Source organism: Nicotiana tabacum, chromosome 22, assembly GCF_000715075.1.
Source record: "Nicotiana tabacum cultivar K326 chromosome 22, ASM71507v2, whole genome shotgun sequence".
NCBI lineage: Eukaryota > Viridiplantae > Streptophyta > Magnoliopsida > Solanales > Solanaceae > Nicotiana > Nicotiana tabacum.
In genome coordinates, this window is record NC_134101.1 from 157,005,046 (window position 1) to 157,077,134 (window position 72,089).

The following is a 72,089-nucleotide window of genomic DNA, read 5'->3' on the forward strand; positions in this document are numbered from 1 at the left end:
ATACAGACATATACTTTTTGTTGTATGTATGAAATTGGATAAGGACAGATGTTTTTTATGTTTATCACAATACCATATATAGCTGTATCTCTGGACAAATTAGGAGTTTGACATCAACAAAATTGACAATATTTACGTACAAAACCCTTGATCACTTGGAGCATTTAAGTTGCTTGTCTACTAAGAATGCTGTTGAGAGTTGGCACAATATGGGAGTTAATATTATGTGTCGGGTTTACGCTTCCAAACAGATCCTGTGTGAATATGATTGAGGAAATTAAACTAGTTAGCATTCAAAATTCTACACCATGTGCTTGTGTCTATTACGAATAAGAGCAAGACGCAAAATGGTAAGGATCACATTATCAAACAACATCTCAAGCATTAGAATGCAAGCCTTTCCCAAATTCTGCGTGGAAGCGAAATACGTCGTGCATCAAACTATCATATGGTATATTTCACTAAGTTTTAATTTGATTATCATTGTATGGATGTGCAATTGATGATGCACAAGTTACGTAAAGAGGTAGCCCCATGTTTCGACAACCTCGTACAACTGAAACAGACAATATAAACGTAGTTGTCCTAATACCAAGCCATATTCAAATCAAAGTGAAATAAGGTAGGCGAGGATATGAACGATTATGTGAAGGATGCCATCATTATGAGAAAGGGTACGCGTCACCTTGAGCAGCAATATCAATTACTATAAATAGCCCCCAAGACACAGAACATAAGCCACTAACACGAGCATTCTGTAAAGCTAAGCTACCTCTATCATCTCCTTCATTCACTCTAAATAATAGTATACTAGTAACTATCATTTTTTTTCAAATTAGTTTACTAATAACGTACTATATCTCAGGTGAAACTGACCACAGGTATTTATAATAACAAGTGATATAGTAACATGAAAATCGATTAAATAACTTGCTATAATCGATTAAATTACACTAGTAACTTAAAAATAATTGGACGCTACTAGAATATATATAAATAAACCCTTTCAAATTGACCAATTTAGGCATAGGAGTATTACCTCCATCAAGTTGCCAGTTATCAATAAACAACCTCCTGACACTTGTATATGTTGGTACGTTCACCAAAACAAATGGCACAAGCTTGAAGTAAACTTCAGATTATTTGTAAAGCATGAGCATGCATGCGTAGATCTCCTAGCTACGTTGAAGAGAGCCAACATTTGCTCAGAATATGCGTCATCTAGCCACCTTTAAAACTTCAACCAAGAAAATTAAATGCCCTTGCTTTCAATCTTAGCTTTACGCTTTCTCTTCATTTTTCTGTAATTAGACATCTGAAAGATGTTAATAATACCACTAGAAACGCACTGAAACAGGCCATCAAGTATTAAGTTGACTGCAAAATTGGAATAAAAAGAATTTGAAATGAGCTGCCGGCAAACCTAAGCCACTTGTCAGTCAACAGAAAGTCCATCATGTCCCATTATTACAACACAAACATTGAGTAGTCTACAATGTTTTGGTTTACAAACTATTGTTCCGTCCATCTTGACCCAACCCATGTCAGTTCAAGTAATCTCTTATGACAGCTCAATTTTAGCCCAACCCACTCATTTGACACCCCTATTGTTATCACTACGATCCCGGCATCTGAATAAGCTTAGGCTAATCATATGGCGTGAACAGAAAACATGTATATTTCATTTCAAGATCACGGTTTCTACATACGACAATCATCGTACAGTATATCCTTTTTCTGCATATTACAGTAGGTACATGAAATCACAAAAGCCTCCACTTTGAGTGATAAGTTTAAAAGGAAAAGGAAAAAAAAGTTGATACTATTTTGCACCAACTTTCCAAGAAAATTTTCCAAACATCACCTAGACCTCTAGTTTTATATTGTCTTTACATTCCCCAGAGTTCTGATGCTCTGATTGACTGAGCAAATGAAATTTTTTATGCCCAGCACTTGCCTCCATCATAACCAAGATACGCCCTAAATTATCTCTTTGAACTTGGAAAATCAGTAAATGAGAAGAATCCCCCTGAATGATGATTGCAAAAAACCTGCAGTCATTTTGAATTAGACTAAAACCTCCTCCGCCTCTCACCTCAATCCCTCAATGGTGAAAAAGAAAAGAACAGCAGAAAATCCCTCAATGCCTTCTCCAGACATTTCTAAAAGAAGATCCACTGTGTCGTTTTACCCAGTCAGTGTATATAGGTAAACCTGCTACTTTATCAATCTCATCTAACAAGATATCCTCTGTAAGATTGCCCTCTATGATGTGCTTTGCCTGTCCATTAGATGTTTCATCGGTCAAAAATAGTTGTAAATGCTGTTAAAACGAGGGATGATATTGCTATAAGACAAACCTCCTCGTAGACACTAATACGATCTGGGTTTGATTTCTCTGTTTGGATCCGCACAAAGATCCAAGCATTTTCATGAGCGTTCCAGGAACACTCTATTATCCTACCCGAGTACAAAGACAAGTCAGACCCATCTGCAGGAGAAAGTACCAATCAGACCAAACTTGGTTAAGAAAACTTGAGGAGGCAGTCATATTATCACCACCTTATTTTTTGCAGACCAAAAGCAAAGGAATTTGCTAACATTTCCTAATAGAATTCAAGGGATTGATCTTCAAATTCTCAGTGCCAGCTGGCACAGACGAGCGTTGCAAACAAAGGGAAGGAAATGAGAGATCTTTTTGCCACTGGAAACTCCTAAAAGGGAATATGAGCTCAAAGAAAGGAGAAAAAGAAGTGATCATCAAACCTTTAAACATGACTCTGCAACCTTCAATTAGTTTCTTGTTTCCATGTTCTTGCAGATAAAGCAAATTGCTACCGTCAACTCCCACCTATCAATGCCAACTTGTTAATCAGATTATCCTAGTAGTAAAGTGATCAGAGCCACTACTATGTGATGTTATCTACTACTGTTAATGTATACACAGGAAAAAGCTCAGCATATAAACACTACAAATTAAACTGCAGTTTGAGAGCTAACGATGAAAGAAATTATAACCACCTCAAAGAGAAAATCAACAGTACTCATTCCAGGATATTTCCATTTCAGGCGCCCATCGTGTTCACAAGGCACATAAGTTGCATTCCAGGCCTGTATTATAAATTATCAGGAGCCAGATAAGCAAAGTTGCAAGCAATTTGCTATCTAAAGCAGAAATTAGCTTCAGAATGTACCAACCATAACAAAGTGACTTGCTGGTCCCAGCAGCTTTACGTTAAAAGACAAAACACGCATGCAGACACATCAAGAGTGCACAACAAGCATGTAAGTGAAGGTAATTACACTTAATTGGGGTGGACAAGTTCTCTCAAGTCAGATCTACGAGAGTGCATCACTTGGGTGCATTTGCAGATGAAATCATTTCATCCAATTTCTCTTCAAAATTTCATTCTCTCTCAATTTTTCAGTAAGATGAACTGAAAATTGTAAACATGCAATGATAGAGTATCGAAAGGTACAGTAGAGTAACGTCTCGTACTTTTAGATGTCTTTTTGGTATTAGGAAGCAGATATCAATTCAGTACTTTGTTACCAGAAATGTTCTTTTTAGTCTAAATGGCAAAGCTAGGTCTGAATAAATTGTTTTAAAAAATTCAGAGTATATTACTTTAGGATTAAGATACTGAATCTAAGTTCCAAGCTTATTTTGCTTTCCATCTACAGGTTTATTCTTCTTTCTTTTCTTTTATCATATATTCTGTTTATTTTCTCTATCATAGTCTGAATGTTCGTGTTGCTTTTACTTCTGTTCCTTTTTCTTTAGCTCCAGATCCTATCGTGTCCCTATTCTTTATTTAGATCTTGATTCTCTTTCAATTTCTCCATTCATTATTTCATTAAAGACCACAACCGGGTTTCTCTTTTTTTCCTCTTCTTTTCTTTGCTACCTTAGTATTTTCGTGTAATCCAAATTCAACTTCTTTGCATAAAGTATTCCAGCCTCTGTACTTGAAAATTTGTTTCAAATAACATCCCTATCTGATTGACTACACACAAACACACACACACACACACACACACACACACACACACACACTATATATATATATAGAGAGAGAGAGAGAGCAGTTCTAATGAGCTATATCTCTGTTAATGAAACTGCTTGATCTCCAATGTTACTAACTCTACTCAGTTCATTAAATTTGATAAAATTAGCTTAAGGAACAAAATGCGCAGGTAAACAGATCATCCCAGGCCAAATGACGAGCTTGATCTATCCAATTCCAGCCTAATGTCCCTATGTCTCTCACTGTCCCCATTCCAGGATGAATGAAATTGCAGACTTCACTAGCACAAGTTTAAATGTATTGGTATCTAAATGAGATACAAAGAAGCTTGGTAAACTAAGGACACTACTAATAAAGGTTGGGCCAGAATTTCCTTAAGCTCTTGTAGGTGTACTGAACATCATAATTTAAATTGTATCTCAATGATCTTGATATGAAAAATTGCTTGTTAATGTTAAAGCAGATACGAGTAGCTCCCATAGCACCTGAAAGATAAGACCATCAGTTGAATGTGGAAGACTTGGCGTTATATCTTTGATCAGCTTAGAAGCTGCAGACAGCAAATAGAAATCCTTCCTCCTCACCTGGCATGTGCAAAACAATCATCAGGACAGAAGGGATCATACAATAACATGTAGAGAGCCTTTATTGAGATCATACATACTTCAAATGGTTCCAGGTCATATTGGTAGTATGGATTTACACATGTGAATAAGAATTCACGTTCGAAGTTTCGGGGCCGGATCACCTCGTCTTCAATTAGCATTAACCTATGGTGGAAAGGTAGCTGCAAAAGTATTTGGATGCACAAATCATAAAATAAGCAACTTTTCATGAAAACCCAACCAAATTAAAAATTTACTATATGCCAAAATGATGACTGTTGAAAGAAAACTATAAAGTGCTTGCCACAGAAAGCAAATCTGTCACATAATGAAAGAGAAAGATGAAAATGCCCGTGAAAGAATAGTCCACATATCTAATACCAAAAAACTACTCCAGTGAACCAGTATTCTCGAACACATGATTGACTGCAGAAGTCTGAGGATTAATCATCCTTATGACATTCTTAATACAGATAAAACACAACTTAAGAAGCAACTACTCCCTCGTTCCAATTTATATGGCAGACTTTTCTTATTAGTATGTTCCAAAAAGGATGACACCTTTCTATATTTGGAAACAATTTAACTTTAAACTTTCCATTTAACCCACTTACCCTTACCCTTACCCTTACCCTTAATGAGAAGCTTTTATAGTCACACAATGTTATGCAATGTTTAAGACCACAAGTTTCAAATGTCTATCAGCCACACAAATATTATGGCATGTTTAAGGCCACAAATTTCAAAAGTTTCCTTTTTTTTCTTAAACTCCGTGATGAGTCAAACTACGTCACATATATTGAAGCAAAGGTAGTAGTATTCTACACTCTTTTGGAAAAGTTGATTGTCGCCACAGTACTATTGATATTCGCATCTCTCATCCTTGTTACGATAAGAGGTATGCAGAACATAGATCGCAAAAGATTCGTTCGAGTCATTTTGGCAGATAAATATGTACACGAAGACATACCTCTGTAACAGAGGATTCATCAATTGCTATCATGTCATAGATGAGGTAAATAGTCCTCTTCACTTGTGTCTCTGGCTCAGTCTCAGTAACCAATTCACCATCAAGTAACATGTAGCGATGAGTAACGTCAGCTCTACCCTAACAGACAGGAAATTTGTGAATCTTCTACAGCAGAAAAAGACCAAAATCGTAAAGCTGCAGAACCAGTATTCCTCACGATGAAGCACAAGAGGTCCTTAATGGATGAAGTACCTGATAGATATATTTGCAAGGAAACCGCAACTGAACCTTCCTGAAATAGAACTGTGTATCAATCAAATAACAACCCTCCCTATCTATTAGCATCATGTATCGTGGCCCCTCGGCACTCCAGGTGACATGGTAGAGTTTCTGGCTCAGAAGATGCAATTTGTCCCTACAATTTGACGCAAAGCATCAAAGTTCCAGAAAATGAAATCAAGATACGTTGACACATATTTAAAATTATGCTTTCAGTAACCTGGAAATCTAATAATATACTTCAGACATAAAAGAAAATTAATTTGTTAACAAGTAATAAATGTTAATCATGTCCAAAGGCCAAAACTACAATACTACAACACCCACCCTTTGCCACTTAAAATCTTAAATAAATTATGAGAACAAAGAAGCAAACATGAAAAATAATTCTTAATTAGCATCATAACCATGCTCAAAATATCCCTTTCCAAGTGCAATTAGTAAAATCCCTGATCTATGCTTCAATATTATATAAAGCATGCACATTTTTTGTGAAACGCGCATGCAACTGAAATTACTTGCCCATCCTAAAGCGTACACAGAACAGCTAAAGATCACTCATCGGCTCATCCAGCCAATGGAAGACCCAGATCTTTGGCACCACATGCATCTTTTTGGAATACAATGTTTGGCCATTCAAGCTGGTGTAAAATATTGCCTAAATATTGTAGAAGTCGGGTATAAGAGACAATTTTTTTGCCAAATTAGTGCCTGTGTAGAGATATATCCAAAAAGAAGAATTTATAGTTCAACCTGTTGAGAGAGACCGAGTGTGATCCTGGACTTCGGGTATTACTCTTTGCCTAAGGACCAAAAGATTTAGTTATGTACCAAAAGAAATCAAAAGAAATAATAATAAACATTATATCAAGCACATAGCAAGCACCTAAAGCAAACAGGAAAATACTTGTACGTGCAAAACAAGAACATGACTATCATTCAGGAACTATATGTAATTTGTTTCATCTGAGACTTGGGTAAGTATCTGGAAGAATATTCAAAACTAAAAACAATGCTACTTGCAAGCAAATCTTCCATGAGTATGAGTAAACAAGAGATCTCAAATTCATATAAGATACAGTAAAAGAAAGTAAAATACACATGTTGTGATGTGAAAAATGATAAAACTTTTGCATAACTGAAACCTGTACATGCAAATTAAGCACTTGATAGCAGAAGTTCTTCATCCTTTGAACCTCTGCAAATGGGATAGGTTCGCCCCCAAAATCTGCATCTGACATAGCTCCTGCTTTTGTAAGATTCCCCTGCAATAACGAGGTTCTGGCATGTTGAATAAAGATGAGGAACAAAAAGGGAAGAAGACAATAGGTACATAGATGAATCCTGATTGATGAACAAATAGCGTGCTGTTCAATAGGCAGCTTATATTTAGCTAACCAGATCAAACTAGAAGAGTACTATCAGCAGAACAATGAGAAAACCAATCCAAGTCATACAATCATCATTACAAGGTCAATGATATTATCCTTACTAGAGCAATTTTTCTTCAAGGAAGCAACAAAAGTTGCCATAAAACCAAAGACATAATTGTTTTGAAGCATCAGCTTTACAACAATTTATCGGCAAGTTTTAGGTTTCCGTCAAATCCAAAATTAAACTTTTACTCCATAATCTGCCTAAGCAAATTATTTTTTTGAATTGATAACTTTTGTATATATTAATAACATCAGTACATAGGTTGTACTGAAAACCAAATTTACAAGTAGGTGGTAAGTAGATGTGCTGGTGTGCAACCTAGCAAGATCCTAATATGTCTACAATTGTCAATGTATCTTCTGTGTAAATCTGTTTACACCAAAAACAAAAAAGAAGAATACAATTGAGTTTGATCTTCTGTACTGGGTTGTTTCTATCTTCAAAACATCTAGCATTCCTTCCTGCATGGCATTGTCCATGAAATACCCCTAAGACTAATAAAGATTTTCCATAGTTGGTATGTTATCTTGCAATGTAGAAATAAATGGCTAACAGTCTCAGCGTTTTCCCCACATAGGAAACATCTTGAACACAGAGAAATTCCTCTTTTATGAGATTATTCTGGGTTAAAACAGCCTCCTTTGCTAGTAGCCAAGAGAAACATGCTACCTTATATGGAATCTTTGTTCTCCATATATGCTTCCATGGTCAAGCATCTATCTGAAGATCATTTTGATTCAAAATCTTATATGCATTCTTCACCTGATAGACCCCTCTGTTGTGCCTCTGTCGCCAAAGTGAATCCACCCTTCCCTGTAATCCTTTAAATGTTTTCAGCTCTTTGTAGAGGTCAGCTAATCTTGTTATCTCTCAGTCATTCAATTATCTTCTAAGAGTGAGTTCCCATCATTGATAACTCCACATATCAGCTACTGTCCTATGCTGGTTTTGTGTCAAACCAAACATATCGGGGTATCTTTCCTTTAGGCTTCCATGTCCCAACCAATTATCATTCCAGAATAATGTGTTCCTTCCGTTGTTCACTCTTATGGAAGAGTGAATCGTCATTATAGGTCAATGTTCTCTGATGGATTTCCACACATTAAGTCCATATGATGTGCTGACTTTGTTTGACACCCAGTTATTTTCCTCACCGTACTTAGCTTTGATCACTTTGCTCCATAAAGTTTGAGGTTCTTGAGAATATTTCCATAGCCATTTCATTCTAAGAGCCTTGCTTTGATTCTTCAAATTTCTTATTCCTAAACCACCTTGTTTTTTGGCCATTGTGAGGGTCTTCCATTTAACTAAATGAAAGACCTTTTTCTCCTTATTCCCTTGCCAAAGGAAGGATCTTCGGAGTTTGTCCAGTCTCTGTATGATTCCGACAGGAATTGGGAACAAAGACATCATGTAGGTAGGAAGTGAGTCTAATACTGAGTTGATTAAAACTAGCATGCCCCCCATTGATAGGTATTGCGATTTCCATCTTGACAGCTTCTTCTCACACTTTTCAATGACTGAATTACAGATCTCTTTGGATTTGGATCTTGCACCAAGAGGCATCCCAAGGTATACAGTAGGTAGGGACCCTACTTCTCCTCCCATTTTTCTCCGGTTGATGTGTAGTCCCGAAATTCCCTCAAATAAGACCAAGATGATCCTTAGAAACCTAAGTTGCTCCTCTTCAGCGTCACAGAAGACTAGAGTATCATCAGCATATTGAAGATGTGTGATCTCTAGATTGTTTGCCCCATTCCTGTGAACCTCGAAACCTTTAACCCATCCATTGACTTTGGTCGTTTTAATCATGTTGTTCAGTCCTTCCATGGCTATAATGAATAAGAAAGGGAGATAAAGGATCACCTTGTCTTAGACCTCTGTGTGCATGGAAGAAACCTTCAGGAGATCCATTTATGAGAATGGAGAATGTAACAGTAGATATGCAAAATTTCACCCAACTGATCCATTTCTGCCCAAAACCCATTTGTTCAAACAATTTCAGTAGAAAGCTCCGGTTGACATGATCATAAACCTTCTCAATATCTAGTTTGCATAGGATTCCGGGTTCTTTCTTTTTGATTCTTGAATCCACAGCTTCATTAGCAATCAACACTGCATCTATTATTTGTCTTCCTTTGATGAAAGCCATTTGTTGAGCATCTACTAGTTTTCCTACCACCCTCTTAGGTCTTTCAGTCAAGACTTTTGAGAGCAGTTTGTAGAAACTCCCTATCAGACTGATTGGCCTGAAATCTCTCAATTCTTTTGCACCTGTCTTCTTTGGAATCAAGGCTATATATGTTGCATTGAAGCTTTTCTCAAACATCTACTGGGAATGGAAGTTGTCGAAGGCCTCCATGATGTCGTGCTTCAAAATATCCCAGCACTTAATGAAAAAACCCATTGTGTATTCATCTGGACCTGGGCCCTTGTCAGTTGCACACATCTTCAGACAGCTCAAGGCTTCTTATTCCTCAAATTTACTCTTTAAAGACTCCTTCTCTGATTCAGAGATTTTTGGACTGTTTTCGAAATTGACTGTCGGTCTCCACTCTTCAGGTTCTGTGTATAACCTCTTGTAAAATTCAATGATCACATTCTTTATTCTGTCTGGATCCTCTACTGCTTTATCTTGAATCATTAGTTGATCAATATTGTTGTTTCTCTTGTATGCATTGGCAGTACGATGGAAAAACTTTGTATTCATATCCCCTTCTTTGAGCCACAGAGCTCTTGATTTCTGTCTCCATGCACTTTCTTCGTTCTTGAGGTGATCCTCAAACTCCATGAAGGTAGATGTCTTCCTCACTGATTCCTCCTCTGTCAGAGCTCTTAATTGTTGTGTTGCCTCAAAACCTGCCAATTGACTCAGCAATTTTGATTTTTGCAATCCCAGATTTCCTTTACAACTTCTGCTCCATTCTTTTAGCTTGCCTTTGAGAGCTTTTAATTTGCAAGCTAAAATATAGTCTAGTCTTCCTGAAAATTCAAAAGCCGTCCACCAATTTCTAATTCTGTCATCAAAACCTTCCACGTTCAGCCACCAATTTTCAAACTTAAAGTATGATTTAGCTTGTTCCCAGGCACCACAGCATAGAGCCACTGGTGAATGGTCAGAAATCAGCCTTTGTTAGAGAGTTTGCTTGATATTTCTAAAGCTTTCATCCCATTCTTCTGAAATGAGAAATCTGTCAATTCTAGAAGCGGTCGTATGATTATCCCCTTTGAACCAAGTATAGTAGCCTACTTCGAGTTGAAGATCTATCAACTCCATGTCTTCTATAAAATCCGAGAATTCCACCATCTCTCTGGACCTCCTCGAGCATTCCCGTTTTTCAGACGGGTACCTTGTGACGTTAAAATCACCACAAACTACCCAAGGGCCTTCCATCAATCCCCTCTCTGCACCAATTTCTCTCCATACTGTTCTTCTTTCTATTCTGCAATTTGGAGCATACACTCTTGTTATATGACATTGAAAATTCTGTATAAGAGCCTCGAACTTGCATGTCAAAGTGTATGCACCAGTATGTAACACCTCCCCTTTCCATACTCTGCAATCCCATAGTAACAAAATCCCCCCCTCTCGTGCCGCTAGCTTCTAAACATGCGTACCTCACCCATCTCCCACCCCAAATTTGATTGACTATTTCCTTGATATCCCCCTCCACTTTTGTCTCTTGCATACAGATAATGTCTGCCTTCCAATTCAGCACTTGACTTTTTATGATCTCCCTTTTCTTCTTGTCATTTAATCCTCTTACATTCTATGAAATTAAATTGATCTTCATATTGCAATAATAGATAGATCTCTTCCCCTACTCTTTTTCCCATCACTCTTGAATTTGACATCAAAGGAGGTTAATCCTTTTAATTCCAGTGAGCCTTTGAACCTTTGTTTCTTCACCTCCATCTCTGTTTCCACTCTTCTAACTTGTCTGCAGCTGTCAATTTGCATTAGTAACTCCAATGCTTCTTCTTCATAGCCTTGAAAATCTACTCCAAACATTTTTCCCAATTTGATCATATTTTGATGGACCCACAGTGTTGCATCCATCTCTTTTATCCATTACTGGATTGTGTTGTTGTACTGATATAGGAGTAACCTTCTCGATTTCCCAATCTTGGATAGAGTTGAAGTGCTTTAGCTGTTGTTGGTGCTCCAATGCATTTTCAACTTGATCTTCCCCCATCTTTTTGTTTATGGTATGCTCCCCTGCCCTCTGTCTCAGTATTCCTATCTCTGCTTCACCTTCTGGCTGATCGCAACTCATATGTGTTGCCTGTGGCATAATTTCAAGGTTTGCAATGGGAATTGGAACCCCTGGATTGGATTCTTTGACTTTCAAGTAAGAGGTGCACCCCAGTTCCTCAATATAAGGCGTCAGCCTAATTTCATCAGTGGCCTCACACGAGAGATCATTAAAAATGACTTGTGCAGCCAAATCAGACCCATTTGATTTCAGCTCATTATTTGCCGCATTAATGCTCAGATTTGTCGAACTTGGACCTTGCGTATGTTGCACCCGTGTCTTTCCCTTATTATTATTTTGCAATATGGTGCATCCCACTTGGTCGCCCATGTTTCTCTCTGCTCCAAAGCTATGTGTGTTTTCCGACGACTTCAGCTCAAATCTTGCCTGTTTTTCAGCCCGGATTGGGATGAAAAATTTGATCCCTTCTCTTTCGATCCCAATCTCATTAGGAATCTTTCTGTCATCACCAACAATTTGAATTCTAGCCCACTTAAGGTGATTTTTGAGATCAGTTTCTTCTTCAGTAGCTATCCATCCCCCATAGATCTCCTATTTCTTTGAAGATCTTTTGTGACCACAGATGTAAGGGAATCCCCGTGGCTCCAATCCAGCATGTTTCCACAATTTGAGAGTTTGGAATGCATCCAGCAGTGTAGTTCCACCATTCCAGATGAAGCTTGAACTTTTTCCAATCTCCAATCTCCTTGCAGAATCTGCTCAGCCATGTATCTGTTCGGAAACTCAAATAGAAACATGTTGTCAGTCATGTCATACATGTTGACTCCATATGCTTTGTTCCATGAAGCAGTAGTCCATCGCCTTATGTCTGCTAAAGTGGGTCTCTCAGTGATTTCTTTCCCAAAATACCCAATAATGCATCTTTTTAGTAAACATGTGTCCTCCGCTCCAGAAGATTCCAAAACAGAGATATCTCCATTGTTTGTACTGACGTTTGCCTCTCGAAGGGTATTGGATTGCCATTTACTCTCCTTAACTGCTTTGACATAAGGATAGTTGTCCACAGTGTTTCTGGGTGGTACTGTGGTATTCAGCTTGGGGGCATGATAGATGAATCTTTTTATCTTAGCTGCTATATCTTTCCAGCCTACATTCAAAGCTAACTCAGAGATTATAATAATTGACCTCCCTTCTCTCTTTAGTGACAGAATAATCATATATCTTCCATGAGCGTTAAATTTCCTAGTGCAGAAATGTTCTGTCATTTGGTCCTTATACTTCCATCTCTTCACTAAATTCTTTTGATCTGTCGAGGCTTCTTTAAGTACAAAGCAAATCCATTCCATTGTCTTTCTACCCATGGATAAGCATCTCACCATGTTGCGGCTTCTCTCCACCCATTCAAACCATATATCTTTGTTGGAGTTCCATCTGGTGATGTCGAAAGATTTGAATCTGGCGTTGAAGTATATCCTGATGTCTCCCATATTGTACTAACCAACTGCTCAGGTTATGAAAATTATAGAGGGTGTTTGGTAATAATCACAGTGGGTGAATACTGATTCCGAAGGAGATGTTTGGCTCCGTTGAGAAGCTCCCCGTAATGGTATTCTGCAGACTTGTGAAGAAGAAGAAGAGAGAATTTTGTTTTGCAACTGAATGAAAAATAATTGAAAAATGGCCCGAAAAAGCTTCCCGTCGCCGGAGAAAAGTAAAAGTGGTCGGAATCTAGAACTGCAAGGATGGGTTGGGTCGGAATAGGGTGCTGAAGAGGCTGTCCCGAAGAAAAAAGTTGAAAAGTTGCTCGGAGTAGGCTCACGCGCCGGCGCGTGGTGGCGTGCTCGCCGACGCTTGGCCGCACGTGGCGGCGCGTGGGAGATCCGATGTCGGAGTTGTTTGCAGGGGTAGGCTCGCGTCACCAGTGGCTCTCCGATGGTGTTTGTATGAACTCAGAATTCCAGGTTCTCAGGCTCCTCAGGGAGTGTGCCTGAGAGCAGATTTTTTGGAAAGATGAAAAACATTAAGGCACTTAACTATTAGAGATATTTTTTATATTTTTATTTTTTTGAATTATTTTTAGCCGGATCCCTGCACCCGTATCCGTACTAGGATCCATATCCCCGAATCTTAGAATTTACATCTCGAAGGATCCGACCTCTAGATCGACACCCGTGTCCGAGCAACTTAGGTTTAGAATAGGTGTATTTACTATTTAAACACCCAATAGCTTAGGAGAATAAACAAGAACTACAATCTTCAGTTCTTCCTTTTGTGTTATATTTCTCACAGCCTTCTCCTAAATGTTGGGAAGCATACAGTTCACGCTCCTTTTAAACTTGACAGAAACGGAGTGAAGATAAATAGTGAATGCTAGCTTGCTGTCAACAACTTCATGTTGTCTTTAAAGAAAATACGCAATATTCTAAGGAATCAGTTCTTTTGGTAATCAGCAAACTTATAGAACGGTAGTAAAATATGAAAAGTAAATCAAATCTCTGCAAGTGAATGCAAAATAAATGTGGCACTTCCATAGTTAACCTGCAGCACTAGAAAAGACGGCTCAAGTAAAACCTCAAACAACAAACTTCATTGGTTCATGGAGTTTGATATGTCACACAGGCCAACAACGTGACTTTGTAACTTCACACAGTGATTTACTTCATACAGTGTGATTGTGATGTGGTACGCATCTAAGTACAATATTCACATCTATAATCAGACTGCTCCTCATAGTAACTAATAATTGCTTCATGCATGATCTTTCACCAATTCAATAATAGTGCACTAATTGCTCCAGGGTTGAACCCGTGAGAATTTTCTGATATATCAAAGCAGCAATTGTTCGCCAAATAATCTCAAAGGAGCTACTTACAGAAGAAGGAGCAACAGCATCATTATCTTGATCAGCATCTCTCTTCCATTCTGGAGTTTGGGGACAAACGAGAGGTTCAGGCTTTGCTTGCAAATAAAAGTCATATAATGCTTCAACATACTTCTGTCTGTAAATTCCAGGAGGGCGTGCTCGGGAAAATATTGCTATTGCCTGAAATTCTAAATTATGTTGGAATACTAAGAAGAATAAAACAATTTAAAAAAAAAATAATAGATCACTAACCTCACTAACACTAACTGACTGATTACGTACGAGAAAATGTACAATCATATATCCTGTTCGGTTGTGACCATGAGTGCAGTGGACAACAGCATACTTGCTTGCTTGAGAGTCTTGAGACGTAAATTGCACGATCTGCAATCAAATATAAGTTCTGAAGATGAGACACTCAGCAAAGTGAGAAGTAATTATCACACAGCCATAGGCGCCCTTCCCAGACATGCAGAGCATGATGAAAAGATAGCTGACATGCATGCGACAGCAGAAGAAGAATTACCTCAGAAACAAATCTATCTACAGATTCAGCATCAGGTATAGAGTCCTGTCCCGGGCATCGAATCTGGATAAACCGAACATAGCATACCACTGGCCAGTTAACCATGAGATCAAATAGGATAAATAAAACTGCCCATATTTACCTTAACATGTCGAATATCATGACTGGTCCAATCTGATTCTGGATAGTAACGGTCAGTGTTTGTTAAATCAACCACCAGTCCTATCTGCAATTGATTGTCAGAAATGCAAGACATGGATGATGGCTATTGGGCTAAAGATAAGATGAAATATAATGCAAGACATGGATACTATGTTATTATATATATATATATATATATATAGAGAGAGAGAGAGAGAGAACAGACACTAAAAATTCAACTAGTAGGAAGATTAGCAGTAAGCAAGATTAACAGACAATGCCACAAATAAAATCTGATGTAGATGCATATCTTAGGTAAGACTTCTACAAGGTATCAACTCACACACAAACACTTAATATTCTAGCTTCGGTGCATCACTACCAGAACTACAAATAAACAAGCAGAAGTCTCAGCAGCCACCATCTTTGAGCCACATCTCTCTCTAAATGACGACACTGAACACGTCTACTTGTCCTATAAACTCAGAAATCATTAGATACCAAATCTTGTTGTATAAGAGAGCACAGGTCCTCATACGCGCAGATAACTTTCTTTCAATTTCTTTCTTTTACTCTTTTCTTATACAACAACCAACTTCTTTTATGAACATACTAGTATAAAAACTCACAGGACTTTAAACTCACCAAGACTTGGCCTTAAAAATTACTGGATCCAGCCAAAGGTTTTACTCTTTGATAAAAAGGATGTTTCATTTCTTCTAAAAATCCACATATCTTAGAACACATGGCTCTAGCATCACCTTGGGGATTTTCTTCGATTTCTCAATTGGATCAGCGGGTTTCTTCAAGTCTCTCGGACGATATGGATTTGATCACTGAGGATATTACTCCAATTTGCACACAGGATGATGCTCAATGTCTCTGCTGGTATAATGACGAGACCAAGGCAGAAGGTATGGGAAAACTTCTAAACTTTGATGAAGATAACATCTCTCGTTGGATTCGCAGAAATACTTCCAAGGTATGTAAAATGTTAGGTGTCAAATATGCTGGGGCAGAGAAGGATATAACAGAGATGCTACAACGAATTGGAAGGAGGAAGAATGCTTACAGGAAGTCTAATTTTTCCAATAAGCAATCTGGGAAGAAACAGAAATTTGTCCATGAACTTGACAGATTGGTTTTCCGGGTGAATTATGATTAAGGGTTTTCAGGGTGATGAGGGAAGGTTTCAGCCATCAACTTCTTACGGATGAAGCTCAAAATTATCTCTTGGAATGTAAGAGGTTTGAATAAGGCTGACAAACGAGAGATGGTGAAGGGCCTTCTTTTGGAATGGAAAACCGACATCGTTTGCCTTCAAGAAACTAAGCTAGAATTTTGGTCCCACAAGCTGGCTGGAGGTCTTAAATTTGGAAGATGGGTGGATTATGCTTTTGTGGAAGCGGATGGGACAAAGGGAGGTATAATTATTCTTTGGGATAAAAAGGTCTGGGAGGGGTCTGTTATTCTTCACGGTATTCATTCCATCTCCATTAAACTTTCAAATATGCACTCTGATTTTTCATGGTGCATGTCCGGAGTGTATGCACCCATCAATAGGGAGGAGAAGAACCAATTAAAGTTGGAACTTTCGGCTGTCAGGGGTCTCTGTGAGGGGCAGTGTTTTGGAAAGCGTTAAGCGCTAAAAAGCGACAAGGCCTCACTTCACCGAAGCGAGAAGCGAAGCGCGTGCTTTTTTCATGTGAAGCGAAATTTTACACATAAATAAAAAAAAAAAATAGGCATAGATAAATGGCTAAGAACTCATTAAAAATAACATATAAGCAAATGTTTCAATTCTTGAATCAAGAAGCAAATAATAGATACTACAATCAACAACCAAAAAAAAAACATAACAGTTAATTCACACGAACCAGAAAATATAGCATAAAGCAGATGATAAAGCATAAAACAGAGCACAAAGTAGAACAGAAGAAGAAGTGCATAAAATCGGTGCTTAAAAAGTGAAAAAAATTGAAAGAAGAAGAAGAAGTCGTTGAAGAAACTTACCGAGAACTGGAGACTCCATCGTCGCTGGAGTTCGCTGGAGAAGAAGTCGTTGAAGAGCGTATGTTTATTTGTTAACAGATGGCTTATTTGCCAAAAAATTTAAAAAAAAAAACCTAGCAGATGCCTTCTGCTCGCTTAAGCACGCTTTTTTATCGCTTTTCCATCGAGGCGCTTCTCGCTTAAGCGCGAGAAGCGAGCGCTTTTTAAATGTGAGTCGCTTTTGTAGAAGAAAAGCGATAGCCCTGCGCCTCGCGTCGCTTCAGCGCTTAAAGCGAGCGCTTTTAATAACACTGGTGAGGGGCCTTGGGTCATTGGTGGCAACTTCAATACCACAAGGTTTCCTTGTGAGAGAAAACATTGTTCCAGGTTTGACAGAGGCATGAAGGAATTCTCAGATTTCATCGAGGACTTGAATTTGATAGATCCCCCTTTATTTGGGGGAAAGTATACTTGGTCTAAAGATAACTCCTGCAGAGTGGCTTCTAGGATCGACAGATTCTTGTTTTCTGCCGAGTGGGATGATCTATTCGGTGTAATCAAACAATCTACTCTTCCTCGTATGGTCTCGGATCACAGTCCATTATTTCTCGAGTGCGGGCACTGGTCTAATAATATCTCTTATTTTAAGTTCGAAAATATGTTGTTGGAACATCCTGAGTTTGAGGAAATAGTCAGAAACTGGTGGAGTTCTTTCAACATTCTTGGCAGACCAGATTTTATTTTTGCAAAGAAACTTAAGTTGCTGAAACTCAAGTTGAAGGAATGGAACAAGTCCTCTTTTGGACAGTTGAAGAATAGGAAATCGTGTATTCTGAATAGGATTCTGGAAATTGACCAGTATGCTGAAGAAACACCTCTGCCAGATGATCTACTTCTTTCCAAAGCAAGCTTACAAATGGAGCTTGAGGAGATTTTTAGATTGGAAGAAATCTCATGGAGGCAGAAGTCTAGATGCCTCTGGTTGAAGCAAGGAGATAACAACACTGGTTTTTTCCACAAAATGGCTAATTCCCACAGGAGGTTCAATCAAATTGACAAGCTGGAAGTTGGGGGTAACACTACTGATAACGTGGAAATCATCTCTAATGAGATTCTTAGTTTTTATGAGTCCTTCTACAGAGAGAATGAGTCTTGGAGGTCAGAATGGGAGTTTGCAAATGCTCCCTGTATCTCTAATGAGGAAAAAGAATGGCTACATCATCCATTCCTGGAAGAGGAGATTCTGGAGGTAATCAAAAGTTGTGAAAGTGACAAAGCTCCTGGTCCGGATGGTCTCTCCATGGGTTTTTACAAAAAGTGTTTTGGAGTAATAAAAGTTGATTTGTTGAATGCTCTCAACCACTTTCACAATCTTGAATTTTTTGAGAGAAGCTTAAATGCTTCGTATATTGCTCTCATTCCCAAGAAAACTGGTGCAAAGGAACTTAAAGATTTCAGACCTATCAGTTTGATAGGCAGTTTCTACAAGATTCTATCAAAAACTTTGGCGGATAGACTTAAAAAAGTGCTTCCTAGTCTAGTCAGCCCCTCTCAAATGGCTTTTCTTAGCGATAGAAACATCACAGATGCGGCCTTGATTGCTAATGAATGCTTGGATTCAAGAATGAAGTTAGGAAAGCTGGGAATCCTTTGTAAGTTAGACATCGAAAAAGCTTTTGATCATGTCAATTGGGGTTTTCTGCTGAATTTATTAAGGCAGATGGGCTTCAGCCGCAAATGGATTAATTGGATCAGATTTTGTATTTCCTCAGTAAAATTCTCTATTCTCATAAATGGCAATCCTCATGGTTTCTTTTCTTCGCAAAGAGGACTAAGAAAAGGCGATCCTCTTTCTCCCTTTCTCTTTATTCTTGTCATGGAGGGCCTTAGTAAGATGTTATAGCAAACTGGATCTCGGGTTTTCATGCGGACTGTAGAGGATCTGGGAATCTCCAAATCACTCACATTTTATATGCAGACGACACTCTGATCATGTGTGATGCAGAGGAACACCAAGTCATGCTTTTGAGGATGGTTCTAACTTTTTTTGAAGTAGTCTCGGGGTTACACATCAACTTCACGAAAAGTTCTCTCTTCCCAGTAAATGATGTGCAAAATATCAGTCAACTTGCCAACATTTTGCAGTGCAACATTGGAACTCTTCCTACAAAGTACTTGGGCTTACCTTTGGGAGACAAATATAAATCAGTGACAATATGGAATGAGGTGATTGAGAAGACGGAGATGAAGTTGGCTAACTGGAAGAGACAATATCTTTCTTTAGGGGGCAGAGTCACTTTGATCAACAGTGTGCTCAGTGCACTCCTACCTACAGCATGTCTCTCTTCCCAGCTCCTGCCTCGGTTTTGAAAAGATTGGACAGATTGAGACGAAACATCCTTTGGCAAGGAAATAAAGAATCCAATGCTTTCTGCCCAGTGAATTGGAAATCAGTCATTAGAGATAGAAGGAAAGGCGGTCTTGGTATTAAGAACCTAAAAGGTCACAATGAAAGCATGTTGATGAAATGGCATTGGAGATTCAACAAGGAGGTAGAGGCACTATGGAGGAGGGTGTTGGTGGAAAAATTCACACTTGAGAACCCCTGGAGTACAAAAATATCTACAGCCTCTCATGGTACCGGAGTATGGAAAAATATCAGAGGTTATTGGAACAAATTCAAGTCTAATATAAGCTTTATTCTTGGTGATGGGAGGAAAATCAGATTTTGGGAAGATGCATGGTTGGGTCACACCCCACTAAAAGACCAATTCACGGACATTTTCAGCTTATCTTCTCAACAAAAGGGAGAAATTGCAGTATTCTTTTCAACACAAGGGTGGAATCTCTTCCCAATAAGGGATTTTAATGATTGGGAAGTGGAAAGACTATGTATTCTGCTTCAGAGGTAAAACAACATAACTTTGGATCACAACAGAACAGACTCCATAGGTTGGAAAAGCGATCAACAGGGTCTCTTTTCAGTCAAAAGTTGTTACCACATGCTGGATTCTAGCAGCGACGGGGTATTATGTCCTTGGGAAAAGGTTTGGAGAAGCAAGGCTCCTTTAAAGGTTGCTTGTTTCTCTTGGATTGTTGCTTGGGAGGCTTGTCTTACACAATCAAACCTCCAAAAGAGGGGGTTTCAACTGTGCAGTAGATGTCCACTGTGTGAAGAGCATCCGGAAGAAGTTGGCCATCTCTTCTTGCATTGTAGGGTCACTAGGCAGCTGTGGAATATGTTTCTGGCAATGTTGGGCATGAGTTGGGCCATGCCAAAATCAATTGTTGAGCTCTTGCAAGGTTGGAGCAGAGAGGGGATTAGTAAGAAATCTCTAAGAACTTGGAATACCATACCTCAAGCCATGTGGTGGACTATCTGGCTTGAAAGAAACAATAGAATTTTTGAAGGCACATCGAGCAATATTCACATCCTTAAACAGAGATGTATTTTTTTGTTAGCTTTTTGGTGCAATCTGGTAATTGAACATGAAGTAGATGGAATGCTAGATACAATAGAGGGTTTGCCCAACCTGTAATTATGCCTGATGCACTGGCTTAGTGCATAAATTTATAATATCTTTAATTACTTATCAAAAAAAAATGATGAAAAGGTTTTTCTTGTTTTCTTCAGATAATTCTGTTTAATAAAGAATATTTGGATAATTACTTAACTTCAATAGATAAATCAAATGAGACTACAGCCAAGCCCTATAGGAAATAGTGAGTTGGCAAACATATAAGCTCCCTCTACTCCTGCCCCAAAAAAACAAAAACAAATAAAGAGAAGGTATACACATTAAACATACAGACATACACTGACTTCCTTCTCAAAGGAGATCAAAATAAAATCAGGTGGAATTTCTCGGGAATTAACCAACTAAGAAACAAAAGCCCACCAAAATAAAGCATGAATAAAACAAGAAACAACAACATTGGGAGAATGTACAAGATAGGAGTGACGGAAAAGAGAGCTACAATGCAATGGTTCTTCAGATGGCAATTAAGGAGAGAAATTGGTGCAGAAAGATATCGGGTATATATCCAATAAATCAGCACGGCGAGTATCAAGATAATAATCACCAAGTTAACCTTAATTTTAAGTGGCAAGGGTGGGGAGGAAGAGATTAAGCAAATAGTAAACGATAACTAGAAGAAAATATTGGTCACTGCACCACTTACTTCTCTTCCTAAACATCTTTGCTTGTCGATTAATTCTTTTGGGGTGTATCTTTCTCCAAGAGGGATGTTCTTGTCGAATGATTCACTTAAGGGCACTTTTGATGGGATAATAAAACCTATATTATCACCATATGGAGGGCAATATAACCAACCTGTAAAAAGACACTCTTGTCAGGATAACGTTAAAGAGAGGCTTATGTGAATGGAAAATATGTTTCTCTTTTAAAAGTAAAAACTTAGTAAATGCAACAATTCGTGGAACAAAACAAGATGAGAGCTTATGAACATCAGGACATCCAGCTTATCACGCAATAACAAAATCTTGGACATGCATGCTTGTGGAAACAATCAGATGACTGAAGATGAAATTGAAGAACCTAGTACACCCCTTCAGGTCTTAAGACCAAAACAGCTGAAATAAAATGACAATGGAAGGAAAAGGGGACAAAATTATCAGATAGGTGTTTAATGTTTACACGCTAACAGTGGAACTATCTTCTGAATTATCATGTTAGTTACAACTATGTATACCGTAAAACCTAGAAAGAAGGTAAATAACCTACTATAATCAGTTAAATAATACTAATAAAAAAAATTACATGTTACCACATTAATAACAACAGCTAAGCCTTAGTCCCAAACAAATTGGGGTTGGCTACATAAATTCTCCCTTCTCCATTTAAGCTCAACTCATGTCATCACCGTACCAAATAAAATAAAAGTGAATACGATAGATAGATAGATATAAATATTAGTAATAATAACAATAATAATAGAAGTTCTTTAACAAGACTAAAACCTATTGCCAACTAGTAGATATCATTTATATGAATCGTATTCTTTCATTGTGCCATATCTTTAGCTAAGTCCATATTGATTCCAAGTATTTGTAGGTCTTTCAAGACAATTTCCTACCATGTAATTTTAGGTCTATCTGCCCTCCTTTTAACCTTCATTCATCACAGTTTCACATCTACTAATCGGTACATTTGCAGGTTGATGAAGGATATGACCAAACCTTCTCAAGCGACCTCTCATTTTGTCTTCAATGCATGCTTTGCATCTTCTGGTGGATGTGGTCATTTATAATTCTATCTAATCTTGTATAACTGTACATCCATCTTAGCATCTGCATCTCTGCACACTCATCTTGTGGATATATTGGACTTTAGTGACCCAACATTCACTACCATATAACATTGTCGGTCTTAGAGTATTCTTTAGAACTTATCTTTCACTTTGCTAGGCATCCTTCTATCACATAACACCCTGATAGCACTTCTCCAATTCAACCATCTGGTTTTAATACTATGAGTAACATCTCACCTATCATTCAATTCTCTTGAAACAACAAGCCTAGATATCTAAATTATTTGGATTTTTGCAATCCCTTTAAGTCTCACCTCAATTATTATCATGGCAGTGTAATCAAAGGCTCATTTAAGACGCGCTTAAACTCGAAGCTCAAAAAAGCTAGGGGAGGGCGCTTCACCTCACTTAAGTTGCGGTTTAGTGTAGGGCTGTAGGCAAGGCACTAAGGCGTGCGCACTCATTATCTATGTGTGCTATCTTGAATTGAGTGGTACTAAACAACCAATATAATCGGCAAAAATGTGCATTACTTGTTAAGGAAAACATTATAAATGAATTTGTTATTATTTTTCTTAAATTACATATGTATTTTTATCTTTTTACTTCATTGCGCCTTTATATACTAAAGCCCACACTTAACATGAGCTTTGCGCTTAAAGCCCGATAGACCTGGAGTTTTTTTCCAGAGCTTTTCGCCTTTGACAATATTGTATCATGCTGACTAAACTTGTTGTGCATGTATTTAGTCCTACATCTACTTATACCAAAACCTTTACTCTCTAAAGTGCTTCTTCATAGTTCAAGCTTTTGGTTGACACCGCTGCTAATTTCGTCAATTAGCACAATATCGTCAGCAAATAATATACACCATCAACCTCGTTTTGTGTTATGTTGGTTAATTCATCCATATCTAGGGCAATCAAAGTAGAAGCCCAATGCTAATCCCTGGTTTAGATCTATTGTTATAGGAAACTCCTCTGTATCCCCTGCTATTGTTCTCATGCTAGTGACAGCTCCTTCATACATGTCCTTTATGGCATATGCATTTAATATGAATTACTTTCTTCTCCATCACCCATCATAGGACATTGGTACTCTATCATATGCTTTCTCTAGGTCAATGAATACCCCGTGTATATCTTTCTTCCTTTCATGAAAAAATTTCATCAATCTTCTTAGCAAGAATATAGCCTCTGTTGTAGATCTATCAAGCATAAAAAAAGTTACATGTTAATTAAAAAGAAAAACCTATACTTTAAAACTTTTTTATGTTAATAGAAAAAACCTATACTGTCAAAAACTTTCAGAGGTACATAGCTAACTACCAGTAACAGTTAACTTAGAGTAGCAAATTTTAAGTTGAGGGTTAACACGCAAACTAAATGTGATCAGAATAAACTGAACGGATATGTCTTCAGAACTTGACCCAAAAGCAGAGAACATAAGCATCGGGAGTTCATCCGAATTGAGCATCTTAATTTATCAGTTATAGCAAAGTAGAGCTTAAGTTTTTGACCTTGTTGCACTGGACATATATAAAACGACAATTTCAATATCTAATTATGCTCGTCCAGTGTGGCACTTAAGTAAATTCACTTTCTTTTCTAGTTATATACACTAATACACTATTTCCAGTAGTGTTTAAGTAACCTAATCGTAATAATTAAACCTGGTAATTAGTCAACGGAATGAGGGTTCACTGAGTGCTTAAAATAGTAAGGAACACAAAATTGACAAAATTTTCCGAAGGTAAACGTGAGCTGAACGTAAATCTAAGATGTAAATTTAGTACCGTAAAGTGAAGTTAAGAACAAATACCTGAGGGTAGGCTGTAACGGTCGAAAAACTTGCGAGGTTTATTATAGCGAGATCGCCAATTATTATGCGCGGAAGAGGAAGAGGCGTGCATTGAATATTCGCCATATTGCTTCCTTTTCTTCAATTGTTCTCCTTCTACTACTTCCATCAACGCCTTTCACGGAGCATATGCCAAAGTCTCCGGCTATGCGCCGCCGTCAAGGACAACTGCAGACTTTGCTGGTTTTTGTTGCAAAGGAGGGAGGGAAAGGGAAATAAAATAGTCTGCAGGAGAAAAGGCGTTGAATTTGTATTGGGAGTAATTTATTACCTCTTGGTTTACTGTCCTTTTTTCCTTTATGTCGAGTCTTATAATTGTAAAATAATATTAATATTAATATTTAGCTTTGAATAAGTAATTATACATGAAAGAATAAAGTAAATTATATAAATAATTAATATGGATCGTTATAAGATAATTTATTTGTCTAGGTCAAAACAATTGGATCTTGTTTGAATCTATGAAGATGAATAATTAGGGGTCGCGAAAATTAAATAATGACGGATTAGTTAGTGGATATATTTTTATTGGTGTATATTTGGTTTATTGGACTAGTAAAAAAATATACAGTGTATCATACAAAACATGTGTTTGGTGTATACAAAATAAGTTGGAATAAGGTTTATTTTAAATTTTAACCTTGGATTTTATAAAGGACTTTGGGGTAAGAGCATTGAAGAATGACATATTTGTCATTTTAGTAATTTATCCAAAATGAGTAATTTCGGGATTGCTATCCTATCCTCAATGTGAAATAGAATAATTAATTGTAGTATTAATTAATTCAAGAATTGCTAATTTTAGATTCGAAGATTGAACTAAACACAGAATAAATAATCTCGCATCTAATTCAAAAATTATTATCCCTTATTTTACCAACTAAAGGATCCTTTAAAGTTTAAATCTGGGAAGAAAGAGATATTTTTTTAATAGTATTATTTTCTACTTGGTCACTCATATAATATGTAGTTGTATATAATCAATTAAGTTGGTATAATCTTTTCTCTCTCGGTTAAAATTCACTTTTTGGATTATAGTTATGTGTTGTTATGTATTACTAATATATAGAAGCCGCTTGGGAAGCAGCTGGGGGTCGTCATGCCTGCTTACCAAAGGGCACTTTGATCATTTCAAATTAATTTTTAATTTATCTTACACAGGAGTAAGTTATACTTTATGTTGCACATGTTGTACTTTGGAGAGAGTTCCCCAAATTCCATAAAAGTCCAACACGGTGAATCTAAATCATTCGTTTTTCTTCTTTCTTGGCTGTAATACTACTACAATTCCTATAATATGTAATATCTTTTGGAGTTGTCTTTGATTTAAATTATTATTTTCGTGTATTCCATGTACACCCACCTTTTCTTGCTGTGGAGTAACCCCTTCACCGGGTATCAAAGTTGATGCTTGTGATTCCTAAAGATTCTTTGTTTCTTCGAATTTGAATTCTATGAGTTTGTATTTCTTCTTCTTAAAATTTTCTCTGTTTCTCATTTTGGGTCTCTCTTTATTTGTTCTTTTGCTCTACTTCTAAGATTTGATCATTGCATTTGGAGGTAATTACTTCTCTTCTTCTTCGTGCGTTGCTTCTAGGTTTAATAAGTCTAAGGAATCACTAATTATTTGCTAGATTTCAATTTTTTTCTTAGGCAGCTTTGCTTTCAGTTTGCTTACTAGGTATTTGTGAAATTGCCTTCTGAAAATTTTAGTTTTGCACACAAAGAGGGTAAGATGCGAATCAAGGTATTAAGGGATGAAAAGACTACTAGCTTCCATGATGATGAAACCATAGTGATTTGCGCTGATTGTTGGTGGAAGACAGACTTAAAAGAGAGCTCAAGAATATACCTTCTTTTTGCTTAAAAGAATGTTGATATTTGAATAAAACTACTCTTCAAAATATGTACTTTCCAGTAGCATCAAAGAAAGGAGGAGGGGTACGTGAAATCTCATTGCTATTCTTTTCTAAGGATTAGCGTTCATAGGAAGCACGATACTTAGATGCACTTACCACAAAAATGAAAAAGGGACATTGACCACCGTAGAAAAGCTATTTGTGAAAAACTCCTCTGATTGAATCCTAATATAATTTGTCTATAAGTAACTACAATTGCCTCTTACTTATTGGTATGTTTAAATATGTTCATACTTTAGATATGAAACTGATTGAAGAATTTTATTGATGTGATTGAATAGGAGATGGATTAGTATTATGATCTACTAAACATTTTGAAGAAAGTTGGATATCTCCAAGGTGCACAGACAGAAATGTTGCTTGGTAGTCTCAAACTTGCAACAGTCACTCTCAAGCTACAAAAGATAATAAGAAGGTTGCTTTCTAAGTTAGTCAGGATGATTTGGTTATCGAGAATGATGGATGATGGAGACTATGAGAATGGTTTATGTTTGGAAACTTCGCAGAATTATCTTCTTGGACTAACTTTTATGTACAGGATTTTAATGGCAAGGGCCAAGGGGTGATCAAATCTGTTTGCTTGTTTTACTCAAGGAATTACTAAGTATAAGACTGCACCAAAATGGCAGAAACGATATGAAGCAGTTACTGTCACACCTCCTTTTTCCGGCACCGCGAGGTGGGTAGGGAGTTTTTTCCAATTAAAGGACAGTCGAAACGGGATTGGTTTAATTATTTCAGAGTCGCCACTTGGGAGATTTAGGGTGTCCCAAGTCACCAATTTTAATCCCGAATCGAGGAAAAGAATGACTCTATATTACAGTCTACGTACCAGAAATCCGGATAAGGAATTCTGTTAACCCGGGAGAAGGTGTTAGGCATTCCCGAGTTCCGTGGTTCTAGCACGGTCGCTCAACTGTTATATTCAGCTTATTTATCTGATTTTTAATACAATTATGAACCATGTGCAAATTTTATCTTTTACCGCTTTATTATTATAATTATTATTTTTTAGGAATGTGAACATCGCTTAAAACATGTCTTTGGATTGTGTCACATGAAATGCACCCACAATACGAAACATATTTTATTTGATGTTTTAGGATTTAGATTTGGGTCGCATGAAATGCGCATCCGAGTTTAAGAAGGTAAAATTAATTAAATCGCGCCTAAAGAGTCTAACGCGTCATCATCTTTGGGGAAGGAAGTGAAATTCACTAAACAATCCATCCCTAATTCTAAGTAATTTTTTTTTAATAATTAAATAAATAAATGAGAATGGAGAATCCTATACATTTGTATTATTTACATCTATTTATTTTTAGCGAACTCCTTTAATAATATCCCTAATGACTACCTTTTTATTATTACTAAGTTTTTTTATAAATATAAAATCAATATCTACATTCTTGAAAATGACATATTAAATAGAAGAGAAAAACAAATATTAGCAGAAAATAATAAAATTATAATCATAGATACAACATGGAATTATCGGAAAGTAAAAAAATAAAATAAAAAAAAACTAATTATCCCATAGTTGGATTAAAATTCAAATTATTAGTAAGACTTAAGCTTATTGAAACTAATTATTTGCAAATACTGAAAATTGAAAGAAATAAAAATAAAAACTTGAGTACTAAATCATATTTCTAAAAATTTAAACAATTTAACATTAACTAACTTTGTTTTAATTCATCATGTCCTAATACTTGTTTGCAAACTAATTCATGTTATAACTGAAATTGACTACATGATTCGGATTAACTTATCGTTGACGAAAAACCTTATGAATAAGGAACTTAGTTAATTTTTGCCAAACTGATTCAATAACGCCATTTTTACGTTATTTCTTCTATTTTTTTTATTTAAACAATTTTAATTAATAATCAGGCTTAACTATATTTCCTAATAATCTGGTAAAGGCGTTATTTAATACGTCGCTATAATATGCCTAGTTATGCCGATGACAGTGATTTACAGAATAATAATACATGAATAACCTAAATACAATACAAAAATTAAATTAAACTAAATTAAAAATTTAACACTCCATTCTTCATTTCAGCTTACAAAATGCCAAAATTACAGTTGTGTACCTGATATTGTCAATATAAGAAGAAGAAAGTCAGCAACGTAATACGTAACACAGCAACAGCAACAATAACCAGCAATAACCAGTCAACGAAAATCCCAGTGACAGCTTTGAAAAATTCAAAATAAAATCCAGGAATGCCGAAAATAATGGACAGAAACCAAAGGAAATTTTCAGATTTTTGAAAGGCTAGTTAATCTTCAACCCTTAATTTCTACACCTGTATACCAGAATATTTCTCAGGTGTGTACTACTTTCTCTTCTAATTTTCAAATTTTTTTTCTTTGTATGTTTTTTCTTTTCTTGAGAGTTTCAATGTTTTTTTTTTTTCGGAATAAATGTTCAGCTTTTTTTTTCAATCTCTTTTTTTCTGTCTCCCCTTTTTTTCTTTGTGTTCAAGACTTCACCTATATATATCCCATCCCATAAATCAATTAAAATCAATCCCTTTCTCTACCAAACCCATTATCCTCCCACTCATCCCCATTACATTAAATAAATATATCACACCACCCCATTATATTTTGTCCCCCATGCTTTATTTAAAATAATACAAGATCCCCCTTTAATTTAAATCTTGTCCCCCCTTTATATTAAATAATCATATCACAACCCACCCCATTTCATTTTGTCCCCCATGCTTCAAATAAATAATTACAAAATGTACAATTCCTAAACTACCCCTTCCGATCTTACTGAAATTACCAAACTACCCCTGAACGTATTACAAATTTACCAAATTACCCATCAGCTATAACACATCAATTAATCAAACTTAACCAAAATATAGACAATATGATCAATTTCTAACAATGTTCAAACAACAATATGAACACGGATGAACATCATAACAACAATATCACATGAACATGATTTTAACAACATTTCAACAACAAATCATATGAACACAAATTGAACAACCAAGAATAACTAAAATTTGAATGAACAATATTTTAGCAACAAACAATCCTATCTTCGGATTCAACAACAACAACAAACAAAGTATGAAGATTTCTAAATTCAATCATATTGAACTTAAAATCAACTCTAACAACATTACAACAAACAATTCTTATATTAAACTTTAAACAAGATTATGAGAACAATTCAAGCAATAATCATAAATGGTAAACAAGAAATCAAACTATACAAAATTCGGATTCAAGATCATCCAAACAAAGTATGAACATGAATGAATCTATTTTAAGACAACAAACATGACGGATTAAACGATTAAAACAATATATTCCTTTAATACAACTAAATTCTTTAAACAAATAACAAGATCGATGAAGAAACAATTATGAACTTAAACTTGAACTTAACAATATTAACAATTTCTAACAATACATAAACACATGAAACAAATTGAAGAAATAGTTGATTAAATTTCAATTTGAATCTAACAAACATCAAACTAACAAATACTTACTTAAACAATAATACAAACATGAAATAAACATGAAAACAACTAATTAAACTTCTATTTTGAAATATGAAAATTAATTTTAACAAAGCACATGAACATGAACAAACTAGAAAAAAAATGATTTCAACGATCAACAACGAACAAAACAAGAATCAAATATTTAACGATTTTAACTTTTAGAAATATAAAAACGAAATATTGGACAAAATAAAACTCAAAAACAACTAACCGGAGATGAATCAACGAAGAACTTTGATTGTAAACAAATCTGTCCGAGCCTCGACCCAAAGCTCGAACAAATGACGATGAAGACGAAGAGAAGATGAAGCAGCCCGTAGCTACTGCCGCGACGAGCAGCAGCAGCAGTCCGTCCAACACCTGCTGCGACGAGCAGCAACAACACGACGTCAAGACAGCGGTCACGGCGATAGGCAGCAGCGATCCGGCAGCGAAGGCAGCAACACATCGCGGACAGCCATGGACGACGACATGGTCGACGTCGAAGCTCGTCCATGGCTGTGTTCGTTTGGTCATTTGATTGAAACAGAAGCAGCAGCAGCTAGTCGATCTTGGCAGCGGCAGTCCATCGAGGAGGATGACGGGAAGACGACGCACCGGCAGAAGCAACGGTGAGCAGAAACGGGCAGCAGTGCGCACAACGGAGGTTTGACGAAGAAGATGAAGCAACGGAGAAACCATGGACGACGTCGACGGAAAAATAAAAACGTGAAGATGGAGGGGAAGCCATGGTTGGGGTGTGGTCGATGTTGGTGAAGGCAGCCATGGTTGTGCTATGGAGTTTTGAGGAAGAAGAAGGAGAAATGGGGGGGGGGGGGCGGATGCTTAGCTCTTTTTTAGGGTTTTCCTTTTATTTTTTTGTTTTGTTTTGTGTCTTTGAAATGCAAGATAGGGGTATTGGGTCTTTTGGGTTATGGACTGGGTCGACCCAGTTCGAAATGGACTGGGTCGTAGGGAAGATTGGGCCATTTTTTGGGCCTATGGCTTGAAATCGAAGAAGAGGCCCAATTCCGACTTTCTTTATATTTTCGCTCTCTTTTCTTCTTTTATTTTTCTAAAACTAAATTATAAAAATACTTAAACTATTATTAAGAACTAAATTAAGTTATAAAAGCGCAAATTAACTCCCAATAACAATTAACGCACAATTAAGTATTAATTAAGCATAAAATTGTATATTTGGACATTAAATGCTAAAAATGCAAACGATGCCTATTTTGTAATTTTTAATTTTTGTAAAACAAATTTAATTACTTACAATTGTAGAATTAAATCCTATATGCAAAATGCGACATATTTTTGTATTTTTTATTAATTTATCAATAAACACGCACAAACAAATACAAATAATTATTCAAAATATCACAAAATATCACAAAATTGCACACCAAAGAAAAATCATTTTATTTTTGGATTTTTTGGGAGTAATTCTCATATAGGGCAAAAATCACGTGCTTACAGCTGCCCCTCTTTGCCCGGATACACGAAGGGTTTTCGTGCAAAGAAAAAGCGAGCGATTTTTGCCCATCCGAGTACTCCGTGTGAAGCATTTTTTTGAAAAAGATTTGACCGAACCTTTGCTTCAAAGGTTTCCTACATATCCTGGGCTAAACAGGAATCAGGTCAATGTAGTTCGGGAAGTTTTTGGTAGCTGGGACTACCGTGGGACTGCGATGTTACTGCTGTTGCATGTTGTTATCACTGCTTAACGATCTCCTTGTTACACCGTGCTTACAAGAAAACAAGAAGCTAGGCTAAACTAAAATTTGTTCCTGTTGTCTTGCTTTCTTGTCGGCTTGTGTTTCCTCCGGTGCTTTTCTTCCGATGTTTTTCTTCCTTTTGACACATGGACTTGAGTTTATACTGGGACCTCTTGTTGCAACCTTCTGCTTCCCGGTGCTGGGGATTTTATTGTTTACTGCTGGGGATTCCTGTTGTAACCTTCCGCCTTCTGGTGGGGTTACTGATTCCAAACTCTCTTGTTGCAACCTTCTGCTTCCCGGTGCTGGGGATTTTATTGTTTACTGCTGGGGATTCCTGTTGTAACCTTCCGCCTTCTGGTGGGGTTACTGATTCCAAACTCTGTAATACAAGACTAAAAAGTTGCTTCAATGCAAAATTATGAAATGTATGCCCGCATTATACTGGTGGACGACCTAGAAATGGAAAACTGAAATGTATGCCCGCATTATACTGGTGGGCGACCTAGAATATGGAATGAACAGACAAAATGTATTCCCTCATTATACTGGTGGGCGACCTAGAACTTAAATGTATTCCCGCATTTTACTGGTGGGTGACCTAGAACTGAAAAGTATTCCCGCATTATACTGGTGGGCGACCTAGAACTGAAATGTATTCCCGCATTATACTGGTGGGCGACCTAGAACTGAAAAGTATTCCCGCATTATACTGGTGGGCGACCTAGAACTGAAATGTATTCCCGCATTATACTGGTGGGCGACCTAGAACTGAAATGTATTCCCGCATTATACTGGTGGGCGACCTAGAACTGAAATGTATTCCCGCATTATACTGGTGGGCGACCTAGAACTGAAATGTATTCCCGCATTATACTGGTGGGCGACCTAGAACTGAAATGTATTCCCGCATTATACTGGTGGGCGACCTAGAACTGAAATGTATTCCCGCATTATACTGGTGGGCGACCTAGAACTGAAAAGTATTCCCGCATTATACTGGTGGGCGACCTAGAACTGAAATGTATTCCCGCATTATACTGGTGGGCGCCTAATTGGTAAAGAATAATTTGAATTTGTTTCCTCGATTCTTCGAGAAAATTTCCACTTGTGGCAGAAAATTTTATGCCCCAATTCTGGCGATCTTTCTTATGGCGTATCTTTAGGCCATCATCAACACTTTATTTTCCTGTTCAAATCAAAGAAAATTTAGTTAGTTTTTTTTTTTTTTGAAATATGGCGAGTGGTCATGTCACTCCTGATGGGGATGATTGTTCCCTTTCCCTTATTCTTGTTCGGCGTTCTCAAAACTTGTTGGGGATGATGTTATTTGCTGGAGATAACATTCTGGTGGGGATGGTTTTTCCATTTATCCCTTCACCATTTTGTATCTCAAAAATTTCTGGAGGTTATTTTGCCGAAGATGAATTTTCCTTTCTTCCCTTCCCCTTCTGTGTTGTCCGACCACCTCGTAGCTTGGTCGATATTCGGTCGAAGTACTCTGGGGATCGTCTTGGAACTTGGCTTACAATTTCCTCAACATGTTTTTTTTCGGCTCTTCCCTGTACTTTCCTTGCCATTTTAGGACAGTATTATTCGGCCTAGCAACCGACGTCTTTTGCCTTATTGCCTTGTCTCTTGCCTGCCCTTTTCGCTTTTTATGTTGTACCATTTTGGCAACTGGTAGTAAGCTCTGAAAGACCTTCCTTAAAACATAAATTTCTAGAAAAATTCTTTTAAACAAAGAAATGAAAAGATAGAAAAATGAGAAAATCTTTCTGAACAAAAAAAATGAACTTATCTGGGTGATACAACCGATTCCAATGATCATGTTGTGCATTCCGGATTAATCAACCCAGTCTATTTGTGTCGATCAAACTTTCTGATGTCTTCACTTGCTGGGGATAAATAGGTGCCCAATTCTTTGCAAAATACGGATCTTTTCCGTCAATCTATCTTGTCGCCTTATAGTGCCCTTCGCGGGGTTTTCACTAACAAGGCTCTCTCATTTCTCACAACTCCCGTCGCCTTATGGTGCCTGTGAAGGTTTTCACCGATAAGACTCTCTCATTTTGTATTTCTCAGCTTACGTCGCCTTATGGCGCCTGTGAAGGTTTTCGCCGATAAGACTCTCTCATCTTATTTTCTCAGCTTGGGATTGGAGTGTTGCCGATAAGATTTATCTCTGCCGGGAATTCTTTTGGCTATAAATTCTTTCAATTCATGATCCTCATTCAGTCAGGGACCGATGTTTTATTCTTGGTTTTTATTTGCCTATCTTAACACCTCTCGGATACTGATCGGGAGGTCTTTTTTGGATATCAATATAGGTTTTAGAAGAAAAGGATATAAAATTCAAAATAACTTTGATGGGTAAAGTATTACAACTCTTGGAATCAAATTCCTTTTTTTTTTCTTCTTTTTTTTTTCAAAATTTAGAAACATAATTTCTGCCCCAGTTTTCTTACTTGGAGATTTTTCTTTTGATTTTTTTTTTTGATTTTTTATTACCTTATGACCGAGCCGTGAGGCGCCTACGTATCCTCTTTGAGGAATCAGGTCGAACGTAGTTCACTGACTCCTTTGTTTTCTTGCGACCTTCAAAAAGTTTTTTTTTCATACATTTTTTCATTAATGATTCCAAGAGAGGGGTATAAAAAGATAAGTATGGCTCAAAGGGGTAAAGCAAAGGTTAAAAGTGTTTGGATAGAAGAAAGAATTGCCTCCGTCATTTCATTATCCGATAATCATTAAGTACAAACAAACAAATAAACAACAAAAGAAATTACACATAATATCTTTTGACTGCATCAGAATTGATAGCCATGTCGACGCATCTTCCTTCAACATCCGTCAGACGTAAAGCGCCATTGGATAATACTCTGGTCACAATATACGGCCCTTGCCAATTCGGGGCGAACTTGCCTTTTGCCTCAATCTGATGTGGGAGGATCCGTTTCAATACTTGTTGCCCTACTTCAAATTTTCTGGGGCGCACCTTCTTATTGTATGCTCTTGCCATTCTCTTTTGATACAACTGGCCATGACATACTGCTGCCAATCTTTTTTCATCCATTAAACTCAGCTGCTCTAGTCGGGTTTTGACCCATTCATCATCGTCAATCCCGGCCTCAGCGATAATTCGAAGGGAAGGAATTTCAACTTCTGCTGGTATTACTGCTTCGGTTCCGTATACCAACAAATAAGGAGTCGCACCTATTGAAGTACGAACAGTAGTGCGGTATCCTAACAACGCAAATGGTAGCTTTTCATGCCATTGTCTGGATCCTTCAATCATTTTCCTCAATATCTTCTTTATATTTTTGTTGGCTGCCTCAACTGCTCCATTCGCCTTGGGCCGATACGGAGTGGAATTACGGTGTGTAATCTTAAACTGTTCACATACTTCTCTCATCAAGTTGCTGTTAAGATTAGCACCATTGTCCGTGATTATTATATTTGGGATCCCAAATCTACAAATGATATGGGAATGGACGAAATCCACCACTGCCTTCTTGGTTACAGACTTAAAAGTTTTGGCTTCAACCCACTTAGTGAAATAATCGATGGCTACCAGAATGAACCTGTGACCGTTCGAAGCTGCCGGCTCGATAGGCCCAATGACATCCATGCCCCATGCTACAAATGGCCATGGTGCGGACATTGTGTGCAATTCCATTGGTGGAGAATGAATCAGATCTCCGTGTATCTGACACTGATGGCATTTTCGTACGAAACTGATACAATCATGCTCCATAGTGAGCCAATAATATCCCGCTCGCAGAATCTTCTTTGCCAACACATATCCGCTCATATGGGGCCCACAGACTCCAGTATGTACCTCTGTCATCACTATCGTGGCTTGACCTGCATCAATACATCTCAGCAATCCCAGATCTGGGGTTCTTTTGTACAACATTCCTCCACTGAGGAAAAATCCATTTGCCAGTCGTCGAATGGCTCTCTTTTGATCTCCGGTTGCCTGCTCCGGGTATATCCCCATCCTGAGGTATTCCTTGATATCATAAAACCATGGCTCGCCATCCATTTCTTCTTCTATTATGTTGCAGTAGGCATGCTGATCACGAACCTGAATATACAATGGGTCAACATGGATTTTGTCTGGATGGTGCAACATCGATGCTAAAGTGGCCAAAGCATCGGCAACCTCATTGTGAACTCTCGGGATGTGTCTGAACTCCACTGATCGAAATCGCTTGCTCAAATCGTGCAAACATTGTCGGTATGGTATAAGCTTCAAATCCCGTGTTTCCCATTCACCCTGGATCTGATGTACTAGGAGGTCCGAGTCTCCCAAGACCAAGACGTCCTGAACATCCATGTCTGCAGCCAATCGTAGGCCCAAAATACATGCCTCATATTCAGCCATGTTGTTGGTACAATAGAAACGTAGCTGAGCTGTAATAGGATAGTGATGTCCTGTTTCTGAAATAAGTACTGCTCCTACTCCAACTCCTTTTGCATTAGCAGCCCCGTCAAAGAAAAGCTTCCACCCTGGTTTCTCATTCAGTTCTAACTCCTCTATATGTATCACTTCTTCATCTGGAAAATACGTCCTCAAAGGCTCGTATTCTTCATCAATAGGATTCTCAGCCAAGTGATCGGCCAATGCTTGAGCTTTCATGGCCGTCCTCGTCACATAGACAATGTCGAACTCTGTGAGTAATATCTGCCATTTTGCCAATCTTCCTGTGGGCATAGGCTTCTGGAAAATATACTTTAATGGATCCAGACGTGAAATAAGGTATGTAGTATGTGACGACAGATAATGCTTAAACTTCTGTGCTACCCAAGTTAGAGCACAACATGTCTTCTCAAGTTGGGTGTACTTATTCTCATAGACTGTAAACTTCTTGCTGAGATAATAGATGGCTTGCTCTTTTCTTCCTGTGATGTCGTGTTGACCCAACACGCAACCAAACGAATGATCCAGGACCGTTAGATAAAGGATTAATGGCCTCCCCGACTCAGGTGGAACCAATACAGGTGGATTAGATAAATAACCTTTGATCTGGTCAAATGCCTCCTGACATTCTGCCGTCCATTCTATCGCGGCATTTTTCCTCAACAATCGAAAGATGGGTTCACAAGTTGTTGTGAGCTGAGCGATGAATCTGCTGATATAGTTCAATCTTCCCAACAGACTCATTACTTCTGTTTTATTCCTTGGTGGCGGCAATTCCTGGATGGATTTGATCTTTGACGGATCCAACTCAATGCCTCGCCGACTGACGATAAATCCTAACAGCTTTCCAGATGGAACACCAAATGCATATTTGGCTGGGTTAAGCTTAATGTCGTACCTTCGAAGCCTTTGGAAAAACTTCCTAAGGTCTGCTACGTGGTCTTCCTGACGCTTGGATTTGATGATCACATCATCTACGTACACTTCGATCTCTTTATGTATCATATCATGGAACACAGTAGTCATTGCTCTCATGTACGTTGCCCCAGCGTTCTTCAAACCGAATGGCATTACCCGATAACAATAAGTCCCCCATGGCGTAATGAAAGCTGTTTTCTCTGCATCTTCTTCATCCATCAAAATCTGATGATACCCAGCGTAGCAATCCACAAAGGAGCCGATTTCTTGCCCGGCGCAATTGTCGATCAAGATATGGATATTGGGCAATGGAAAGTTATCCTTTGGGCTTGCCCTGTTCAGATTACGGTAGTCGACGCATACCCTGATCTTCCCATCTTTCTTTGGTACTGGCACTACATTAGCCAACCAATCAGGATATCGAGAGACCCGAATAACCTTTGCTTGCAGCTGCTTGGTTACTTCTTCTTTAATCTTCACACTCATATCTGTCTTGAACTTCCTCAGTTTCTGCTTGACAGGAAGACAGGCCGGGTCAATGGGCAATTTGTGAACCACTAGCTTGGTGCTTAAACCCGGCATGTCGTCATATGACCATGCAAAAATATCTTTAAACTCAATGAGTGCTTTGATTAATTCTTCCCTGATGCCAGGCTCAATGTGGATGCTGATTTTGGTTTCTCGGACATTATCCGCATCCCCTAGATTTACAGCCTCGGTGTCATTCAGATTAGGCTTGGGTTTCTCTTCAAATTGGCATAGTTCTCGGTTTATTTCCTCGAAGGCTTTATCCTCATCATATTCAGACTCATAATCGATCTCTTGTATCATTAAATCAGAGTCAGATTGATTTATTAGACTAGGTCGAAGATCCGTCGTGCATGCCATGTCATTAGAACCAGTAAAAAGAGAACTGTTCAGAAAGAGAAAAGAATAAAACAAAATTAAAATGAGACAAGAAAAGAATTTTATTAAAATGCGGGATAACAGGGTTCACACTTTTACAAGATAAAATGAGATTTGGATTACACCCTGAATAATCCGAAAAATAAAAAAGCAAAAATCAAAGCCTACTACCAGGACTCTCCCCGAGTAGGAAGAGGAGTAACCGTCCAATTGTTGGTTTTGGCTTCAGGCCCCATAAACTGTATGTCTGTTCCACTGGAACCCTCTCCGACTTCTACCATATTGACATTAGTGAACAATCTTTCGAAACTCTGATTCAGATCCCCGTCAATCCCAATCAATCGCCCGAGAACTTTCGGGACTGGTGACCCCTTGGCGCTTGCTCTAACAAAAGATCTTGAGAGACGTGGCACAGGTTTGGGAAGAAACCAAACTTTCTTCTTCATTTTCCGAGCTCGTTTTACATCTGCCGCAGTCGGTTTGAACCCCAACCCAAAGGTCTCCAAATTCTTGGGCAAGGAAACAGGTTGAACAATTCCCTGAAGTTCAGCTCCCAAGCCTTTTCCTGGCATAAACCCATTACCTAGCATTTCTGAAACCATCATAACCGTTGCGGAAGCTATCCTAGGATGCTGAATGATTTCACCCTCGGGGATCTTGTTTGCCGACACTGCATCAAAAATCTGGTAGACCCAGGGACCTTTGTCATCATTAGTCTCTATGAAGGGTACAATGGCGCCTCCTACGGTGCACGCAGTGTCCTCGCCGTGCAATACGACCTCTTGTCTATCCCACTCGAACTTGACCATCTGATGCAAGGTGGATGGCACTGCTTTGGCTGCATGGATCCACGGACGTCCCAACAGAAAGTTATAAGATACCGTAGCATCTAATACCTGGAATTCCATGGTAAACTGGACTGGACCGATGGTCAACTCAAGTATAATATCCCCCACGGTGGCTGTTCCATTTCCGTCAAATCCTCGGACGCAAATGCTATTCTTTTGGATTCTTCCGTGGTCGATCTTCAATTGGTTCAAGGTGGATAATGGACAAATATTGGCACTTGAGCCGTTATCCACTAATGCCCGAGTAACTGCCGAATCTTCACATTTGACAGTTAGGTAGAGAGCTTTATTATGCTCCGTGCCCTCCACTGGCAGATCATCATCTGAAAATGTTACCCTGTTCACCTCGAAAATTTTGTTGGCAATCGTTTCCAGGTGATTTACAGAAATTTCATTGGGCACATGAGCTTCATTCAGTATCTTCATCAGGGCCCGACGATGTTCATCCGAATGGATTAATAATGATAGCAGTGAGATCTGGGCCGGTGTTTTCTTCAACTGTTCGACCACGGAGTAATCCTGCACTTTCATCTTCTTTAAGAAATCCTCAGCTTCTTCTTCTGACACAGGTTTCTTTATTGCAGCTGGATTGGGTCTTCTCAACTCCGCCGGAGCAAAACACCGTCCTGATCGAGTCAGTCCCTGCGCCTCACAACTATTCTCCTCCACTTGTTGTCCCTTGTACATCACCACTGCCTTCTCATACTTCCAAGGCACAGCCTTGCTATCAATCATTGGTGTTTGGACTACTGGTTTTATGATGACCGGTTCCCTATAGACCCCTTTCACAACAACCACGGGTGCAGATGATGCTCCCGTTATTACCAACATGGCTGGTTCTGGTTTCCTTGTAGCGGCAGATGGATTCTTCCCCAATATCACCACTGGCTTGACATCTTCCCCCTTCAATTGTACCCCTGCTTCCTCATTGATCGATTTTTCTTTTGGAGTGGCACGGATCATCATCACCGTCTGTGGGGGTTTCTTCGGCTCCCCTCCTTCGTGCACAAGCTCGATCATGTGGGCTTCAGGGTGCTTTGGCAATGGGTTCTGGTTAATGTTAGGTGCCTCCGGTGCCTGTACCTCGATCTTGTTGGTATCAATAAGATCTTGTATTGCATGTTTCAGCCTCCAACATTTCTCGGTATCATGTCCGGGAGCTCCCGAACAATATTCACATCTTACCGAGTGATCCATATTTTGGGGTAAGGGATTTGGTAATCTAGGCTCAACAGGATTTAATAAACCCAACTGCCTCAATTTGTGGAACAAGGCAATATAAGTTTCCCCCAACTCAGTAAAAGTTCTTTGCCTCTGCAATCTTTCATTTCTGGCGGCCGGATTTCCCCTGAAACCCATCCCTGGAGGGTTCCTGTAGGCTCTTGGTGGTGGATAGGTGTTTTGTGGTGGTGGGTATGTGTTATGTGGAGGTGGGTATGTACTGTGGGGAACCGGCGCGCGCCATTGTGGGCGAACCGGAGGTTGGGTGTATGTCTGGGCTTGATGGACGGTGAAATGTTGTTCTTGTGGTTGGTAGTAGGGTTGTGGAGGGTAATTTGGAATGTGTGGGTAGTTTAGACGATGGGGTCTGGGTTGGTAATGAGGGGAAGGACCTCTAGATCTGGACCAATTGTCGGCCTCTAATGTCGTGACCTCCTCTCTCCTTTTCTTCCCTAGCGCACCTCCCGTGCCGCTCTGAATGGCCTGAGTTGTTGCCTTAATTGCTGAATAACTCAGGATCTTATTGGACTTAAGTCCCTCTTCTATCATACCTCCCATTTTCACAACTTCATTAAATGATTTGCCAACTGACGTCACCAAGTGACCAAAGTAAGTTGGCTCGAGAGTTTGTAAGAAGTAATCCACCATTTCTCCTTCTCTCATTGGGGGATCAACTCTGGCTGCCTGTTCTCTCCATCGGAACCCAAATTCCCGGAAGCTCTCTCCGGGTTTCTTCTCGAGCTTTAGCAATGTGAGACGGTCTGGGACTATCTCAAGGTTGTATTGGAAATGTCCTGCGAAAGCCTGTGCTAAGTCATCCCAGGTGTACCACCTGCTCGGATCTTGTCTTGTATACCACTCTAACGCCGACCCGCTCAAACTCTGGCCAAAGTAAGCTATTAATAGCTCATCTTTGCCCCCTGCTCCCCTCATTTTGCTACAAAAACCTCGTAGATGTGCCATAGGATCACCATGCCCTTCGTATAAATCGAACTTGGGCATTTTGAACCCTGCTGGTAATTGAACGTCAGGGAAAGGGCATAGATCCTTGTATGCCACGCTGACTTGGTTACCTAACCCGTGTATGTTCCTGAAGGATTGCTCCAGGCTTTTAAATTTCCGCATCACCTCATCCTGCTCTGGGCTCTTAGCCGGCTTTTCAATCTCCGCCGGGACCTCAAAGTGGGGATTATAGGTATGTGGCTCGGGTGCTTTGAATGTGAGTTCAGGGGGTAGTATTGTGTATCGTGAGCCTGAAACAGTGGCTCACTAGATGATCTGTGCAATGGGGCTGGGGGAGGTGCCACAAAGACGGGAACATTTGGTGGAGGAGGGTTTTGAGTGGGTGGTGGAGCTTGGGAATCATAAGCCTCTCTTCCCTGATAATAGTGATGGCTTGGGAAACTTGTTGAAGGACCGGGAGAAGGGTATTCCGGCGTGTGTGTTGGTTGGAGGGTAGGAGTAACGGGTAGTTCTTGCCCCTTCTGGGCTCTAGCTAAGGCTATCTGCATTTCATTCATTTCTAGCCTCATTTTTTCCATTTTCTCCAGGGCTTCTTTCAGCATCTGATTGGCCGTTTTTTCTGACTCAACGCTGTTGTCTGACCCAGTCATGCTTTCTGGTATAGGACCTTTTGATCTTGTCTGATAATGGTACGGTGCCAGTACGCTCTAACAACTAACTGATATTGATTGGAAAAACAACAAACTTGTCAGTGTTAGAGTCTTAACAGATATTGTAATTGCACGTTAGGGGGATGCAATGCTCCTAGGCAGTTAATCATTTCTAACATGCTTTTGCTCCGACCGTATGCATCATCCCGGCTTATTTTTACTCTGACAAATATATATTCTTCTTTTTTTTTTCTTTTTTTTCTTTTTAATTACGGTCGAATCCTATAGAGATTGCCTACGTATCGTGACCCCGCACGAATCAGACCAAGCGTAGTTCGTGCCATAAGACCAAATATTATTATTATTTTTTTTTATTGCTCAAAAATAATGCTATTACAAGCCATCACAAAAACAAAAAATACAGACTTTATATATATATATATATATATATATATATATATATATATATATATTTTTTTTTTTTTTTGAGAATGTTTGAAGAAAAGGAAAAAAACATATGGGTAGACAACAGACTCGAAAAACAAACAAGTGCAAGATTGAACTAGGGATACATTAAAGCTTTGAATTTTGGTGCCCGCGAGGCATCATTCGGCCTTTCCGCGGGCTTGGGGGCCAGGCTTCTTTGCAAGCTTTTTAGTTCCTCCATGATCTGATGGACATAGCCCATGATTGAGGCAAATAGGACATCACGAGGCATCTCTTCACATGTTAGGCACTTTGTGGTGATATAGCGCCCTATATCATTGATCCTACCCCTGATTCTATCCCTCTCTATGCACAGTTGTTCTATCCGTTGATTCTTTAGTCCCAATATTCGAGTATTGTCAATGAGCTGCTCTTGGAACCTCTCCATTTGTTCTTCCATCCGGGCTATCGACTCATGGTAGTGTTCTCTATATGTTCTAGCATCCTGGGCTTGTTTGAGGACCCGATTATTGAGAATGGTGTTTATCTCTCTCAATGTCGCAACACTCATTTCGTAGTCCCTTTTTACTTGCCATAGGTGCTCTCTCCGTGATGTTGTAACTGTAGCCCATCTGACCCGCATTCTTGTTATACAAGCCTGGGATCTCTCCAAGTCTTCTCGGCTTTGGCTGACTTGATTTCTCAATTCCGCTATCAACCTTTCATCAGATAGACGTTTCTGTCGGTCGCTATCACTCTTACTGACTCGGCGAATTCGGGCTTTCAGTGCCTGGTTTTCTTTGGCTAATTTGTTCTTCTCACCCTGCTCTGAGGCTACTTGAACGTTGTTTTCAAACATAAGCCTTTCAATTTGTTGCTTCAGCTGCCCGATTTCAACCCGGTAGCCTTCCTCTCTCACTAACCAGCCCCACTGTTCCTGCGAATCATCCGTAAATTGTTGGACGTGAGCTCTTTTGGCAGGCCTCTGACGAATCTGGAACCTTTTCCCGAAGCAAACATCGTATTTTGGGTCTACCTCACCCTTAGCCAGCTCTCGAACCATAGTCTTGGGTTCAAGGAATCTACATTCGTGCCACAACTTTCTAATTTTTCCTTCGGGGAACACGACTCCTGGACTCAACTCAATGGCGTGCTTGCTTAGATCCTCATCAGTGGGAATTACCTGAAATCTTCCTAGTTGGCGCAGTACCCGATGAGGAGCATATGGTTGGATGCTACGAAGTCCCATCAAAAGAACATGACATTCCTTGGCCGCCATGTATATTACCTCAGTATCATTCAACCACCCAAATGCCCATTCAACTTGGTCGGCTGTTGTTGACCTCAATTGTGCAAGCCATGCTTCGACGCCTTCGGGAAATATGACGCCTGTCATTCGTTTCTCAAAGCCGCTAATGCAGTTTTTCTCAGTCAACCCGTGGTTCATGTATCCCACTCGGTGATGGAGGTGTTCTTGCATCCACAGCTGGAGTAACAGATTGCATCCCTGGAAAAACTTGCCTCCTTCTCGGCATATAGTTAAAGCTCGGTAGATTTCAGACAAAATCAAAGGAACCACAGTACTGTCGGTTCTTTTGATTGCAACATCGGCCATCCCTACAAGGCCTATCTCTATTTTTTTATCTTTGCAGGGACAGACCACAACTCCCAGAAATGCTGTGATAAATGCCAAAGTACGTCTTGCTTCCCACTTGATTCTGTTCCCAGTGTGAATTAATCCGAGGTTTGGTTCTTCCAAACCCTGAGGAATTCCGTACCGTTGATACAAGAATTGGAGAGTACAACATCCCTTCGACAAATCATCATTCTGTACCTTCCGACTAATGCTTAGCAAATCCAAGAACGCGTGCGGAGATACTGGTCTTGGTGAAAGTAAATACTGCCCTCTTAGTTTCCCATTCAACCCCGCATATCCGGCGACTTCCTCTAGTGTAGGTGAAAGTTCAAAGTCAGCAAAACGAAATACGTTGCGGGTTGGGTCCCAGAACGGTATTAGAGCCTCGATGATATCTGTCCTTGGCTTGATATTCAACAGATCGACAAAACCTCCCAAAACTCTTTCCACTATCTTTATACTATCCTTTCCCATATCATTCCACCACATGTGGAGTTGTGGAGGGACCTCGCTACACACTGAGAATGGTTCATTTTGACTTGTGCTCATCCTGCACATTTATTATAGTGATTAAAGAAGGAAAACTTTTATTTGACTTAAAAACTATCTATATTCTAAAGAAATATTTTTTGGATTTAAAAATTTTTTTTTCTTGAAAAAAACTTTTAAGGAGAAAGGAAATATTTTTGAACCAATATTCTGAATTTATGAAAGAAATACTACAGAAAAAATATTTTTGAATTTTATTTTGAATATCTTTTAAACAAATAATTGGGATTTTGAGATTAAAAGGAAATATATTTTTTTTTAAAAAAAAATTTGAGGTCTAAAAGAAAAACTTTCTAAAGAAGTGAGTAATGTTAAATATTTTTGGATTTTTTTTGAATATGGTGAGCCGAAACCAAAGAGGTTTGCCTCTGATCTCACATCCGGTGAGAATCATACCCGCGTAGTTCAGGCTATAAACTAACTAATTTTTTTTTTTGAAAACAAACAAATTTTTCCACTTCCTTTTATATAAAAAAAAACTATTTTCATTTTTCATTTTTTTTTTTAATAAAGCAAATTAAAATAAAAGACTTATTCCTACACACTTTCTGCTTTCTAGGCAAAAAAAATATATATATATATATGTTTTTTTTTTTTTAAAAAAAAATTCGGCAGCACTTCGACAGTACTTGGACACTGATTTTTTCTAAATTAATCAAATAACTTTTCACTTGCTATTTTTATTTTATTTTATTTTTTACACTCCCGAGACTCAGAAGCCGGTCAACATGCAAGACCGAGCAAATAAATGCACATAAAACAAATAAGATGCATCAGGATGGTCATTTTCATTTTTGGTGCACCTGTCCTAGACAGACCCAACCCCTGTGTTGAGCCTCCAAAGTCAGATGCACGTGATGCAAACAAACGTTCCTACTAGGGATCCGACATGTGGTTTTGTTATACTAGGTTCAGAACCTGGGTGTTTGTTCTAGACCTGGCTTACCCGAGCGGACAGCTCGAGCCGAGGGGGGGTAGCGTACCGGGAATACAGAAGCTTCACCGGCTTAGCAACTTGTCCGAACCTCGTTCTAAATTGGGATTTTATACTATACAGAAAAGAAGTCGTACGAAGTACACCCTTCTTCATGATTTAGAAGACTCAGAGAGGAGATGGGTTTCGGCACAGTTTATACACAGTTCATGTAATATCAAAGCGGTAAAAGCAGCATTTAGCACATTAGGCTCAAACATGTAAAAATCAGATAAAACCAAATATAACAATTTATATGAGCTCGAATTTCTAACCCTGAACCAGAGATTCTGGGTTATAAAATTCCCCAGCAGAGTCGCCAGAGCTGTCACACCTCCTTTTTCCGGCACCGCGAGGTGGGTAGGGAGTTTTTTTCAATTAAAGGACAGTCGAAACGGGATTGGTTTAATTATTTCAGAGTCGCCACTTGGGAGATTTAGGGTGTCCCAAGTCACCAATTTTAATCCCGAATCGAGGAAAAGAATGACTCTATATTACAGTCTACGTACCAGAAATCCGGATAAGGAATTCTGTTAACCCGGGAGAAGGTGTTAGGCATTCCCGAGTTCCGTGGTTCTAGCACGGTCGCTCAACTGTTATATTCAGCTTATTTATCTGATTTTTAATACAATTATGAACCATGTGCAAATTTTATCTTTTACCGCTTTATTATTATAATTATTATTTTTTAGGAATGTGAACATCGCTTAAAACATGTCTTTGGATTGTGTCACATGAAATGCACCCACAATACGAAACATATTTTATTTGATGTTTTAGGATTTAGATTTGGGTCGCATGAAATGCGCATCCGAGTTTAAGAAGGTAAAATTAATTAAATCGCGCCTAAAGAGTCTAACGCGTCATCATCTTTGGGGAAGGAAGTGAAATTCACTAAACAATCCATCCCTAATTCTAAGTAATTTTTTTTAATAATTAAATAAATAAATGAGAATGGAGAATCCTATACATTTGTATTATTTACATCTATTTATTTTTAGCGAACTCCTTTAATAATATCCCTAATGACTACCTTTTTATTATTACTAAGTTTTTTTATAAATATAAAATCAATATCTACATTCTTGAAAATGACATATTAAATAGAAGAGAAAAACAAATATTAGCAGAAAATAATAAAATTATAATCATAGATACAACATGGAATTATCGGAAAGTAAAAAAATAAAATAAAAAAAAACTAATTATCCCATAGTTGGATTAAAATTCAAATTATTAGTAAGACTTAAGCTTATTGAAACTAATTATTTGCAAATACTGAAAATTGAAAGAAATAAAAATAAAAACTTGAGTACTAAATCATATTTCTAAAAATTTAAACAATTTAACATTAACTAACTTTGTTTTAATTCATCATGTCCTAATACTTGTTTGCAAACTAATTCATGTTATAACTGAAATTGACTACATGATTCGGATTAACTTATCGTTGACGAAAAACCTTATGAATAAGGAACTTAGTTAATTTTTGCCAAACTGATTCAATAACGCCATTTTTACGTTATTTCTTCTATTTTTTTTATTTAAACAATTTTAATTAATAATCAGGCTTAACTATATTTCCTAATAATCTGGTAAAGGCGTTATTTAATACGTCGCTATAATATGCCTAGTTATGCCGATGACAGTGATTTACAGAATAATAATACATGAATAACCTAAATACAATACAAAAATTAAATTAAACTAAATTAAAAATTTAACACTCCATTCTTCATTTCAGCTTACAAAATGCCAAAATTACAGTTGTGTACCTGATATTGTCAATATAAGAAGAAGAAAGTCAGCAACGTAATACGTAACACAGCAACAGCAACAATAACCAGCAATAACCAGTCAACGAAAATCCCAGTGACAGCTTTGAAAAATTCAAAATAAAATCCAGGAATGCCGAAAATAATGGACAGAAACCAAAGGAAATTTTCAGATTTTTGAAAGGCTAGTTAATCTTCAACCCTTAATTTCTACACCTGTATACCAGAATATTTCTCAGGTGTGTACTACTTTCTCTTCTAATTTTCAAATTTTTTTTCTTTGTATGTTTTTTCTTTTCTTGAGAGTTTCAATGTTTTTTTTTCGGAATAAATGTTCAGCTTTTTTTTTCAATCTCTTTTTTTCTGTCTCCCCTTTTTTTCTTTGTGTTCAAGACTTCACCTATATATATCCCATCCCATAAATCAATTAAAATCAATCCCTTTCTCTACCAAACCCATTATCCTCCCACTCATCCCCATTACATTAAATAAATATATCACACCACCCCATTATATTTTGTCCCCCATGCTTTATTTAAAATAATACAAGATCCCCCTTTAATTTAAATCTTGTCCCCCCTTTATATTAAATAATCATATCACAACCCACCCCATTTCATTTTGTCCCCCATGCTTCAAATAAATAATTACAAAATGTACAATTCCTAAACTACCCCTTCCGATCTTACTGAAATTACCAAACTACCCCTGAACGTATTACAAATTTACCAAATTACCCATCAGCTATAACACATCAATTAATCAAACTTAACCAAAATATAGACAATATGATCAATTTCTAACAATGTTCAAACAACAATATGAACACGGATGAACATCATAACAACAATATCACATGAACATGATTTTAACAACATTTCAACAACAAATCATATGAACACAAATTGAACAACCAAGAATAACTAAAATTTGAATGAACAATATTTTAGCAACAAACAATCCTATCTTCGGATTCAACAACAACAACAAACAAAGTATGAAGATTTCTAAATTCAATCATATTGAACTTAAAATCAACTCTAACAACATTACAACAAACAATTCTTATATTAAACTTTAAACAAGATTATGAGAACAATTCAAGCAATAATCATAAATGGTAAACAAGAAATCAAACTATACAAAATTCGGATTCAAGATCATCCAAACAAAGTATGAACATGAATGAATCTATTTTAAGACAACAAACATGACGGATTAAACGATTAAAACAATATATTCCTTTAATACAACTAAATTCTTTAAACAAATAACAAGATCGATGAAGAAACAATTATGAACTTAAACTTGAACTTAACAATATTAACAATTTCTAACAATACATAAACACATGAAACAAATTGAAGAAATAGTTGATTAAATTTCAATTTGAATCTAACAAACATCAAACTAACAAATACTTACTTAAACAATAATACAAACATGAAATAAACATGAAAACAACTAATTAAACTTCTATTTTGAAATATGAAAATTAATTTTAACAAAGCACATGAACATGAACAAACTAGAAAAAAATGATTTCAACGATCAACAACGAACAAAACAAGAATCAAATATTTAACGATTTTAACTTTTAGAAATATAAAAACGAAATATTGGACAAAATAAAACTCAAAAACAACTAACCGGAGATGAATCAACGAAGAACTTTGATTGTAAACAAATCTGTCCGAGCCTCGACCCAAAGCTCGAACAAATGACGATGAAGACGAAGAGAAGATGAAGCAGCCCGTAGCTACTGCCGCGACGAGCAGCAGCAGCAGTCCGTCCAACACCTGCTGCGACGAGCAGCAACAACACGACGTCAAGACAGCGGTCACGGCGATAGGCAGCAGCGATCCGGCAGCGAAGGCAGCAACACATCGCGGACAGCCATGGACGACGACATGGTCGACGTCGAAGCTCGTCCATGGCTGTGTTCGTTTGGTCATTTGATTGAAACAGAAGCAGCAGCAGCTAGTCGATCTTGGCAGCGGCAGTCCATCGAGGAGGATGACGGGAAGACGACGCACCGGCAGAAGCAACGGTGAGCAGAAACGGGCAGCAGTGCGCACAACGGAGGTTTGACGAAGAAGATGAAGCAACGGAGAAACCATGGACGACGTCGACGGAAAAATAAAAACGTGAAGATGGAGGGGAAGCCATGGTTGGGGTGTGGTCGATGTTGGTGAAGGCAGCCATGGTTGTGCTATGGAGTTTTGAGGAAGAAGAAGGAGAAATGGGGGGGGGGGGGCGGATGCTTAGCTCTTTTTTAGGGTTTTCCTTTTATTTTTTTGTTTTGTTTTGTGTCTTTGAAATGCAAGATAGGGGTATTGGGTCTTTTGGGTTATGGACTGGGTCGACCCAGTTCGAAATGGACTGGGTCGTAGGGAAGATTGGGCCATTTTTTGGGCCTATGGCTTGAAATCGAAGAAGAGGCCCAATTCCGACTTTCTTTATATTTTCGCTCTCTTTTCTTCTTTTATTTTTCTAAAACTAAATTATAAAAATACTTAAACTATTATTAAGAACTAAATTAAGTTATAAAAGCGCAAATTAACTCCCAATAACAATTAACGCACAATTAAGTATTAATTAAGCATAAAATTGTATATTTGGACATTAAATGCTAAAAATGCAAACGATGCCTATTTTGTAATTTTTAATTTTTGTAAAACAAATTTAATTACTTACAATTGTAGAATTAAATCCTATATGCAAAATGCGACATATTTTTGTATTTTTTATTAATTTATCAAATAAACACGCACAAACAAATACAAATAATTATTCAAAATATCACAAAATATCACAAAATTGCACACCAAAGAAAAATCATTTTATTTTTGGATTTTTTGGGAGTAATTCTCATATAGGGCAAAAATCACGTGCTTACAGCTGCCCCTCTTTGCCCGGATACACGAAGGGTTTTCGTGCAAAGATTTGCATATTATTATTGAATTTAATGTTTGATTTTGCACTCAAGACTGCTCCTCTCTTGGATATGTGCAGTTTGATCAGAAATTTAATTGCTAAAATTGATCTTTCTACAAATAGATTGCTAAGCATACACACACACAAAAAAAAAAATTGTGATATTTTCAATATTATCTTCTAGTTAGAAAACTTTAAATGGCACAATGATTTTTGTTTTTGTTTTTTTAATGTTATTTCTTAATTTCAATGTAATCATCCTTCCTTTTTTCTAATTTTCATGCTTTGTTTTCCTCTTGCATCTTTAATTTCTTCTTTTTCTTGAAACAGGAATAAAAAATAGCTAGATCATCAAAGATTAAGGATTAGTATAAGGATTCCAACGTTGTCTTAACTCGTGAAAAAATAATTAAATGCGATGTCCCGCGATGAAGAATTGGATTCCAATCATGAAAAATAAATATGTCCGTACATAAAATGTACAAGTCTGCTGACATACAAAATATGAAATGTGCTTTGTAACACCTGGCATATGAAATGTGCTTTGTAACCAAAACTTGCGGAAGATAACCAAAATTTGCGGAAGTAAAATAATTTAAAAGTAGAAATAAGGCAATAACAGTGTTAAATGTGTCGCTCGACATACACCATATTTATATAGATCTCAAAACCAATATCTAAATCCAAGACCCGGAAACCCACGAATCACAAGCTAAGAAAAGGAAATACTATATAGCTCCAACTCCGGAATTTGTCTAATAAGAACAGGAAGTACATAAGGGCTAAATACTAAAAGCAGGAATAGAAAGGGACTTCTCGGTCTGCGGACGCGGTAGATGTACCTTGAAGTCTCTAGAGCAGTCGCCTCCCTCAAGGATAGTAGGCTTGATCAGTGGTACATGGGTCTGCACATGAAAAACATGCGTAGAAGGGGCATGAGTACACCACAGCGGTACTCAGTAAGTACCAAGCCTAACCTCGGATGGGTAGTGACGAGGAAAGTCAGGGCCCTACTGAGGTTAAATAAATATAAAGGTCAACAGTATAGGACAGAACAGTATAAATAAGTACGCCAATAAAATAACACAGGATATACAGAACAACAACAATTATACAGAACACGGTAAATATGGAAAAGAAATACAGTTCAGCATCAATAGTAACAATCGGGGATCTCCCAGGATACCGTCCTGTAATCCCATCTTTACATATCCAGCGAATCTCCCGGGATACCGTCCCGTAGTCCATTATATATATGTCCGAAGGATCTCCTGGGATCCCGTCCCGTAATCCAACTCATAGTGCGCAGGGATCTACCAGAATCCCGTTCCGTAGTCCGAAATGTAAATACCTAGTACTGGGGGGATCTATCGGGTGCATTCCCGTAGTTCCATATAACTGTGCAGAGGTATCTACTGGAAACCTAACCCGTAGTCCCAAAGTAAATGTGCAGGAAGATCTACCGGGAATCTAACCCGTAGTCCCAAAGTAAACAGACAAGGGGGAGCTACCGGAATTCCACATCCGTAGTCCCGAAATAAATACACAGCAGCAGTAGGAAGATAAAGAGAAATAGCAAAATTCATATTAAGGCAATAAGTGATTCTAGCCTAGCATGCTGCAAAGAATTCAAGTAAGGCGGTTAAATCAAATGAAGCAATTAAGTCAATTAGACATGCTTTCATAAGCTAACAGTAGGCTTAATAGTGCAAGTAATAGAAACAGGAAAGGAACATACTAGTAAGTACTTAAAGAAAATTGGATTTCCAACAATTAGCAAGAGTACGCACTCGTCACCTCACGTACAAGTCATTTTCAATTACCAAATATACCAATCCTAAAGGGAAAGTCCCTCACACAAGGTTAGACAAGCCACTTACCTTGAACTGGCTCAAAGTCAACCCGAAACCACGCTCTTGCCACGAGTACTCGACTCCAAATGGCCCAAATCTATTCAATTCAATCACATAAGGTAAATAACACTTCAAGTACTAATTCTACAATTAAAGTCTAAGCTAATGTGCGAAATTATGTAAAAAAATAACCAAAACGCCCCTCGGACCCACATCTCGAAATCGGGTGAAATTTACATTTTCAGAAACCTCGTACTCTCACGAGTCTATACATAACAAGAACACTGAAATCGGAGTCTAAATAACCCCTCAAATCCTCATTTAAAGGCCTCTTAAACTCAAGCTCTAATTACCCATTTTTCCCAAATTTCTCACCACTAATTAGGTCTTTAATCACATAAAAACGAGTTATGAAGTCAAGGATGTTACCTCCAAGTGATTCCCCTTTGTTTTCCTCAAAAATCTCTCTCAAAAGCTTCAAACCCGGATGAAAATGGTGAAAGAATGGCTCAATTTCGCAAAGGCAACTATTTATATGTTCTGCCCAGCGATTCCCGCGTTTGCGGCTCTGGGTCCGCATCTGCGGTCCCGCTTCTGCGGAAATTATGTCTCATCTGCGACATTCACTTAAAACCCAATTTTCGCATATGCGGAGCATTTACCGCAGGAGCGGTTCCGTTTCTACGAGACATTCACCGCATTTGCGGTTCTTGAGGACTTGACCCAAAGCCGCTTTTGTGGTGCCGCATCTGCGGTCCCCAAACCGCAGATGCGAAAATACCAGAAGTAGCAAAAATACAGCAGCTGTAACATTTCCTCAAACTTCTCGTTAACCATCGTAAATCACCCCGAGGCCCCCGGGACCTCAACCAAAAGCACAAACATCACCTAATACCTTATTCAAACTTGTACCAATCCTTAAAACACCTAAAACAACATCAAAACCTCGAATTAACCAAGGATTTAGGCCTAAGAACTCCAAATTTCCTCAAAATACGCTTTCGATCAAAAAGTCTATCACAACGCGTTCGAATGACCTGAAATTTTGCACACACGTCACATTCAACACTACGGAGCCACTCCAACCTCTGGAATTCCATTCTGACCCTCAGATCAAAATCTCACTATCGGGCCAGAAACTTCAAAAATTCAACTTTCGGCATTTCAAGCCTAAATTAGCTACGGACCTCCAAAACACAATCCGAACACGCTCCTAACCCCAAAATCACCCATTGGAGCTAACGGAACCATCAGATTTCCATTCCGAGGTCGTCTTCATATTGTTCCGACTATGGTCAACTTTCCAACACTTAAGCTCTCATTTAGGGACTAAGTGTCCCAAAACTCCCCGAAACTCAAAACCGAACATCCCGACAAATCACATTAGCAGAAATAAACTTAGAGAAAGTAGCTAATAGGGGATCGGGCGTTACTTCTTAAGACGACCGACCGGATCGTCACACAAGGTGCTATGAAGCCTTACTTAGAATTGACCATAAGAAATAACATATCCTCCTATGTTGCAAAATGTAGCTTTAAGTGTTATTGCCTTGCATCTTAGACACACTTTTCACCTACATGCACCACTTGTCTAAGAATGTTTGGATCTTTAACAATACCAATATAGAATACTATTTATTATCTTCATGAGTCTCAGTTTAATAACTTCAGTCTCAGTATATATAATTTTTCCTTGTGCTTGAATCTTGACATTCATATATAAAATGTTGGGCCCGTGCTTGCAAGGGCCTATCCATCTAGTATTTGATGAATTGTTATCATTCGTATGTCACTTTTTGCATTGGGATTTATCTTCAACACTTGTTACTATTCCATTTTATCATTGTATTGGCCAAAATCGTGCTACTTTTTCGTTCACCGATCTCTCCATCATGAAAGTTTACCATCATTTAGCCATAAAATGCTATTTAATAAAAAAAAATTACTAATAATATATAATACATAGGGAAAAAAATATTCTTTCAATAAGTATGATTGAGATTGTTGAAAACACATAGAACTAGACATTATAGTTTGAGAAAGATTGAAAGTGATTTGGATAAATTTGGAGTCAAAATTCATACTTGAAAATATTTCACACATATGTATATATGAATATACACAATTATACATGGGATATATAAAGATACACAAGGGATATTCGAGGAATACACGTGGGAATGCATACTTCTTCAATGGTCCTCGTTTACTTTGAATTTGACTTAAACTTCAATTGAAACTACCACAAATCTCTATCAAATCATTCCAAAATTAAGATTCAAACTTCTTAAAATATACCTAATCTACTTCAACAATACTCATTCGAAATAAATTCCAGTATCGGAAACTCGAATTTTCAAACTCAAGCTTAAGCGAGGTTAAAAAAACTTCAATAGTAAAAATAAAAATAACATAAAAACGACAGGCTTCGATATTTTTTGTATACACCACCACGTCTCGAGAGTGCCATCATGGAATCATAAATGACCACAAATCTATTGAGTATTTCTTAAAGGGCGTGAATAGAAAATGGATTAGACACATTTTAAACTGCACTTCTTCATCTTATCCTTTTATTGCTTATAAATACAACGACATTATTTTAAATTTTTCACTACCAAATTTTCAATAAGTTTCTGCATAGAAAAAATATAAGTAGGCCATATTTAAGAAAATATTTTAGTTACCTAGCATTAGTAGGTATTCTACAAAAAAAACACCTAAATAATTATATTTTTAGCATGAAACTATAAATATGGACCCAAAATCACGATTTAAAAAATCTAAAGCATTCAATTCCAAAAAAAGAAATCCAAAGCAGCTCTGATTCTTCTCCTTAACTTCCTAAATTAATGTTGAACAATAATTTGACTAATTTTATATTATTTGATTTTTGATTCTTTCATGTTTGTACATTTGAATCTTAATGATATATAAAACGTATATTAATTGACATTGTAAATATTTTACAAATATATTAAATATACATGGTGTATATTTAGAGTAATTAAGTTTTATACAATAAAAATTCTACAAATATACTAGTATATGCATAGGTTTTTCCTTGAAGATTTTCATATTTATGGTATATTTCTAGTATAAAATATTTTATATCTTATACATACCATGAACATCCCACAAAAAAATTCCATCTAATCACATTATTAATATACAAAATATAAGCAAAAAATGTATGCATGTTTAGTTGAAAATATATAAGGTATATTTGTCGTATATACATTATGAACAATTTAAATTTAATATATATATATATATATTGCTTGTATAAAATAATAAGTAAAAATATTTAAATTTGATTTTTATATGCAAGAATGGAGATAGAAGGTAGCAACAATAAAGGAAGAGGGGGGTGGGGGGGAGGGAGTGCCGTTACAAACGAGTGAAAAAAGGAAAGTTTTACTATAATGACGAGAGAGAAATGATATCAATATTATTAGAATAAAACTAACTCCTTAATCTAAGGGTCAACTTATTTTTAAAATGTGCTAGAATTGAAAAAGAAATTGCCATTTATGGAATAAATGAAGAATAATATTATTAATGAAAACAATATTAAATAAAGGACTAAGCATGTAAAAATCTCTTTGTAAAATTAAATGGAGTATGCATTGTGTGATTTATTCTGCCATCTGAGTTCGTCGAAGTTTTATAGTTTGCATTGCCGCTATTACATAATAGTTTTTCAGTAAGAATTAATCTAAATACCTTAGGTAACAGTAAGGGGATTAGATTCCTTAAGGACACACACGAAAAATTTGGTCTTGGAATATTTTTGCATTTTGAGTTTTAACCTTCTATTTTCTGATTTTCTGTTAATGAACATTATTTTATTAACAAACTCTTTGTTATGTTGGAAAACTTCCTTACAAATATACTAATGTGCTTATACAATGTTAAAGATGTATTCAGAACTGATGCTATAAGTCTATAAGTGTTCATATGGTTTAGAACAATTATTAGAACGGTTAGGAGGGGCCATATAAGAAGGTGAGGTGGAGAATTATAGGAAATTGACGCAATTAGTATTTAGCAGCAACTGCTAAATTATAACTGTGGATTCGATCCTTAATGTGACTAGTTTCTGTACTAAAATCAACATAATGAATTGGTATATTATATGAAGAAACAAGACGAGAGAGATAGAGGAATTGATTGAGGTATCCTTGAGTTGGAAAAGGAACTATAACCATAGCAATTTGGTCATAGTTTACAAAATAATTAGCGGAGAAGCGGAGAAGAGAAGCAAAGAAGGAAGCTTAGCCACTTCGTAATAGAAAAAATAAAACAATGGCCAACATTGGTAGCACTTTATAAATTTGGTCAATATTGGTTTTTTTTTTTCACTTTTTGTATGTGTGCTCTGGATTGCAAACAATAGTTTCTTATTTCAAGACTCTTTATCTTTCCCATATTAGAATAGTCACCCCATATTATAAAGAGAAATTTTCATAAAGCACTATCTTTTAGTGGTAATTAGCTATCTATAAATATTATTTGCTATATTACGGATTATAAATATGTTTTATATTGTTATAAGATGTATTAGATGTATTTAAGCTACTGTATTCATGAATACAGTAGCAAAAATAGGCGTGAATCAGTAAAGTCCAGCTAATCAGTTGTTGTATTCGACTGTATTCATAGCGTAAAACATGGGATTACAGCTGGACAAATTATTGTATTCGACTGTATTCACGGCGAGAAACAGGGGATTACACTGTTTTTAAATGGAAAGTGAATCAATTTACATAATAGACTCATAATATAACTCAACAAACGCAATTATAACGCACAAATTTTGTATTTCCTTGTATAAAAAAGATTCTCAACCGAAAAATACCCCAAAACATACCAATCTTCAGAGAAATTATATAATACATCTGAATACATAAATTATATTAATTAAAAAAAACATATGAATACATTCATGACATATGGAGAGATAGTAAATACAATGAAATACATAGAATACAACGGGATACATTGAAATACAATTAAAAAAAGACAATAAATACAATGAAATACGTGGAATATAGCGAAATATGTGGAATACAGCGAAATACATTGAATTACAATGGAAAAAAAACAATGAATACACTTGAATACATGAAAATATAGCGTGATACATTGAAAATACATTGAAATATATTAACAGAAAATCAAATCGCTCAGCCCCAAACTCCGTCATCTTTGTTCAAGAACAAACCCTAATTTCCAGCAAATCCGCCGTCGAGCAAAACCCTGAATCTCACCAAAAAGGCCCTTCGTATTCAATCAAGTGCCCTTCGTAACAGAAAATCAAGTTGCTTCTGACCCTTTGTATTCAATCAAGTGCCTTTGTTCTCTTGTGAGCAGAGTCATCATGAATCCTTTTCACAACACAAAGAAAGAATCAGCTATTGCAGCAAATCTCCTCTTTCCCTTTGGGCAAAATTACAACAACCCATTATCCTTTGTCCTCATTTCGCCTTACCTTTTTCATTACATCAATCGCACCATCATTTACCCAATTAAGCTTGCCGGAAAATCAAGAATTGCTCGCCGGAAAATCAAGAATCCTCCGTCGGCAAGTGGTTTTTCGGAGAATTGCGATGATGGCTTTTGTGTTTAATATATTGAACGTTTATGTACAAGCTAGATGAGTTTCTCATTATGCTGACTTTAATTCCGATGAGTAATTTTGGCCCTCGGTTGTGTTTTCAGGAAATGGGGAAGAGAATGTCATGTATCAAAGTAGAGAGAGAAAGAAAATAGTGTAATTTGAATAGCGTATTTAGTGACTTAGGGCTAGGAGGTAACCAAAATTAGATATTTTGCTACAAACATTAAAAGGTATCTATAGAATATAATTTTTTTAAATGATATTTATTTAAAATAAATAAGATGTTAACTTTTGTTATAGGAGGTAAAAATTCCTATTATAAATCATTTATTGATTTTGGCCCATGACGATCCCTAGGAATTTGTATTGGATCCCTCGGAGACTTACAAGCTCGGTTGAGCTGAAAAACAGGTAGAAGCTATAACATACTGGATAGCTCTATTTTTTTTTTATTTTTTTTTTTAACTCGGAAGACGAAAAAATAGCACAATTTGGCCACATTTCGGCCCAGTAATTGAAGAAATAGCCAGCATATGTAAAGTAGATAAAAATATCATTTTCAATGCGGAAATAAAATTCAAAAAAAGGACTTGGCCAAAATATGAAAAAGTTATGGTGGAGTTTCAAATATTAATATTAGTTCAAACTCCAACACTTTTTTCTTTTAATTCCAGCAGTTTTTTTTCGGAGTTTGACATAAAATTATATTAGTTCAAACTCTAGTATTTTTTTTCGTGAACCCCAACATTTTTCCCTAGAGTTTGAACTAATGTAGTTCAAATTTCAGCATTTTAACCCATATTTTTTTTATGCGCTAAAAGTTAATTTTTAGACTAGTATTTATGCCTCTGGGTTCATTTTACCTTTCGCTTTCTCTTTAACTTTCCGTCTAAGTTGGTATTTATAGGTTGCACCTAAATGTAAAGTTTAATGATCGTGACATATATTTGTTGGCTATAATTTTGTGAACTTCATTGTTACGCCATGTACTTTGTATCTTCTTAGTGTTTTAAATTCTATTTATTGCGAAGAGTGAACTTTGGAGTTTACCTGAGATGGTCAAAATTTAAAATTGGAGAAAAAATAAAAGATTTTCGAGATCGTCCTGGCAGGGGCGGCCCAAGGGTCAACCTACTAAAGCAAAGGCTTTAGGCTCCCAAATTTTTCTTTTTGTTTTCTACTCGTATTTGTATTGAGGTCCCGACTAATCTAGATTTGTATCGTGTAAGGCCTAGTAAAAGAGAGAACACATTTTAACATGATTTTTTTAATCACAAGACTCGAACCGAAAATATCTAATTAAAGTAAGTTAGATCATATACATCTCACAATAATCTTTAGAGGTAGGATTTAAATATATTGGGTATTTTAAAATAAAAAAGTAAAATATTTTATAAAAGGTAAAGACAACTTTTAATTTAGTATTGATGTAACCGTTTGAGCAAATGGAGAAAGAGAATCACTCCCCCTAAACCCTTGTCGCAAATATAAAACTTTTCATTAGTGAGGTACCTATGTTTTATTCTCCTTTTATATTTCTCACTAAAAACGTATAATAAACTTTTAAAATCCGTTTTTTAGTATCTTCAATAGTCCAAGTATTATTTTTTATCTTTCTTATTAGAATTACATTGTTATATTCTCTTTCTTGGTTTCTACAAAAAAGCTTAAGTTTTAGATAAGTTGTATTATTCTCTTTAGAAAGAAAAGAGTTCTATTTTTTCTATAAAAAACAAGAGGTAAAGAGTATCGTTCAATAAAACTATATTGTGCATTCTTTTTTTTTTATTTTTCCCCTCAGGTTTCAAGCGTTTCAACAAGTATATTAGAACATCAAAATTTATTTCGATATCAAGTTATCAACTTCTTTAATTTGATTCTATTATCTACGATCAACAATATCTTAGGAGAGATTAAATTATATAAAAAAGAAATTATTAACAACTTTACATTTTAAAAAGCTAAAAAAATAGACTTCAATTAAAAATATAGATGAAATTTTATTTTCTTTGAAAGGCCCTAGATTAAAAATTGGCTTTAGGCCACCAATCTTTTTGAGCCGCCCCTGCGTCCTGGTCATTGCTATAGCTGAGAAGAAGGCTTAGTTGGAGAATATTTTTGTCCAACTAATTACAAAAATGGTTAGTTTTCAATTAGTTTCGGAATTTGCTTACAAGTTACACATTTAGTCGATCGGCCAAAAATATTTACCTTCGCCAGCCAAGTATAAAAAAAATATACTCTGATTTTGTGTATGTATATATATAATATATTATTAATATATATATATATATATATATATAATATTTATTTTGTCATCTATTATTTTTGGGAGTGGCTATATTGTGTTATTTTTCCTTTTTAATTAGCAATAGTAAAAATGGCTATTTGTGAAATTGTCCGTGGAAAACTTTATTTGGGCCTTGCAATGCATAATGGCCCATGGAAAATGAGGACGACGTCGTTGAGATTGGGAAGAGCAGTGTTTATTATGTTGAAGTTTAACCCCTGCAGATATATCCGTGCCCTAAAACCCACAATTGGAAAAGGAAGCAATTTGCTCTCTGCTTCTGTAAAACCCTAAGCGTCTGTACATCTTCGTGGACGACAATGAAGCTAGTGAGGTACATTTTAAATCTTTGAATTTTGTTCCATGGAGTTAATTTTTCCGTTAAATTTAGTTATGGATTTAAATTTACTTATGTCTCTGCAGATTCCTAATGAAGTTGAATAATGAGACGGTCTCCATTGAGCTCAAGAACGGCACCGTTGTTCATGGAACTATTACAGGTATCTCTTTTTTTTCTTCTCCCTCTCAGTCTCTCTACTGAGCTTAACGGCATCGTTTTTTCAAGTTTTAGTTATTGTACGGTTTCACTTCGTTACTAGGGTTTTATTTGATGCTTTCCATACTTTAGTTACTTGACAATGTTAGCAGCTGACATATACGATTGGCTTTTCAGATACAATTGCTAATTGTAGTATTTATTTACGGAGGTGCCCAATAGGTGTCTAGGTAATAATATTTCTTTTTCTTTTCTACGATCTGTACATAGTAATGCTTCTTGGAATTTCTAGTGATTTCAGTTGAATTAATATATGCACACCACTGAAATTATGTTTATTCTACACATGTGAATGGAGTGATGCTTAAGTGGTTTGAGTTGAATTGATGTTTTGTGCTTACCCATGAATCAGCGTGAGATGATTCAACATGCAATATTGGAAGGTAAAACGTTTGGTTATAGATACTTCTTATTTTCCATGTGGAATACAGAGTACTTTAATCTTCACCTTATTGCTCTAGATGTGCACAAGTTTATTGTTCCCCTAGAATATATGGATCTGAATCTTCTGAGGACCAGAATTAAACTAGTGCAAATTCATCCGATCATTAAAAACAGCATGTTCAAGATAATCAGCAATATCTTTTATACCTTTCTTGATATGTCAGTATCATCTGTACCTAAGTGCTTGGATGTGGAATGATTTTATTATAAATAATATGTGTTACGCGTCGACCAATAGTAATCTTGACCTTTTCCAAACATTGAGTTCTTTCCTAATCTCAAGCTTAAAGTGTTAGGCTCGGTCACTTAGAAATTGCATTCAATAATACTCCTATCATGAACTTGGCTCCTGGAAGTTGAAGTTTAGATAGGTACATCAAATTGGCATTAAGTAATCTTAAGTATGGTAATGTCATGTACTGGGTGTTCCTTCTGCAATCTGATTTTTACCAAGCTTCGTTGGAAGTCGACCATGAGCTGAAGTCTATCAATCTGTGAGCTTAATAAGTGGATATGAAAGTTTTTCTTGCTAGTTGTTCCGTGTATGCAGGTTGTGATATTAAAAGAGTACTCTTCACTGTTGCATTTGGTATTATTTATGCTGTTGTCAGCCGTCAGCATGTTGAATTTGCTATGCAAGTGCATTGTAACTTTTTTGACTAGCAGTTGAGAACTGATCTCATTTTCATGGACCAAACCTTGCGAAGAAAAGAAAAGTGTGGAATTAATTTTGGACTAGGAATAACTATTTTATCGGATGCAATAAGCTCTATTCCTTGACCCGGAAAGCAGTTTGTCAAATTCTTTTTCCCTCTGTTTAGTCTAGTCTACTATTTTTTAAATCAAATTGTGCTTTCTTTTCAATCTTAAATTGACTTTTTATGTGAGGCTAAAGTTGTGCCTTTATGGGATTCATTGCAAGTGGCATTTGGCAACACCAAGGACCGAGATGTAGTTTCAAGGCAACACCCTAAGTAAATCTCACAACGGCAAAACACATATATTGAGTATTTTCAAAGCAAGTCTTAGACCTTGGTACCAAGTCATAGGAACCTAGACCTAAGGTGGACATTAGCACTAGTGGACTGGACTGCTACATATTGTATTAGAGGTGCTCCACGTGCAACCTCAGGCAATGGCAATGATGAGACAAACTTCAGCAAGGACACTAAGCCTTTAAGGGAAGAGTTTGTAACATTTTAAGCAAATCCCACACCGACACTACGCGGGAGAGATGTTAGGTATCTACAAAATCAAGTTTTAGACCCTAGTGACGAATTTTAAAGTTGTACAAAACATAGGCCCAAAATGCATAATACCACGAGGGGACAGTTTACATTTAGCATAAAGGAAACAAGGATAAGGTGGTTTGGAAGGAATCAGGATGTTTTATCATGAACCCCTACAGTATGAAGCTGACTGTAGGCAACATTCAGAAGCATGAAAAGGCAATATAGAGCACCAAGGCGCCAGAGAAAGTTGCTCTAGTCACCTAATGTGCAGCACGGACTGCAATTATTAAAGCTGATGTTTGCGGAATAGGAGGAGACTTATGGTGATTGGTGTATATGTGCAAAGAGAGCGAGGAGGATAAGGATTGTCTGTAGTATCTCGTTTTAGGTGTTTCCACGAATGTTGGGGGAAGCAGTTTCAAGTTGGAGAGTTGATAGAATTTGAAGGGAAAGAAATAGCTTGGAAACGAAACCACTACGTCTTTTTTGGACAATATATTGAGAATTGAGAAAGGAACAGAAGGTTAGTTTGTTACTTGGAGCAGGATGTGGGAATATAGGATTCTTTTCTTGTTCCATCTAAACTTTGATAGGATGATAGGAGAAGGGAGATAGGCAATAATTCCACATTTCTAGTTTTATCCTCAATGAAATTATCTGTTTTATCGTTTGAAGGAGACTAAATAGGAACAAGAGGGTCTTTATAAGTCTGAATGACTAACTAATTGTAATAATACTCTAGTAGTGTAGTATGATTCATTTGGTCGTTGAAATTTGTTTAAGTCATCTTGTTCTTTGAGTTCGGTTCTCTTCCGCTTATTCTAACTTAGGAAAGTAAGCTCCGGCCAAATGTGGTTCTTTGGCCGTCTCTAGATCCTAAGTGGAAAGTTGCAGTTTCTTGAGTCAGCTTCTCATCTACTATAAGAATTTACCCCGTCACTTTTTGTGTAACATCCAGATTCCTTTGGTTGCATAATTTCTATGGGAACAATGTGAATAGGCTACACAGTTACTGTTCTTTTTCTCAATCAGCATTTACTTTGAATAGAATGCAATTTACAGAGTCGGAAGAGGAGAACCTGAACCATGATGTAATACCAGCAGTTGGGGGGAAAGGGCTATATCTATAGTAGAGAACTCTCTGCTGCAGGCTACGAACTGTTTGTGTTGCTTTCCTAAGGTGTACTAGAAGACCTTTCTGCTTTCTGCTCTTGCTCAGTATGTGGATCAGTTTACCTTTCTTTGTCGTGTACGACTGTTGATGAATATGTCTAGGTCTGATATGCGTATACAAACTGTTTCTAAGCATATCGTGTCTTATTAGCTAAGAGTAGTGGCTACTTAGGCAATTCGATTAGTACATCTTCGGATTTGTTTATGGCTGAGAGTGAGGTGCTGAAGGTACTTTTGAATTTTACAGGTGTGGATGTCAGCATGAACACACACTTGAAAGCTGTCAAAATTATGCTAAAAGGAAAGAATCCAGTGACATTGGATCACCTGAGTGTGAGGGGTAACAACATCCGCTATTATATCCTCCCTGACAGCTTGAATCTTGAGACGCTGCTGGTGGAAGAAACACCTAGGGTCAAGCCTAAGAAGCCAACTGCTGGTATAGTTATAATCTTATTCTGCATTTAAAAACCTTTATCATCTTTTGTGGCTCCATGGCATATTCTTCTTTTTTGTTGTTACATTCCTTTGCTGACTTTTTAACTACCAATCTCCTCCCTCAGGAAAACCTTTGGGACGTGGTCGTGGACGTGGCCGTGGACGTGGTCGTGGTCGAGGCCGCTAAATGTGTTCTAGCTCTTCTAATTTTTTGTGATGTCTATGTAAACATGTCTGTACGGATGAAGATATTTACTCTTAGTTTTCCAGCGCAAGTATATTAGTCTCGTGCAACAAGTTGTCTCTGAGCGCTTAACATGAGACTTAGAGGTGTTATTCTAATGCAACTGTGGTAGTTACTTGTAGCTCTTTCTACTGCATTCAGTCTTGATCCTCCTGGTCGAGTCACTCAGCCATCTTAGCTACGCATCCATTTTTTTCAACTACTTGGTTTAAGCTTTTGATTCATTTAGCATTTTAATCAGGCGGTGCTGTCAAACCTCTGTTAGCGCGGGTATTAAAGGGAAAAGATTGCTGATTGGTGTTATGTCAATGTCATAGATAATTCCTTGAAAAGAATGCTAGTCCATAGAAGTGTTCTAAGATCAAAGCGCGGCTACTGGGTGAAAGCCCGAAAAAATCAAGATTTTTTTTATCTATGCTGTTGCCATTATCATGATGATACTATCTGTGAGATTTTCCTCTCAGTGGATGCAGCTACTAGGTGGTGCCAAGGATTGTTCATAAAAATACAAAGAAGTTAGCAAATTTAAGATATTAGAAATACATAGTTATGGAACGAAAAAAAAGGAAGAAGGAATTTAACTCACCTAAATTTGTTATTGTGAAATTAGACGAGCGGTTCAACACTTCAACTACGACATATCTATTACAAGTTGGTGTTTTAATTTGAGCATTAAGCCATAAATTAATCATTAATGTAATTCAGTATTATCTTGACCTTTTTAGAACATCCCATGCCCCCCACCCCTCACAGCAGGTGATACAGATTAGGAGTTGGAGGCTCTAATTAATGGAGCCCAATTTTCTTTTCTTAGGCCGTAAGCCACCCTCCTTGTCTTAAAGCCCACGCAACCAAGATTACTCTCTCCTTATAACTATTCTCGAGAATAACGACCTAAAACCCTCGTCTGTAAACCTCAGAAAAAGCAATCAAATCCTTTTCTATAGTCTTATCAACAATGGCGAAGACAAGTTCGTTGAAATCAACAGCAGTGGTAGTCAGTGCCCTAGCTTTTGGCTTGCTAGCCATAGAGTTCGCATTCAAGCCATGGCTCGAGAAAGCTCGCGCCGCCTTGAACAAATCTGACCCTTCTCGTGACCCGGATGATGCTGATGATCAGAGTTCTCAAGCTGAAAAGTCTCCCTTCGAGTTTGACCCTTCCGAAGAAAGCCGCTGAATTTTTATTTTCCCTTTTTAATTAATTTCGGTTGTTGATAGAGAAATTCTTATGAATTAGATATTCTGGTGATTACTTACTAGATTTCAAAGTCGTTCAATCAATTGTCATAGTAGTAAATTTCATACATTGATGCGTCAAAAAATTACAATTGCGTGTCAACGTAGGATATGGAGCAGAAGGGGCGTTTTAGCGATTTTTTAACTGCTTACTTGTGATTCTTGTTATCATCGTAGTAATTTGGTCACCTAAACTCAGTTGTGGACTTGTTTTATTTTTTATGTGGCTTAGGGCATCTTCAAGTGTGTACTATTTTTATCATCAAATTTAAATTTGGTATAAAATTAGTTTTTTTTGCTCCAATGGAGCACCATTACAGTGCATGAATAGTGTTGCACCAAATTTGGTGCAACACTATTCATCAACACCAAATTAGATTTATTATTATTTTATTCATCTTTTTATTTTTTTTTGGACTTTTAATTTATCATATATTGTGTATATAATTAATTTTTATATTAAGATCTTTATAATTTTAATTTTATATCCTATTTTTTGATATATTAATTTTTGTATATATTATATTTATATAAAATTATAAGTTAATTTTATTATTATTATAATTGTATAAATAGAAATATAATGATTATTTAAAAATAAAAGAAATGTAAATGTAAGATATCTAATGTTGCTAAAATTGAAAAGTGAAAACTAAAATTTTAAAAATAAAATTAACAATACATAAAATAAAAATATATTATAATTAAAAGTACATCAAAGGAGGATACTTTTGTAGACATGTGATTTTTGACCTTACCCAAGATTTTTATATTTTAGCATGTAAATATTTAATGTAGGCCTAATATAGCTATTTCAACTATTTTTGACTTCTTTACTTTATTTTTGTCATAAAAATGAAAGATTACAAAAAATATTTTAGCTTACGTATCTTTCATAAATTTAAATAAAAATATACAAAAATAGTACCTTATTTTTTATCTCTACATAATCTTGAAAATACAAAAAATATGTTGCATTCGCATCTAAGATTTAATTTTTGCATTTTTAAATCAGTTAGTAATTTATCTGCTTTACAAAATTGAAAAAATAAAAAAAAATGTATTTTGCATTTTTATTGTTTAATTTCGAATTTTTGTAATTTTATTTTAATTTGGTATTTAATTAGGTGTGATAATTATTATTCAGAGATAATTAAGTTAATTTGGTAGAATATTTTGGTTTAGGGGTTGTTCAATAAGGGTAATGTTTACCTAACTTTAGGAAGCTTGTACAATGGTAGGGTCTAGGAAATGCACTACTAAATTGAATAAAAACACTAAGCTAGTGTAGATAATTGAAAAATGGGAATGGGTAATGGAAATCACACTTACTTAATGTCCATTTAAGGGCTGAAAATCATGGTCAGAGGGGGAGAACATTCAAAGAGGGTAGAAGGCTAGGAAATTCGGAGAGGAAAAAAAAAGAAGGGGGCGGAGAGAGCGGTATACACTCGATATACACTCTGGATACACTGGATATACAGGGGCAGAGAGCTAAGAAAACTTGGAAGGGATTCTAAGAGAGATATAGGAAGAGAGATACACAGAAATAGATACAGAAAAAAAATCAAAAACGATTGCAGAATTTCAGAAAAATACACTGTTTCATTGAGTCATTTGGTATTTTCTGAAGTTTTCTTCTAGTATGGAAGCAATTCCTGGTTAGCTGATAATAAAAAAGGTTTAAGTCGAGTCTGGTTTGGGGTCTGCTGATTCACTAAGACTGAAATTAGGGTCTGACTATCGTATCACATCCCTTGGTTTCAAAATTAGTCTATTGGTTCATTTTCTGGTGTTGAATACTACTGCTGCTGTTGGTTACTGCTGATACCTCATTTTTCTGCTTCCTTCTTTCATTTCCAGGTGCACACTTGAACTCAAATTGATGTAGCTTTGAGATGAACATGAAATGAAAGTACTCAGACATTTGTTTACTGGATGATGCATGTTTGGACGACTATACATCTGTAGTTAAGTAGATATTAATGATATGTAACTGTGTAGTGTAGTCTAATTGGATTTATATTCACATGAAACTCGGACTGCGTAATTTGTACCTAATTGGACTGTTTGGGACTGTTAATTTGTGGTTATCCAGTTGTAGCCTTAGTATAACTTAGAACTTGCTTTAGTTTAACGGTTTTGTTTTAAAAAATAAAAAAAAAATCAGAAATAGTTTGGGTGTTGCAATTGATTTTGAGATCAACGTATGATATCCACATTAATTTTCATTTCAAGCTGAAGAGACGTCTCAAATAACTTTATATTGCAGTAGCTAAGATCAGTAGATTAGTTACTCATATCAACATCTGCGTTTCATTAAGTAGTTTAGTTTAGCTGTATGATGATTAGATGTGAATAAAGTGTGAAGTTAGGCTATTAACCTGTTCGTGTTAGTATAAGTAAAATCTCGTAATTAAGTTGCTTAGACTGCTCATCTGAGGTTTATATTCATGACTATTTTTGTTAAAATTCAATTCACGTTTCCCAGTTTGTTTTGCCTTTAGTAATATCCAGAAGTTCACTAGTAGGTAAATAGATAAGAAAAATCTGAATTTTAGAATATAAATCCAATCCAGTCGGTTTAGACGTCTAGCTGTTTTGAATTTTATTGAGATGAGCATATGAGTATGTCAAGTGTTGATTTGAATAGATGTGAAATAGCTCCATCATTTGCAAGTTAATAAGCCTGAATGTCAAGGTTGGGCCTGAATGAAGTATGTCCGAAGCCCAACTTGAGTTTTGACTGTGTCTTATTCTTACTGGGCTGAGCTTGAAGCCCAAGAGAATTACTGAAATTTTGAATAAAAGTCAAGGACGTAAGTATATTAGTTCTTGAACAATACTAATTAATTAGGGCTTTTTCTTTTATTATTAGAGACAAACTAAGTAGAAAATTGTAGTTTGCTTTAGGTTGGCCTTTAAATAATAAATGAGGCGAGCCTCGCTAAACAAAACACATAAATCGCGGGGCCCTCGATAATTGTATATATTAAAATACTTAGATTTCGGGACGGGCCGTTTAGCGAATTTCACGGCCTTCCCCAAAATAATAACGCGTTAGTCTCTTTAGGCGCGTATTGTAATAACATTACCTCCCTAAACTCGGGTGCGCATTTATGTGACCCAAATCCAAATCCCAACGATGTTAAAGTATGTCCAAAAACCACGGGTGCATTTATGTGACGTGGTTCAAGACTTGTTTTAATGATGTTGCAATTTTCTTTAAAAATGAATAAAAGCGGTTAAGGTTAAAATTTGCACATAGGTTCATAATTATTAAAATCAGATAATTTAAGCCAAATATAACAGTTGAGCGACCGTGCTAGAACCACGGAACTCGGGAATGCCTAACACCTTCTCCCGGGTTAACAGAATTCCTTACTCAGATTTCTGGTTCGCAGACTGTAATACAGAGTCAATCTTTTTCTCGATTCGGGATTCAACCGGTGACTTGGGACACCATAAATCTTCCAAGTGGCGACTCTAAATCTTTAATAATAAATCCCGTTTCGATTGTCCTTTAATTGGAAAAACTCCCTTATGCCCTTGCGCGTGTAGGTAAAAAGGAGGTGTGACAGCTCTGGCGACTCTACTGGGGAAAGAACCCAGAATCTCTGGTTCAGGGTTCAAGAATTCGAGCTTAGAATAATTGTTATAGTTGGCTTTATCCATTATCTGATTTTGTTACATGATTTGGGCCTAATGTGCTAATTGATTGCTTTTACCGCTTTGATATTCCGTGAACTGTATATAAATTGTTGCGAAATCCCTCTTCTCTCTGAGTCTTCTAAATCATGAAGAAGTGTGCACTTCGTGTGACTTATTTTCTGTTAGAGTCATATCCCAAATTTAGAACGAGGTTCAGACAAGTTGCAAAGTCGGCGAAGCTTCTGTATTCCCGGTATGCTGCCCCCCCTCGGCTCGAGCTGTCCGCTCGGGTAAGCCAGGTCTAGAACAAACACCCAGGTTCTGAACCTAGAATAACTCAACTTCATGCCGGATCCCTAGTAGGAACGCTTATTTGCATCATGTGCATTTGACTTAGGGGACTCAACACAGGGGTTGGGTCCGTCTAGGACAAGAACCTGAAATGAAAAGACCATCCTGATGCATCCTACTTGTTTTCTGTGCATTTATTTGTTCAGACTTGCATGCTGACCGACTTTTGAATCTCGGGAATATCAGAAATTTGAGAAAAAGAAAAAGGAGAGAGAGGAAATAACAGTGTAGAGAGTTAATTACCTATTTTTAGAATAAAACCAATGCCCAAATACTTTCGAAACTCTGCCGAAATTTTGAGAAAATAAAAAGAAAATATTTTATGTTTTTAAAATTGTTTGTTTTACTCAAAAAGCAAAAATGCGTGAAAAAGAGTCTTTTATTTTAGTTTGTCTTGTTTTCAAAAACGGAGAAGAAAAATAGTTTGTTTGTTTGTTATAAAAGTAACAAAGGAAAAAGAATCTTGTTTTCAAAAATAGCTAGTTTCTCTTCCCGAACTACGCAGGTTTGATTCTCACCAGATGTGAGATACGTAGGCAACCCTCATCGGGTCCAACCTCCCCTTTTGCAAAAATAGCCAAAAATGTCAAATTTTTAATTTTCGTCATAAATAAGTCGGGTGATGCCGTTTCTGTCAAAAATAGTCGAATGTCCCCAAAAGGGACGTCGGAAGGCCGATTTTGCATAAATAGCCACCTTTGGTCATTTTTAAGATTTCGATCGGTTAATCCACACAACCTTAAAATCTTCGTCTCCGAAGTGCTGAAAGGTCGTGTTTGAAAAACCGGGTCTTTCATTTTAGTTTGAAAATAAATAAATAAATAAAATAGTAGTTTTGTTTTGAAACAAATAAATTTACCTTTTTCTTAATCACCTTAATAAATGTGCAGGATGAGCACAAATGCAAATGAATCTTTCACTATACTTAATGAGGTCCCCCTCTAGCTCCACATGTGGTGGAATGATCAGGGAGAAGGCAACAAAGAAATAATGGCTAAAATCCTGGGAGGTCTTGTCGGTCTACTAAATGTCAAGCCAAAGTCGGATGTCATCGAGGCCTTAATACCATTTTGGTACCCGACCCGCAATGTGTTTCGCTTTGGGGGTTTTGAGCTTACGCCCACGCTAGAGGAAGTCGCGGGTTATGCGGGTCTGAATGGAAATTTGAGGGGTCAATATTTGCTGTCACCAAGACCGGTATCTCCGCACAAATTTTTGGATTTGCTAAACATCAGCCGGAGTGTTCAGAATGATGATTTGTCGGGAGGATGTTGCACTTTTCAGTTCCTGTATCAGCGTTATGGTAATCCTCGGGGTTTCGAAGAACCAAATCTGGGACTAACCCATGCTGGGAACAGAAGTAAATGGGAAGCAAGGTAAACCTTGGCGTTCATAAAGGCATTCTTGGGAATCGTAATTTGTCCACGAGAAGATAAGAAAATAGAGACAGGTCTCGTGGGGATGGTTGATGTTGCAATTAAAAGGGCAGATAGCACTATAGTTCCCCTGATTTTGTCAAAAATTTACTGAGCATTGACTGTTTGCAGGGAGGGAGGACATTTTTTCCAAGGTTGCAATTTATTACTTCAGTTGTGGATGCAAGAACATCTGTGCCACCGGGCGGGGTACATGAACTATGAACTGATTGGGTTAAGCTGTATCGAAGAATTTGAAAAGCGGGTAAGGGGTATTGCATTTCCTGAGGGTACCGAAGCTTGGCTCATACGACTGAGGTCATTGACTGCCGATCAAATTGATTAGGCATTTGGGTGGTTGCCCTTTACCGAGGTGCTATATATGTCAGCAGGAGAGTGTCATATTCTTTTAATGGGTGTTCGGAGTATCCAACCGTATGCTCCCCATCGGGTACTACACCAACTGGGAAGGTTTCAAGTCATCCCCAAAGATGAAGACTTGACCAAGCACGTCATTGAGTTAAGTCCGAGAGCCACATTCCCGGAAGATAAAATTCGCAAATTGTGGAACGAATGCCAGTTCCTCGAGCCTAAGACTATGGTCCGAGATCTGGCTAAAGGTGAGGTGGACCCGAAGTATAATGCGTGGTTTGGGAAAAGGTTCCAGATTCTCCAAAGTCCCGCCAAAAGAGCCCATGTCCAGCAGTTTACTAATGATTCACAAGAGCAATGGGGTTGGTTAGCAAAAGAAGAGAGTTACAGGGCAGAAATAGGCAAGCTGAAGCAACAGATTAGAGACCTGGAATTTGAAAATAGTCTGCAAGTTGATGCCGATCAGGGGAGAAAAGAACAAATTGGCCCAAGAAAATGAGGCACTGAAAGCCCAAATCCGACAAATGAGGATAGATGCTGACAACCAACAAAGGAGTCGGTCGGATGAGCGGTTAATAAAAGGGTTAAAAAAGGAAATCAGTGAGTGCTGGGATGATTTGAAGAAATCTGAGGGTACCATAGCACAACTCCAGGAACAATGGGCAAAAAGAACAAAAGAGCTCACACAGTACTTACAGCAGGAGAGGAAGGATTATGAAAAGACCATTGCCAGTCTAAAAAGGAAGGTGACCACCCTAGAGAGCGAGGCGGCTAAACAAGCCAAGGCTTTTGAAACCGAAAGTGAACACTGCTATGATCTAATGGCCTTGATGGAAGATGAAATACAACAGTTACAAAAACAACATCTGCATGATTCTCGGGTTTTGAAGGCTAGAGGGGATCAGATAGAACGCCTACTCCTAGAGAAAGACCGAACCAGGGACAATATTTTGACTATTGCTCATGCTATTACCAGGAAATGTCGGGTGTGTGAAAACATGACCCGCACTACTTTCTTCTCGGTAGTGATGATATTTATGAAGCAAATCATGTATGAATTGGAACAGCTGGAAAGGGGCCTTACACCTAAGCCCGCGGCAAGGCCGAATGACGCCCCGCAGGCACCCAAATTTAAAACTTTAATGTATTCGTAGTTCGAGTCTGCATTTTCTTTTTCCTTAGAGTCTGTTGTCTGTTAGAGTCTATTTTTCCTTTCGCATCAGATTCTGTCAGAAGTTCTTGAATTTGTACTTGGTTTGGTTTCGAGTCTGTTATTTTCCTTTCCGAAAGCGTCTAGTTTGTAATACAATGTTTATTAATGAAAAATTAAAAATTTCCAAAAGTTGTCTCTTTGCTTTTAGCACTTATTTTGATAGAACTACACACGGTCTGATTCATGCGGGGACATGATACGTAGGCAATCTCTATAGGATTCGACCACCAAAAAAAGAGAAGGGGAAATAAAGAAGGATAGAATAAAAGAAGGGGCACAATTATGAGAGGCCGAGATGACGCACGCAACCAAAGCAAATGCATGATAGAAAATAGTTAATTGCCTAGGTGCATTGCATCCCAACGTATAATTACATATGTGTTAAACTCTAAGAACTAACAAGTTTGTTGTTTTCCAGAG

General features: G+C 37.2%; 2 protein-coding genes across 6 annotated transcripts; one reads left to right on the forward strand and one right to left on the reverse strand.

Moving 5' to 3' along the window:
* Window positions 1-1,655: 1,655 nt before the first annotated feature.
* LOC107775031 (uncharacterized) lies at window positions 1,656-24,473 on the reverse strand. 5 transcript variants are annotated; one of them, XM_075243870.1, is made up of 16 exons: window positions 24,151-24,473; window positions 21,241-21,392; window positions 15,068-15,151; window positions 14,926-14,988; window positions 14,682-14,783; window positions 14,409-14,579; window positions 7,034-7,147; window positions 6,636-6,685; window positions 5,856-6,018; window positions 5,604-5,741; window positions 4,693-4,815; window positions 4,514-4,612; window positions 3,022-3,111; window positions 2,767-2,851; window positions 2,361-2,491; window positions 1,656-2,281 (listed from the first exon to the last, which is right to left on the reverse strand). In XM_075243870.1, the coding sequence occupies exons 1-16, from the start codon at window positions 24,296-24,298 to the stop codon at window positions 2,141-2,143; spliced, it is 1,854 nt and encodes a 617-aa protein (XP_075099971.1). In that variant the 5' UTR covers window positions 24,299-24,473; the 3' UTR covers window positions 1,656-2,140. The 5 variants fall into 5 exon arrangements, with proteins under 5 accessions (XP_075099971.1, XP_075099970.1, XP_075099969.1 ...); XM_075243869.1 differs by having other exon boundaries at window positions 7,022-7,147; XM_075243868.1 differs by having other exon boundaries at window positions 14,652-14,783.
* Window positions 24,474-59,538: 35,065 nt separating this feature from the next.
* LOC107782700 (small nuclear ribonucleoprotein SmD1b-like) lies at window positions 59,539-63,548 on the forward strand. The gene is made up of 4 exons (XM_016603631.2): window positions 59,539-59,678; window positions 59,768-59,844; window positions 62,997-63,188; window positions 63,313-63,548. Exons 1-4 carry the CDS (start codon window positions 59,665-59,667, stop codon window positions 63,372-63,374), a joined length of 345 nt encoding a protein of 114 aa, XP_016459117.1. The 5' UTR covers window positions 59,539-59,664; the 3' UTR covers window positions 63,375-63,548.
* Window positions 63,549-72,089: the final 8,541 nt, after the last annotated feature.

Bases quoted from the DNA above. Each gene is read 5' to 3' on its own strand.
- LOC107775031 (XM_075243866.1), bottom strand. From the start codon at position 24,298: ATGGAAGTAGTAGAAGGAGAACAATTGAAGAAAAGGAAGCAATATGGC. The intron at 14,580-14,651 runs GTTAGTGATCTA...TTAGAATTTCAG, and splicing joins AGTCAGTTAGTGTTAGTGAG to GCAATAGCAATATTTTCCCG. The intron at 6,686-7,021 runs GTTATGCAAAAG...TTTGGTCCTTAG, and splicing joins ATTTGCATGTACAGGTTTCA to GCAAAGAGTAATACCCGAAG.
- LOC107782700 (XM_016603631.2), top strand. The intron at 59,845-62,996 runs GTATCTCTTTTT...TGAATTTTACAG, and splicing joins TGTTCATGGAACTATTACAG to GTGTGGATGTCAGCATGAAC. The intron at 63,189-63,312 runs GTATAGTTATAA...CTCCTCCCTCAG, and splicing joins GCCTAAGAAGCCAACTGCTG to GAAAACCTTTGGGACGTGGT.